The 71,829-nt window shown below is 49.0% G+C and overlaps 1 protein-coding gene and 1 non-coding gene across 2 annotated transcripts; both read right to left on the bottom strand.

The window, feature by feature from the left end:
* Window positions 1-41,981: 41,981 nt before the first annotated feature.
* AMER2 (APC membrane recruitment protein 2) lies at window positions 41,982-46,853 on the bottom strand (the record flags this gene model as incomplete). The annotated part of the gene is made up of 2 exons (XM_016165119.2): window positions 41,982-45,730; window positions 46,115-46,853. Coding segments are annotated over 2 exons (1,632 nt in total), but the record flags the coding sequence as incomplete, so codon positions are not given.
* Window positions 46,854-70,665: 23,812 nt separating this feature from the next.
* Window positions 70,666-70,784, bottom strand: LOC118609595. The gene has a single exon (XR_004953473.1). It is a non-coding gene; the product is annotated as a 5S ribosomal RNA (ribosomal RNA).
* Window positions 70,785-71,829: the final 1,045 nt, after the last annotated feature.

Genomic DNA, 71,829 nt, shown 5'->3' with positions numbered 1-71,829 from the left:
CTCCTGCACCTGAAATTAAAGGGCAGCAGGTCAGACTGGACAGAATGGGCTACGTGGGCCTCATTCTTTCCAGTCCTGACGGGATGATTTGCTTTCAAGGGTATTAAGCCTCATCAGATCCTAGCCTAAGAAAATCCTGAGTGAAACCAGCCAACATTTGTTTAAGACATCTATTTTCTAGTCTTCTAATGTGATCTGCTATCATGTAAATAATCTAGATAGTCCTGGGATGATTATAAATAATCCCCCTTCAGGTACCTTCTATAAAAAAAAAAAAAAAGGTATTAACAGTTGTTGAGTGACTGTGTCCCATTCATGCACTGTTTTGGCGCTTTTCTGCATGATCCTCGGTTCAACAAAATTTGACAGCAATGAAGAAAAAAAAGACTTTTTGTCTGAAGCCAATTCGATAAGTGTGTTCATTAAACAGACATCTAAAACGCCATTCGCATATACGTATTCCAATATTTTTTCTTAATGTCTTTTAAGCTTCCCCAAAATCAGCCTAAAGGCATCAAAACCCACCCTCACAGCCCTGCCCTGATTTTCTCACTGAAGGACGAGTGAAGAAAATTCCCTATCTGTCATCTAAAATCTATTAGTAAGGACTTTGGCTAAGCCTCGAAACTAAGATGCCACAGATCAATTACACAGGAATGAGCTGCCCCTGGCTTCCTGCCCAGGGCAACACACACAGATATAAAGAATTGCTTTTCTGAATATGGTTAGAGAAAACACAACATTTACCGAGACTTATGAAACGAGTAGTAAAAGCCGTATGTCAAAAATAAGGACTTGGGTTTCGGGGAGTCAGTGAAAGTCCCGTGTGTCCTCGGGGTGACGTTGCTCTAGCGGGCTTATCTGCATGTACTGCCCTCTCTTACCTCCGGCAGTGCTGGGCAGAAGTACGGGGCGGGGTTACATCTTTCCTCTGCTCCCAAGGCCTCCAGAAAAAGAAATACTGAAATATGAAAAGGGAAAGAGCCGGTAGCCATGTTGTCCGCAGCCCTGATTTTACAGACAAGGAAACTGAGGAAAGACTGAAGGTGACTTCGCTTAAATCTTCAGAAGGGCCATCTCTTCTCCCCCGTGCGTCATTTAGACATGATGCCCGGAAGTTTTGCAGCTGAGACTAGGACCTGGGTCCTCCGCAAATGAGTTGAAACGAATGCAAAAATAACTTCTCTTCATTGCATGATAAAAAACATCGGAGGACTGTGGACAGGCAGAATCAGCATATTCCATTCTCAGAACATCGATCCCTGTACCATGGCCCTCTGAGGAATTTCGGGTACACCCACGTGAACTGGCATTTGTCCCAGATGCAATTCCCATCCCTCAGGACAGGCTTCTAAGATAAGGCGCTCCATGCTTCACAATTGGCTTCAGGATTTGCCAGCGACAAACAGCTAGACATGAACCGGCTTGCTTGGAACAAAACTGCTCAAGAACAGACCTCTCAGGTAGCAGCCATCTAGGGTCTTAATATAAAATGAAGCTAAGCTAAAAATGACTTTCCTACTATGTGGATTGTGAGATATATGTGTGTATGTGTGTGTGTGTGTGTGTGTGTGTGTATGTATATATATCTCAAAAATTTATGTCGGATATATAGCCCTTAAATATTCTTAAAGTAGAAAAGATGCTGAAGTATAAATATTTACATGTTTATATAAATATATTATTTAAAAATTTTGCATTTCTTTTTGAGTAAGTAGGTTTATAATTTAACCAATTTATATTAACAAAAAGAGTATATGTAATCCCACCGAATGATGACTTTCTAGGAATAAAATTAACCTTTGAATTGTCACTAAAACAACTAAGTTCAATCTTCCCTTCCTGAAGAAAAAGACTGATATCCTTTCTAAGACACCCAGAATATCGAGAACCCCTCTTAACAAAAAGTTTACATTAGACAGGAGATTTACAAAATATCAGTTTTTCAGCTCTTGGAGCAAAAGCAAAATTCCAAGCAATAGATCTTATTCTATGTTGAAACGATGAATTTCAACAGCGTATGCAGTAATTATTTTCAGGAAGTTGGGATATAAACACACAGCACTTGGACTAGAGTTAGCAGAGAGAGTGGTTTCCCCTTTTTTTCTCATTTTTTGATTCAACAATATTGAGTGAAAGATTCATTCTGTTATTACTATTCTACACGCAGTGCATGTTTTTACTGATAGCGCGTAAATATATAGGTCACAGTAAGAGGAAGGTGTTCGCTCAAAACGTGGATGTTCGCGACTCACAGCCCTTGACTGCGGGGCGAAGACGTTTCATTGCTGCCACCTTCTGGCGATTCAGTCTCTGCAGTATTGACTAGATGATTTTAAAACTCAGATTGCCTCCAAATAATTAACCTCAGTTATTGAAAAAGCCAATGCTGGTGCATTGGTTGCTCTAGGTTTGTTTACAGGGAGGGTAGGGGGGATACAGGGAACCTTTGGCTTCCTGAAATATGAAAGGAGCATCATAAAGGATTGGCTATAGAACAGAAAGCATCATTCCTGCTCTGTCTTATAATATTCCGTAATTGCTACTGAATAGAACACAGCTCGTTGTAAAAACACCATTCTGTCTTTTTACTTTCCTCTGGCCATTTAAGTCAGAAATAGAATCAGTGCGGTTACAAAAGAAGTCACCCGGAGACTGGTAGGAGAGGCAGAGGTGAGGAACAGGCTGGTTCCACACTCACATGTAGTGGTTTAAAATCGGAAGGGATATCTCAGCTGTAGAAGTTGCCCCTGCCCCCGAGGAGTGAGGGGTCCCAGCCCCACAGTAAGTTCTCCAGCCCAGGGCTCCAGTGCTGGGAATAGAAGTCCCCACAACTCTGCCGTGCGAACCAGCAGAGACTGTGGCGGAGTGAGACCCAGGTGTTCTTCGTAAAGGACCCGCCCACAGACTTACTCTTTGATGAACTCGCTTGCTGATGGACTCACTCGCTCTGAGCTCCAGTGCTGGAGCAGCGTCCTCAAAGGTGCCAGAGAAATTCAGGGAGCAGCCAAACTGTCTGGCTTCAGGGCGAGGGCTGGAGAGGCAGCTTCCTCCCAGACAGAAGCCCTGCCAGAAGCCATTGCTCCTGTGCTGTGCCCCTCCCCCAGCACGCAGACGCAGGAGGCCATCATAACCGAGTCTCCGTCAACTGGCTAACACTGGTCGTCCTGGCCCGGTGATTCCCTCAGACCCCGCCCCTACCAAGTTGCGGGCCCGCCCAAGACACCTCCCGTGGCTTTTCCATATAAACACCCTGTCTTGCCTCCTGCCGCAGACTTTCCTAAAATCTCTCGAAGGTTCACAAACGCCAAACAAGTAGCATCTGGCCTCAATGTGCCTCGTGCCTCTTGCCGAACAGCCCCAAGCTGGGCACTAACCGCAGCCGGCTCAGTCAGCAGCTTAGCCTCTCCCAGGCACCTCCAAGCCCAGCACAAGTGTCAAACATCTGAATAATATTACTTTGTAGCTTATACCAAGTGGCCCTGGGCAGGGCGCAGGCAGTGGCTGACCTTGGCTCCAGAACCAACACACCCAGTGGCCAGCTTCAGACCACACCAGAGCTCCACCCAACCACCTCGACAAACAACACAACACACCCAACGGGCAGGTTCGACAAGCACCCAGCCCTGTTAAAGCGAATCCCACTCTGTGGGTCAGGCCCTGCACAACATGGCCAGTCCTCACAACCAAGGAGCCCGAGGGCCAGTCCCTCCATCGATGTGCCAACAGCAATCAAAGTTCAACTATAATGAGAGGCACACACACGACCCACCCAAGGGACACGCCTGGAGCACCCAGCTCAGAAGACCGGGGAGACTGTGCCACCGGGCCCCACAGGACACCTGCTGCATAAGGCCACTCTATTAAAACTGGGAGACATAGCAGCTCTATCTAATCCATAGAAAGAAACAGAGGGAGGCAGTCAAACTAAGGAGACAAAGAAACATGTCCCAAATGAAAGAACAGAGCAAAACTCCAGAAAAAGGACTAAATGAAATGGGGACAAGCAGTCTGCCGGATGCAGAGTTCAAAACCCTGGGTATAAGGACGCTCAGTGATGTCAGTGAGAACTTCAGAAAAGAGACAGGAAACATAAAAAACGGAGATAGAAAATATAACCGAGAATCCGTCAGAAGCAAAGACTACATTAGAGGGAATCGACGGTAGATTAAATGAAACAGAGAATCTGATCAGTGATTTGGAAGACAAGTCAGCAGAAAACACCCTGTCAGAACGGCAACAAGGAAAAAGAATTTCGAAAAAACGAGGCTAGTTTAAGGGGCCTCTGGGACAGCACCAAGTGTGACAACGTTTGCACCAGAAGGAAGGAGATGAGAACAAGGCGTTAAAGACCTATTTGAAGAAATAATGATGAAGAGTTTTCCCTACCCTAGCAACGGAAATAGACGTGCGAGCCCAGGACAACGTTCGGAGAATCTCAAACAAGATGAACCCAAAGAGGCCCACACCGGGACACATCATAATCAAAATACCAAAATTTAAAGATAAAGAGAGAATCTTAAAAGCAGCAAGAGGAAAGCAGTTCATTACCTACAAGGGCGTTCCCATAAGACTGTGAGCTGATTTCTCAACAGAAACGTTGCAGGCCCGAAGGGATTGGCATGAATTATTCTAAGTGGTGAAAGGTAAGGACCTCTAACCAAGATTACTCTCCCGGCAAAGCTATGATTTAGCATCGAAGGACAGATAAAGAGCTTCCCAGACAAGAAGAAAACTAAAGGAGTTCATCGCCACCAAACCAGAATTATAAGAAATGTTAAAGGGACTCCTGAAAGAGGAAGAAGAAAAAAAAAAAGATCAAAAATATGAATAATAAATGGCAATAACTACATCTCTAGCAATAATTACTTTAAATATAAGTGCATTAAATGCTCCAATCCAAAGACATAGGGTGGATGAATGGATAAGAAAACAAGACCCTTACATATGCTGCCTACCAGAGACTCACTTCAGATCATAGGATACACGCACACTAAAAGAGATGGATCAAGACATTTTACGAAAATGTAAACAAACTAACAAAAAGCTGAGGTAGCAATACTTACACCAGACAAACTAGACAAAGGCTACAACGAGAGACAAAGAAGAACCCAGTAATTCCACTTCTGGGTATTTATTCAAATAAACTGAAAACACGAATTAGAAAAGACACATGCATTCATATGTTCGTTGCAGAATTATTTACAATAGCCAAGACACAGAGGCAAAGTGGATGTTCATCAATGGACGAATGAATAAAGAATTAAAGAAGAGGGGTACCTATACATAATTTAATGTCACTCAGCCGTCGAAAAGAATAAAATCTTGCCCTCTGCAATAGCATGGCTGGACCTAGCGGGTATCATGCTTAGTTCACTCAGGATGATACCCGCTAGGTCCATGCATGCTGAGTGAACTAAGTCAAACAGAGAAAGACAAATGCTGTATGGTTTCACTTACATGTGGAATCTAAAAAACAAAATAGATGAACGAACAAAACAGAAACAAATTCATGAAAATGTTTCGATGGTTGGCGGATAAAAGGGAGGTGGGTGAAAAGGGGGAAGAAATCGAGAAGTACAAATTGGCAGTAACAAAATTGTCATGGGGTGTAAAGTGCGGCATAAGGAACATAGTCAATGATATTATAATAACTACGTGTGGTGTCAGATGGGTACTAGATTTACTGGGATGATTTTTCTGTAAGGTATGTAAATGACTAACGACTATGCCGTACACCCGAAAATAATATAATATTATACGTCAGTTATAATTGAAAAATAAAAAAGTTATCTTAAAAAAAGAATTAGCGTAAGCGCTGACAAAATCATTTCCCAGGTCCGGAGGCCCAGCCTCGGGTGGTGGCTGGAACGAGCCACCACCGCCCGTCCGCCACAAGGGGGCGCACGCTCTCTGCCTGAACTCCGCAGCCAGGATCCCCAGCCACGAGAGCGGGACATTCCCAGGGCTGGAGAACTCATCGCGTCAAATTGCTCCATAGGGTTCTGTCGTCAAAATCGTCATCGTCGTCGTCCCAGTCATCATCCTCTTCCTCCCTCTGAGCAGTTCAGAGCCCGTTGTTCGGGAGAGCTCGCTCTACGGCCGGCCTCCATGCTCGCTTCTGACCGTCACTCTCCTCCGTTCGGCTTCTCCTAACTCCCTGACAGCGCAGGACACATTCTCCGCGGCCCAGCGTGCGGTCACCAACCCACTTCGCAAAGCCCGAAGGCAGATCCTCCACCGAAGGAAGGTAACGGGTGAAACTCCCACCAGAGGAAGGCGCACAAGAGAGAACTCGCCCTGGAAATAAACGGACAAGCGCTCCTGGATGCGTCAGGTCATCGTTCCAGGTCCGGGACCTCGACAACGTGTGTCCCGAGGTGGGGAGATTCGTGGTACGAGCAGAGTGTGTCTCTGCGCTCACCCCGCCTCCTCCTTCTCCCATCGCCTCTGCCAATGAGCATCGACTGGCCCATGTCGTTCGCCGGCAAACGTGAAGGAAAGTGAGGGCCTGGATGCTCGGGAAGGAAGATACGGATGTGAGAAGACGTTGGAAGGAAGGACAAACGTGCTCTGCTGAGGAAAGACAGAATGACGGGGATCTACGACCATAAGCCTGGCTGACTCGGAGATGAGGGTCCCCGAGATAGAAGCAGAGACGTCGGCCGAGCTGGTTTGATGAGGATGGCACGTCCGCTTTGCAACGTGGTCACGTCGGGTGACTGGGAGACGACGGTGTGGCTCATCGGCGGGCATCCAGACGTGAGTCGGAGGGAGAGGCGAGGCTAGAGACAGCTTTGGGGAACAGTCCTTGCAAAGGCGAGCTCAAGCAGTCAGAGAAGCGGGGACGAGAGAAGTCACACCGTGATTTAATCAGATGGCGAAGGTCATTTCCGCCGAGCGCCCTTGGCCCGTGGAGAATAAGCCGAGGAAAGGGCGTCGTGAGGCAAGGCAGGTGGCCAAAGGCTCCCTTCTGAGCCGCGACCGTGAGCCTTGAGGCTGGAGAAGGAGGGGGCCGTTGTGAAAAGGCGGGGAAGGCGAGTCCCGGGGAAACCGGGGCGTCGTCGCGGTTTAATTCGGCGCTGGAGGGGAGACGGCGGGACGGCTTCGCGTTCTTGTCTGCGACTTCTGGGAGCCCCCACCCCCACCCAGCTTCACTCCCGGGCACGTGCGAAGGTCTTAGAGGCCCTGGGCACCGCAAAAGCTACGGTGCCCCGTGAAGGGACCAGTTCCCCAACCACGCAAGACACAGAGTGCTCGTATGCTGACATCCAAACAGCCTTTTCCTGTATTTTGGTTGCAAAATCAGGACTTTTGTAGGTTATTTTCATTTTCGTGCCTCTTTTTTGCTGATGCCCCAACTGAGAGCCTCATCCGCCTTCTAGAAAACCCAGCACCGTCTTTCCGGAACGGCCCCGTTTCTCTCATTCTGCTTGAGAGTCCGTGGCTCTCTGCTCGGCTCACCCCCGCCGCCCCAGGCTGGCCTTGGCGCTTTCCTGACTGGGTCAGGCTCTGCAGGGTCCGTATTTCAATCCCACACCATCCGCGCTCGCCGCATGCCTCAGCAGTCTCGGCATGTGAGGCGTGACTCAAGGCCCGTGTCTCTGCAGAGGCCGCCTGTGTTCCTCGTCATGGATGAGCTGCCACCCCGCGGCCCCGCTTTGTCTCCACGCGCCCCGTACACCGTGAAGCAGATTTGCCGGAGTCGCTTCTTGCTTGGAGCAACTGTGCGCTCGCTGCTCACCCCACCTCCTGCCATCTCTAAGGCTGGGCTGAGCCCCGTCCCGCTGTAGCCCCGTAGACATTTGTCTTTCAACTGCCTGATGACACATCTCGGTCTCACCTTCTTCTCAGTAACGTTTTCCGTCCCTGAGTCCATGCTGCAGGCGAACACTCCCGATGGCCCAGGTTCAATGTCAAGTTCAATCCTTGAAGGTGAGGGAACGACCCTGTTTCTAGACATGCTGATGATCTTACTTCAGCAAAATTTATTAAGTGCAATTTGTTGGCGGCACTTAGAAAGCCACGCGTTTGTGAGAATGTCTAGATATAGATTTAGAAATCACAAAATAGACGTTTCGCCAGCCAGTTTCCTCGGGGGAAGCGGCAGCATGATAGAAGAAGCTCCAGGCTAAGGATTCAGATCCCGAGTCTGCGACCGATGGGCTCTGCGACCGGCAACGAGGCCTCTCTCCACCTCCCCTTCTTCGTCCGAAAATAAGGGACTTGGGCTAGAATTCTTTTTGCTATGGGTCCTTTAAGTTGTACCATGCTGGGATTTTTTTTTTTAATTGCTGCCTTTTTATGTGATATGATTCAACAATTAAGAACTCCGAATTTCTTACTTGCCATTGGCATTTGAGGTGTTAATGGAAACGCCGACTCCCCGCAGACCGTCTTTGCCGATAAGCTTGTATTTTATGGAGAAGTCAAAGCAGGAAATGCTCTGCTGGACATTCGCAGGTGGCTTCGTCTCTTTTTGCAAAATCATGATGTTCTAGGTGCTCCCGTGAGCTCCTAGCTCACTTTGTAAGAATTTTATTTGTATTTATTGGCCAAAGGTAATGGCGGCTTGCCCTTGCTTCTGAGTGAGTTTTGTTTGTTTGTTTTTTGTTTTGTTTTGTTTGTTTTTTGTTTTGTTTTGTTTTTTGTTTTTTGTTTTGTTTTTGTTTGTTTGTTTTTTGTTTTGTTTTTGTTTGTTTTGTTTTTTGTTTGTTTTGTTTTTTGTTTGTTTGTTTTTTGTTTTGTTTTTGTTTGTTTTGTTTTGTTTTTTGTTTGTTTTTTGTTTTGTTTTGTTTGTTTTTTGCTTTTCATTTTGTTTCGTTTTTTGTTGTTTTGTTTTGTTTTGTTTAGCCCTGCTTCTTTCCCCAGTAAAGTCTCTATGCAGATTTTGAAAAGAGACTTTTGAGAAGAACGAAACGCAAAGCGGCAAGTGCACCCCGGAGCCTGTGAGGGGCGCGCCTGCCCTGACTCATGCGGCGCATGGTGCCCGGAACCGCCGCTGGGCCACGGCGCCGTGCTGTGACGGCCAGCGGCGACTGCGCCGGGAGCCCTGGCACGGGCTTTCTCGTCTCGCTCCCGTGCAAGGCCATCTCCCGGGCCAAACTGGACGCCTGAGAGCTGGCTCGGAGTTGGCCGAAGCCTCGGTCACTCCTTTTCCCTGATTCCCCACCCGTTGCCCAAAGTTGGGCAGTTTGGCCTTTTAAAACCACACCCCGCTTCCCGGACAAGGGAGACGCATGACCACCCCCAAAAGGCCATTTCCCTCAGGGGCCTTCCCAAGGCACCTCTTGCTCTAGGTCAAGAAATCAAACCCATGGATTTAATTTCCCCCCTTTTAAAAGTGACGTCTAAAGACTCAGAATGTTGGCACAGCCATTCAGTATATGAATGAGGCTTGAAAACCTCATCAATGAAGCACAGTAAAATACATCCAAGGCCCTGGAGGTCGTAGCGTACTTCATATGTTCCTTCTCTCTCTCTTCTCTTGTTCATTTATTCATTCAACAAACATTTCCAAGCCCTTCCGTATACTGAGGTTTCAAAGACGATAGGGGAGAGACAGGCATATCAGCCCGCTACACCACAAAATACTGGCTGTGTCCCCACTGCTACCGAGCGGAAGTTAGCGTAGCAGTCCCAGGGGACTGGCTCCCCCATCCTGTAATTCTAAAGGAATTATTGCCCCTTTTGGCTGGGAAGAAGATAGGCCGAAAGGGTTGATTCACTATCCGCATGTCCTCAGGTAGAAAGCGGTAAAGTTAGGTTTGTCCTAACGCTCTGTCTCCCGGCTCTCTCCCAGTCGGGGAAGGTCAAGGTGACCTTCAGAGCCTGCGGCTAAACACCTCGAGGCAGCTGGACCCTCTCCACTTGTCCACGGGTCAAAGCGGAGAAAGGAGAGGAAGCCAGTGTGTCTGGGCGGAAACTCGGGGACCTGTGGCTCTTGCACCAAGCGTGGGAAACACCATTTGGGCAAGGAAAACCATCCCAGTCCTTACGCTATTCAAAAAGCAGAGGAAAGGAAAACAGAGAAAGCCCCCAAAGCTCTGGTAATGAATTAACCCATCCCCTCATTTCATGAATATTCGTTGACTGAACGCAGGCTTTGGGGATAGAGAGGTTAATGATACTCGGCCACCGCCAGGCGTAGGACCAGACGGATCACCCAGGAGGTTACAGACGCAGCCCAGTCGGTTCACACTCTATTGCCCTCCACCCGAAGCTGAGAGGCTGGTCCTCGATCCCCGTGTCTCTGCGAGCCTTGGTCCCAGCATTCCCAGCAGGTGAAGAAAACAGCCCCGTGACCTCAACGTTGTCACCAACGTCAATCCGAAGCAGCACTCAGAGAATACGGGTGGCAGAGGCAAGATGGAGGCCGCTGGAGGTACCTGCTGTCCACACACGCGGTCATCATTCCACCCGATGCAGACCAAGGACCCCACCTGGAGGTAATACCTCAGAGGCCCTCAAACGGATGAGCGGGAGAGGGAGGGGATCACATGCTCCCTGGACCCCAGGTCACCCCTACCCCTTTCCGTGAGCTGAGGAGGTGAAGGTGATGGTTGGGCAGGAGCTGGGAAGGAGGGAAGAGGAAGCAGGACCGGCGGGGTTGCCATGACGCCAGGCGGTCGTGATGGGTGACCGCGGCGCTCCGCATTTGTGCGGCCGAAGCAATGCCTGCTTTACTTTCATGGAGGGGCTTGTACTCAAAACACAGGCGGTGCTGCTACCCCGTAGATCCTCCATCAATATGAGTGGGTAACAGATCAAACGAGCATTTTTCACAGATTAAAAACGAAGGAACAAATTCACAAAGCAGGGTTTAATTGGAGGGCCAGGGGACCCCAGAGGGAAGAGCGATGATTTCGCAACCTTATTCAGGAAGGCTTCCTGGAAGAGAGACGGCATTTAAACCAGGCCTTGAAGGATGAACGAGTGTTCAGCACGCGAGTAACAGCAGGAAAGGTGCTCCCGGTGGCAGGAGCAGCGTGTGGAAGGCACGAACTGGCGAAAGCGCGAGGCCGTAGATTGGTGAGAACTCAGATCTAACGAGGACGTAAGATCTGGGAGGGGACAGGTAGACGGTGATACTGAAGAAGGTAAGTTTTCAGCGTGACATTTGAACTTCCTTCTGTAAGAGCTGGAAGTCGACCAAGGCTTTTACAGCAAGAGGGCACAGTTGGAATTTATTTTTAGGAAAATTATTCTGGTAGGGATGCAAAGGTTGAACCCAAGAGCGGAGATTCTGATAGCAATGAGTCAAGGTCAAAGGCTGCTGTCTTGACGAGAGGTGGTCTGGTAATGACACAGAATAAGCCGTGGTCAATCTGTGGAAGAAATCTGAGATACGGCTGACATAATTTGGAAGACATTGGATAAGGAAGGTGAAAGATGAAAGAGATTAGGAAACATTTTGGGAGGAGAAAATGAGCTCCATTTTTAACGTGTTAGATTTGAAATGCCTGAGGATATCTCTGAGGATGCAGAAATACAGAAATGTGACTGTAACTCAATTTAAAAATAAAGCAAGATGTCGAGTTTGGAGTTGTCGGTGTACGGGTGGTAGTTACACCCCTCCGAAGCGGATCACGTGGCACAGCGTAAAGCAAGGGGAAGGGACGCGTTTCTAGGTAATGAATCGGGAGAGGACACGGCAGACCTGGAGTTAAGGAGGAGAGTCAAGAAAAAAAGGGAGGCAGATCGAAGGCAGAGAACTGTTTCAAACCAACGAATAGAGGGAAAATTATGCAAACCCTGGTCAGGATGGCACGGCCGGAAGGTGAGGTCTTCAGGGCAGTGGGCAGACAGGCAGCCTGCTCGTGCACACATGCACATACAAACACGCACACAAACATACACGTGCACACGCACGCACACATATGCACACACACATATGCATGCACACACGCCTGCGTACACGTACATGCAGACACACACACGCATGCACACACACCTGCACGCACACATGTGCACACACAGCACACACACACACATACACACGCACACATGCACACACACGGTATCTAGCCACACAGCAAGGCCTTGCTGGACGCTCTGAAGACACGGGCTTCCATCCCACCTGGACCAGTTTACCACAGCCGTGGATCGTGGCCCTCACGACTCACAATCAGAGATGCGCTAGTCACAGTTCTCTGGACAGAGCTCACGCCGGACACATCGGGAAAGTCAAAAGACGCTGACGGGGCCGGTGCCGAGGACTGGCCGGGGTCTGCCTTCCCATCCCTGTATGCCGACCTTCCCTTTACCGCCTCCACCAGACCGGTGCTTAATATCTTTCTACGGGCGCTGCAGGCGGCAAGGTCGTAATTCTCATTTGACTCCCGCTGCGGGCCCATCATGCTGTGACCCTCAGTTGCTATTAATGCGTTATGCACTATGCTAATTCTCCAACTGGGCTATAAGCCGGTCCCACTCAGAATCTGACACATACACACGTGTATACTCAGATATGTGTTTACATGAATGATCTCCCTGGACATGCACACAGCCAGGATCCACTAGGAGTTTTCTAGAAACCTCTACTCCGAAGGAGGGACTGGGCGCCTTTGAGAGTCAGGTAACCGACAACCGGCTCCTCTGTGAAACTTAGACAACGTGTCCTCAAGTCTCTGAGCTCCCAGTGGGATTTCAGGGTGAGAGAGTCGGACCCCCATAGCCAGGAAAGCAATTCGAAGATGCCCTGTGCCTGGGAAGTTAAATACAGAATCCACCTCATTGCTGGGGGCGTTACTGATTCAGCCATTCCTCGTATGCTACAACCCAGTCAGTCCTCCAATGTCCTGGGCTTGTTAGTAAAATTAGGAAACCGCGACACTTTTTAGCTTGAGACGGAAAGGAGGGAAGGGGGAGGGCCGCGTTCTCAGGCCACGAGGCGTGGGGCCCCGTATAAGAATGGCCCAAACCGCGGCTGTCATCTTCGGCCTGAATCCTTGGGATCAGGGCCGTTGCAGGATGCGTGAACGCAGGAGGGATGCTCGGGGCCGCCACCATCTTGCCGCGACTCCACGTTGAACTCCATCCATGAAAACAGATCCGTATGTGGGGTCCTTTCAAAGAGCTCGGTGTGTCAAACTGCTGTTTCATCTTAGCTCTGGAAAACGTATAGTAGGGAAAACAAACAAACAAACAAAAAAACAGACACTCAATTAAATACAAGTAATGCAATTCAAAGCGAGAGAGCAAGGCCAATGGACGCCGAAATGTTCCCTGTTTTTCAGGCAACGCTATTGTGGAGAATGTGGCTGATGCCTGCGGAAGGGTGGGCGGGCTTCCTTACGCCCCGCCCCAGAAGGGAGAAGCTGTGCCCACCGGGCCCAGGGAGGGCTGGCCGCTGGCCGCGTCCCCTGGGCTGGCCCGGGTACTTCCTGTGGCACATACCATCCCACCCAGGAGCCAGCCCGGGTACTTCCTGTGGCACGTACCATCCCACCCAGGAGCCAGCCGCTAAGAGGGGGACAAGACAGGGCTGGGCCACCCCTTCCCCTGGCATCTGTCGGGCCGGAGTCAGGGTCCTTCCCCCCGCAGAGGGTGAAACATGGCGAGGGAGGACCCTCCCTCAACACGTAACACGCGGGGTCACAAGTGAATCAAGAGTTTCACTACACACGTGCGCACCGTCTGTGTTCGACCAGCCTCTTTTACTTTGTAGGAAAAGTGGGTGTCGGGGAAGCTTCTAGGACCCCAAATAACCAGGACCACAGGGGCCATTCTGAGCGAACGGGTTTCCTCTAACAGCCTTGTACTCACAGGTCCTCCCCCTAAACCTTCTGTATCCTGCTCCCTAAAGGAAAAGATAGGATTTGAGGTGTGATCGGCAGCTTAGAAACCACTCCCCCATGTGCAATGGCTGGTGATGGGCACCCCGGCTTAGTGAGAGGTGGGGGGGGTGGTCAGACCAGGTAGGCTGAGATCGGTCTTGGCTCTGTGTGTGTGTGTGTTTGTGTGTGTGTGTGGTGGGCGGGTCCTTAACCTCTGGAGCTGGTGGTTCTCAAACTCCAGTGTATTTATAAGTCATCCGGAGACTTTATTAAAAATGCACATTCCTGAACCCCATCCCAGACTTTCCGATTAGCATCGGGAACCCGATTTTTAAATACGTGCTCCCCCTGGGATTCTGATGTTCCGATGTGGGCGATGGCTGGACCGTAACTTGAGGAAAACTGCCGCTGGCTTCTCATGGGTTAATTTACAGTAACACTGTGCCCTTCCCCAGACCTCGAGGCCGCGGTGGGGAAGAAAGGAGACAATCTGTGTAAAATCACACGGTAAATTTGCTACTCTACAACCATCATTCCCCACAAAACCTTTTGCATCCACTACTAAAACAGGCTGCATCCTTCACTGGGTCTGCAGAGTACGTGGGTAGAGAGTCTTCTGTGATTTTTTATGTCGCACTCTGCATTCTAATTGTCACCATCGTTTTTATGCGTCTTTTTCTCTCCTTCGTTTTTCCCCCCAAAGTCGAACATTTCTTTGCATCTCGGGGTTTTACGGGCTCTTCGTTGTCACATCTCGACGCATTCGCATTTCCCGGGAAGCGGAGCCTCTGCGAGCCGCTGTGCCGTCCACCCCGTCGTGAGGACAGAGCCGTCAGCAGCAGAGGTTTGCGACAGGTTTGGGACATCACGGCCACGCGGGATTCCTCCTGGGACGTTCGTGACCCAGGCTCTGGGACTCGTCCTCGCGGCGGTCTGTGCTGCTGTAACTCATGCACTCACCGCCCTGTGACCGCCTCTGCCCCTTGCTTGACACCGTCCAGTCCCGGTCACTCAGCATGGGGCCACGCCTACGGGCTGGCCTTTCTGAAGGCACCTCCCCGGGGGGCTTGTTGGGGAGCACGATTTAGACCAGACCTCATTTCTGTTCTTCCCAAACTTGCCAACACGTGATGCACACAACGTCTGAGTAGGTTCTTTTTGTTTCTGTTTTTGTTTTAATGCTCATCTTTTCCTCTCGTTCTAATCCCAATCGACTGTAGTGTTTGCTCTAGCGTATCAGCCGGCGAATGGGCTGAAATAAATGTTTGCTGAGTGGACAAATCGATGAATCAATAACTGAAACACAAAGATCGATGAATAAAGAAGTCAGTGACGTCATAGCTAATTCCTGGAGCTACGCGGGGTCAGGGCGGGGGTGAGGAGTGCCCTCGACCCTAATGCAGAGTATAAACGGCTGCTTACACGGGAACTTGGGAAGAAGAGGTGATGCCTCCTGCTTTAAGCAATTGTCATTTCCCCCTTTTAAAACGTATGTTCGCAGATTCCTCTTTCTTTCGATCACACTCTTCTCTGCGACTTTGCGGCTGGGATGCCTGCAAGCTAGTTAGTGGGTGCCAACATACAGACAGCCCTGATGGTTCCATATTCCCGGGTTTTGGGAGACGGTGTTAGCCAAGAAAATTATGCCACCCTCATAAATTAATGGAATATCTCTGGCTTGGGCATTTTGGAGCAAAAGTCTGGTTGTGGAGTGTGTCCAAATCACTCGTGCGGTGTGGAAATTCATTCACACCCTCCTCACGCCCCTGCTGAGGGCTGACTACATGCGGGGGGCGGGGGGAGGGGGGTCCGACAGAGCAAGAGTAGAGGGATTCAAGAGTGACCAAGATGTCCTTGCCTTGACGAGACCGCCATCTCTAAAGAAAAGCGGACAAGGCCACAGGCAAACATGACAGCCCACAACAGAAGGCTCCATTTTATTGTGTTTATTCTGGGAAAAAGAGGACTCTCCTCGCTGTGTCCTGACAGTGGAGAATGGCTTTGAAACTCTATTCACACTAGACACCCACTGGAACACTCCCACGGCAGGAGGCGTGTTCTCGAATCAGAGAGAACAGGAAAGAGGCAGATGGAGCAGACAAGAGCCGGGATCCTCTGTGGGCACAGAGTCTGTCTTCTGTTGGGCAGTGGGAAGGGGAGGGGGCTTCCTATGAGCTGCACTTCAGGGGCTGAAGGAGACTTGAGACTAAAAAGCAAGATCTGGTATAAAACTTCATTTGGAAGAGGATGATTTTCGGCTCCCGGCTTCCCAAACTTGGCAGAACCTGGGAGCTCGTCAGAAGTGCAGAATCCCAGGTCCCCCGCCCACCCCAGAGCTGTGGAATCTGAATGTGCATTTTAGCAAGATCTCCAGGTGGCTCGTATGCACATAACCGTTTCCGCAGGGCTGGCCTAGATCTGGAGGGAAGATACGGCCTGGGAAAGGGCCGGAAAGAAGACAGAGCCCAGGGCAGAGATGAGGGCTGAAGAGCAGGGGACTAACTAGGAAGGGGCTGCCGTAAAGGGCAGCCTGAAGGATGAGGATGCCTCGCGCCAGGTAGACCTCTTCATCGCTTCTCCTGGGCTCCTTACATCCTGAAAGCATCTCTCTTAAGACCTCACACTTATATATGGCGCCAGGCCCCCTCCCAAGCGCTTTAGCTTTACCGTATCAACTAATTTAATCCCCACAGCGATCCGTTAGGCAGTGACTAATCGTATCTTCGTTCAGCAGGTGAGACAACCCAGGTGTGAGGTGAAGCGACTTCCCCTAAGCCCACACAGCCAGCCGGCCTCAGAAACAGGATTCGAGGCCAGGCGGCGCTGTGCCCGGCTCCGCAGACTTTCCCGTCGTGTTCCCATGCCTCAAAGGATCTCACGCTGTTTGCATGTGCTGCTTGGAGTGTTTTGTTTGTTCGGCTACTACTACACCATCCTAACTACCCTTCCAGGGAGACGTGAAGAGAGGAACAGGTGTGTCCCGGACCGGTCCCTCCTCCGATCTTGTGCCCGCTCACCTGTCATCGTTAACATGCAGTCCACACACAGAGCGTTTGGTTTCACCAGAAGCGTTGTAAAATTCAGACGCTTTCACCCCAAAATCTACGCCTCCGCGTTTGCTCTCTCCAGCTGGCCACGGCACCCTCCACCTCCGGAGGCTGCAGACCTGGCCCTTTCCCGCGTTCACACTCTGCCTCCATCGCGAAGCGACATCTGTTCCCTCTCGTGTGCTCCTCTCTAATCTCCGACCCCCACCCCAATCATTCTGGGCGATCGCGAGGAGGAGCCTACCGGACAGGAGGGTGGGAGCAGGGGACTCGGGAAGCGGCAGCCGGAGAACGGACAGGAGACTCCGAGAGGCGGAGGAGGAGGCTTTTGTAAAATGGCTGCAAAGCAGGATGCTCCAGCCGCACAGCCATGGGGATCCCCCGCTCCTCCCTGAGTCGAACCCCACGTAGTAGTCCAGGGAAGCGTGCCATGTTCTATCAGGCAGCCGATTTCTTAATAAGCGGATTCATGTTCCCCTGTAGCATCCTCTCCCCGTCATTCACCATCTGTCCTTCTGAGGATATATATTAATGGATCCCTTCCAAGACGCTCACAGGTTTTGAAGTGGGAGGAATTATGTGCAAAAACGCTCCGTCGCCAGGGGGACCGTTCTGCCTCCCACCCTCGCCGGTGCCAGCAGACGCCGTCCCCTGCTCCCCGCTTCTCGGAAGTGTAAGCAGGCGCGCAGCGTGGCCGCGACGCGAACGTCGACTCTGGGAAGGAATACAGTCACGCCGTCTCGAAGGACAACGCCAGTGCATCCGGGTCCACGGCGATTTCCTGTCGGAGGGGCCGAAGTCTCCATATTTTCCACTCCGTCAATTGGATTCGGGAATTCAGCGATGATGATAAAAGATGTAGCGTATTGGCTGCTAGTAGTTAAGTTAAAAAAAAAAAAAATCTCTATGTAACGCAAGCGACGATTTTAGTCCACTTGAGAGAGAATTGTGTTAATTGTAGTCAATGTTCTGGCAACACTCTTTCCCCACTGGGGAAATAACCGAAGGGGAAATCAGATTCGGGTTGTGATTTCCCAAAGGAATGACAAGGAACCTCCCGCTGTTGGACGCTTAGGCCTCGTCGCACCCTCTGAAAAGGATGATTATTTAGAAAAGTAACAGCGGCAGCGCCAGACCCTGTTTCGAATGGGTCCGTCTTATCCTTGTGCTGAAGCTGTATGTTTTAAACTTACAAGTCAATCCAATAGGGATGATCGTTTACAGTAAGTGCGCTCCGAATCATGCGGTTCTGACAAATTCAAATAATTTGACTAACGCTTATTTTAATATCCTTGAGGGATGTATTTTTCATTATTTTTCCAGTAATCATCATCAGCACTGTCTTCACACACTGCTAGCATAGCACCTGAGAGTCTCTAAAAAGGTTTTATATGCTTAATCCGACTTGAACCTCCCGAGCGCCCTGCGAAGCAGGTGAAATTATTTTCACTCATGGAGAGGGAAGCAGACATGCAGTTAGTAAGATAAAGGAATTTATATGGGAGAAATGACAAGTGAGGTTTGAAACTGAGCCTTTCTGTGTACACGGTAAAGTGTCGATATTAGATAGATAGATAGATAGATAGATAAGTAGATACAGGTATAGATATGGATATGGATATGGATATGGGTATGGATATAGATACAGATGTAGATAGAGATATAGACATAGCTATGAACATAGATACGGCTATAGATATAGGTACAGGTATAGGTACGTATAGATAATACCAAGAGCTCTGCCCCGAGACTTTCTGGACATGACCTCTGACCTCGCCATCTACCACTCAGGCAGACTCGAACTGGTTACTTAACCTCTTTGTGCCTCTCTTGTCATCTGTAAAATGGAAATGACAACGTCCGCCTCACAGGGTCATTGTAAGGATAGCGTAAGGTAAGCCACGTGGAGCGCAGGGAAGAGCACGGCGAGCCCCGTGCGGGGGTCTTATCGTGAGCTCGCGGCTGCCTCTCCGGAAGCTTCCCCTGCCGGCGACTGCTCAGCCACACGTCGGGGTCCACCGGGATCGCGTGATGGGGTGGCCATGGCTAAATGACCGGGAAAATAGAAAACTCAGCAGGAATTCTGGACATCAGGTTTCCTTAGCTCTCTGCAAAACGCCACCCGGGCCAGAAGCAGCAGTGGTTTGGGATTCAAATGTCTAAAAATCTGGCGAGGGTTATCTGTTAATTGTCCGTGGAAATCGCATGTCGATGGAAAGAGCGCCCTTTACTGCGGGATCTTATCTCCTGCAGGGGTAAGCCTCTCCCCTGTCTGTCCTGGTCTCCTCGGTGGAAGGGTGGGTGACGACGGCTCCCATTCCCACTTCGGTCTCCCCGCAAAGAACAGTCACATCTGATAAGGCAAACGTGCGCATATTTCAAAGCTCCCATTACATAATTCAAAGAGAGTTTAGGAGCTTTTCAAAATTTCCCTTTCAATTATTCATAACACAGATCTTTGAAATATTTAAACCCCTTTCTCCCGTAGTCAAAAGAGAATGCTGATGGAGAGCTCTGTGTGCTCGCCTGGAAGACAGGGAAGGTGGGTGTGCTCGGGGGCGGCCACGGGCGGGGGGACCGCCCGCCCCCACCCCCCGGAACCTTCAAACACTTCCCTCTGCATGCTCTACTTTTGGAAACTAGGGGTGTTTTCCTTTTGAGATCAAGGTTTCACCAAATGGGATTTCTTTCTCCCTAAGGCTGTTCTCCAGGAACAGCCTTTCACAAAACATAAGCAAACCCGTGAGGATGCGGAAGTGTCCTCCTTGCTGCAAACTGAAAAGTCGCTCATTAGCAAAACCCCGGGTGGGGGGTGCTACTACCCAGCCGCTGCTGCAGCTGGCTCCCATTCGGAGAGGAGAATGATTCATTGCCATGGTTACTGATGCCAGAAATATTACCTTCTGCAATCAACACACACAAAGATCCTTTAAGGAGAGTGTAAAAATTAGAGCACTGTAAACAATTAGTGAAAATTGCCAACAGGCACAGCGGCTGAACATGCACAATGCTGCTTTCAGGGCAGACACGCCACCGCCGCACCAGCAAATCTGGCCGAAGGCAAGAAAGGGACACTTGTGTCCGGGGAGTGAGCCGAAGGCCCCACCAGCAAGAGTCTCTGCACCAATTCGTTTCCACTCACACGGACAACGTCAGTAAAAGACCGATCCCGTTGATGTATTTGCAGGGTCAAGTTCTGATTCGTGAAACCCTCAGGCGGTTTTTTCTTAAGCCTTTTCATTTAAATGAATAAACTTTACTTTTTAGACCTCTTTTAAGCGCACAGCAAAATCGAGCGGAAAGTACAGAGTTCTAACGTACTCCCTGCCCCAAAGTATGCACAGCCTCTCCCGCTAGCCCCGCCCCCGCCACCTGCGCCCTCCCCGCCACCGAGAGGTCGTTTGTTACAATCTATGACCCTTCGATGACACATCCTTATCACTGTAAGTCCACAGTTCATTAGGGTTCACTCTTGGCGTTGTACTTTCTATGGTTCGGGCAAATGTATGATGACATATCGCACCATTATCACATCGTACAGAGTATATTTTCACTGCCCTAAAAATCCCCTGTGCTCCGCCCATTCATCCCTTTCCACCTCTAACCCTCCATCCAACCCCTGGCGACCGCCGATCCTTTTATTGTCTCCACAGCTTTGCCTCTTTCTAGAAGGTCCCGTTGCAGGAACACGTATTAGAATACGATCTACGGCCTTTTCACATCGGCCTCTCTCACCTGGCAGCACGCATTCAAGGTCCCTCCGTGTCGTCTCGTGGCTTGGCACTTTATCTCTTTTCAACGCCGAACAAAATTCCATCGTCTGGCTGGACCGTCTCATGATGTGCCCACTCACTTACCAAAGGGACGTCCTGGTTGTTTCCAAGTTTTGACGATTACCAATAAAGCTTCTATCAACATCCACCTGTAGGTTTTTGTATGGACATAAGTTTTCAGCTCCTTTAAGTAAATACCTTGGAGCGTAATTGCTGAGTCGTATGGTAAGGGTATGCCTCGTTTTGTGAGAAACCGCCAGGCTGCCTTCCAAAGTAGCCGTACCAGTTCGCATGCCCACCAGCAAGGAGTGAGAATCTCCTAGTTTTTGCAAAGTGTGTTGCAAAATGAAGAATATTGTAGAAATAGGTGATTACGCCCAGGGCTGTTCCTTCCTAGTTGGGATAAAGACGTTCAAGGAAAGGAAATTTGGTTGTTAAATGACATTAGTCTCTTTCTTTTTTAACTGCAGTGGGTTTTCCCCCGAGTCTTGAGTAAGGAAATAGATGATCTTTCAGCCAGCCAAAAGCTTTGACTGAGCCGATGAGTCATTTCTGTCCATATTTTATTCTATTTAAAGAACGTCAACACCTTGAGTCAACTCATGCTTTCGTAAATGTTAGTCTAAACTCAATAAAATCCCCAAACCCGACCTTGCTCTGCTGAAAATGACTGTAGTAAAATCTCAATCATTCACAACTCTAATTTTGTCATGATCATCTGCACATACGATGGACTACAGTTTACCTTCTGCAGCACAATTTCTTCATAAAAAGGTTCTTAAATCAATTAGTGATATAAACAAGATAATCTAATTACAGGACCAAAGTGTTTTTGCATTTCGTGGCAAAGTCAGTTAATAGGTTCTATATTTCATATTCATCATCTACTTTCTAAAGAAGGAATATCAGTTTATCAATGCTTTATTGGACACTTGTATGGTCTCTGGTGGATGTGATTTGCTAAATACATACATATATACATTCTATACACACATAGAAATACAGATAGAGATATAATGTAATCTTACGTAAGCAAGGATTTTTTGTTTATATTGTCCATTGTTTTAACCCAAGCACCTAGAAACATCCTAGCACACAGAAGACGATGTATACATATGCATCTCCATTATATTCATATATAGTCTTCTAATATTTACATCTTCTTCACATGCACAGACACACACGCGCGTGAATGAATGTGAAGGGTCTCTCCCACTCACAGTTCAAAGAGTTGTTGGCAGGTTTTCTTCGTGTGTTTCCTTTCTCTGGGGCCAGGCGCTCTCCCTCCGAGACGGCTCAATAGTGTTGCATAGCTCTGTGTAGACCTGGCCCGCCCCACACTTAGCGAGTGCTCACCAGATTCTCACTCTTGGCTTCTCCAATCTTGGTCCGGGGTCTCGTCCTGGCCCTGCGGGCTGCTCCTGCCTCACCCCGGAGCTTGCGCCCCCAACCGCAGCTGGGGACGGGCCCTCGTCGCGTCTTTGCTTCGATCTGATGCACTTCTTTTAACCTCCAAACGGCAATTGAAAACGACATAACCGACGTCGTTATAGCATCCTCGTAAGCTTTTCCTTGGTGCCAATGGTTGATTTTTAATTACAGGCAACTAACAGCTCTCAGGGAACAAAGTCGGCAGCTGGGTAATGCCCCTTGTGTACCAAGGCTCAGGCAACAAAAGCAAGACTGGCCGAAGGCTGGGGACGGGCCAAACTGATGGGCTCCCTAACATGGTAGATTTCACCAGTAGGGACTGACATTGCAGTGACTACACGCTGCCTTTTTCTCGTTTAAAGAATTACGTATGCTCCTGAGATTTACAGGGCCTGCGTGCAGTCACGTGTGTGCCCAGGCTCCGGGACAGAAAGGCCGAGGACAGGCGTAGGGATGATGGAGGCTCCCCGGGGACCTGCCCCAACGCCCACCGGAATCGTTTTAGGACAGTTCCATCACTGCTCTGAGCTCCAGTTCCTGTAGCTATGAAACGGCCAAAGTCATCATCTACCTCGGAAGGTCGTGACAAGGCTTCATTGCGGGTATGTGGGGAGTGGGCGTGCACCGGGAGACCCCGGCGATCCTGTTCTAACGGTCCCCCCACGACGTGTTATTACGCGCTCTCCTGTAACAGCTCCTACAAGCCGTTAGGAGCGTCTCAGCTGCCCGACCCAGCCAGTTCCCTCCCCGCGTCCACCCCCGGCAGCTCTGAGCACCTGCACCTGCAGCGGCCGACCCAGTTCCACGACGCAGTAATGGGAGTGCGTGTTCCAGTCAAGGTTTTACGAGGACTCCGTAGAGAGGACTCGGCCCCCGACACGCAGTAGAAACCAACAAATGCCCCATTAAATACCTCGGTTCCCTCTTCAGGAGATTCCCTGGCCTGTAACCAAGCTCACATCTTCTCCCTCTCTCCCTGAAACGCAGATTCTAAAACTCTCGGGAAGGAAGAAAGTCAAGGGACCACCCATGTGAGAAACGACAAGCTTCGCTCACAGTTTTTCCAGGGCCGCTGGCATTCTCACTGCAAGGGGTTCAGGGCCGTGGCCCCCAGTCTCCCCGCCTCGCCCATCCTCCGAACATTTCCCTGGGCTTTAAGCCGACAACCATTGCTCTGTGCCGCCCTGCGCTGATACAGAGAGAACTTTGGAGATGTCCAGATCGGCTTCCTCCATCGGTCACGATACGAAGCGAACCAGAGTATCGGGCCTTTGACTTCCTTTGACTGATTGAACAAAAAGCACAGTTTCCTGGCAGAACAGAAACCCTCTCTCGCTTGAGCTTCCTCCCGGCCGTACCCACAGGCCCGGACCACACAGAACACCCCTCTCTGTAGCAGTGGGAGATGTAGGAGGCGGACCGTAAGCTTTGCCATCACGCAGTTCAGAGTTCGGGTCTTGGGTCTCCAGACTTACTAGTGGGCAAGATACTCAACCTCTCTGAGCTTCAGTATCCCCACCTATAAAACATCGATAATGTTACCTTCCTCAGAGGATGATGATTGAGATGCAGCCCCTGACACAGGACACATTCCCGCTAAAGTGACTATTTGTTCCCGGTTTCGGCTGAAATGGGTTTGGGGTTCCCACACCCATCTGATTAACTTCATTCAAGAGGCAGCCCGAAAGGCCCACGTGCCTCCCTCAGGGGCTAGCTCCACCGCCAGCAAAGCCACACCCCCTCCGGACCGGACGTGGGACTTCACTCTCACTGCCTTTTGTGGTCCTCCGACAAGATAAGACAGACCAGCGATTCTCAAGTGGGGCAGTTGTACCAAGCCCCCCACCCCTGGGGACGGTTGCCAATGCCTAGAGACATTTTTGTTTATCACAACCTGGGGTGGAGGTGGGGTGCTACCTGCCCGAAGCCAAGGATGCTGCTGAACATCCGAATGAACAGGACAGCTCTCACTATAAAGAATTATCCAGCCCCAAATGTTGACAGCACTGAGGTTGAAAACCCTGAAACAGACCATGTGAAAAGTATGCTTGGGGACAAACTCTCCGAAAAGACAAACGAGAGTTGTCATCGGAAGGTTAAGAAATCAGATGATTTTCTTGCATTTTAAATCTCCCTATTACGTTGTCTGAAGAAAAATAAATGGTTTATTCTAGAGTGTGGCACAACATTCGGCTGGGAATTTAAACGAGATAAGCAGGACTTGGAGACTCGATGACCTTCAAACTCTCTTCATTCACCCCGTGGCCAATTTGTCCACACCCAGTGCATTTTGAAAATGCAGGAGAAAGAACCACCCTGAGAGAAATCCATCCACGGGTAAGGTAAGAGAATCCTTCCACGTGAAAATAATTTAGTTGGGTTTTTATATGCGTTTAATTTTTACTTCCTTGTTCATTAAACCAGAAAAGAACAGTGATCGCTGTGACTGGTTAGGGCAGTTGGAACAAAAAATTTCTGGCTTGACTGGTTTTTACCTTTTTAAAAACGTTTTTATTTCCGGGAAACTATTTTGACCTGCCGAGTCACTAACAACTGCCAAACTTATCTGCGTGTAAAACAGAACCAAAGTAGAACAGGAGGTCCGGAGCAGGGAAGCGGGCACCTTCTACATCACAGGACGGATAGCTTCCATAGCAACAAAGGGAAAAAATATGACATTTATAATGAAACGCGGCAGCTGAACATTAGAAGACGTTATCAAATCGAGGTGGTGAAAGTTCTAACATATAACGCAAAAGTTTAATCAGAGCAAGACCCTTAAAAGTCCTATTCGTTCAAGGCCGAAGAATGGCTTAGATCCCAAAATACCGTTAAGGAACGACTTACGCCTCATGTTCCTTTTCGGCTGAACACGTGAGACAAATAACAGCTCTTAGTCACTTTCGGCACAGGGGATAATTTGCATATGATTTACATACAATGTGTTTGCAGGCGGATTATGGCATCACAAGTCTGGACTTTTCATTTCTTTCTTTCCTTTCTTTTCTTTTTTTTCTTTCTTTCTTTCTTTCTTTCTTCTTCCTTCCTTCCTTCCTTCCTTCCTTCCTTCCTTCCTTCCTTCCTTCCTTTCTTTCTTCCTTTCAGAAAATAAAAAAGAACCCATTGACTGATGGTGTGGATTTCTTTCGCTTGCGCAAGGTATAGCAGCGTTTGTTGCTCCTGCCTCCAGCCACTGGATATTAGTAGCAAGCTCATGAATTATCCTTTTGATTTCTGTATTAACACGGATCAAGGCGCAGAAACGTGAAACTCTAACCTTTAATCTCTGAGATGGTTATATAGTATGGGGCTGAGTTTAGTTCGCTAGTAGAAAATGCCAACGTTATGAAATTATAAGCTACATTATTTATGAAAGAGGAATGTGTCTTGGCAAAATCAGCTTTAAGGCAAAATTTTGTAATGGGTACAGATTATTTGATCTGCCTATTCTACCCTGTCTAGTCTTGCTGTCTTGCTATAATAATCTGTTTATCTATTCATTAATTCATTTATGCTGTATTCCACGAATGCTTCAGCGGAGCGCGTGCGCGCGCACACACACACACACACACACACACAGAATAGTCGAGGTTGAGATAGTAAAGTGGAGGAAAAGGAATTAAGCCAGGGAGAGATTAGAACACAGAAGACATGCCCTACAATGCTCCAGAGTCCCAGTGTGGGAGGCAAATTCAGTGCCAGGCTTCTTAGTAGCCAAAGCCAAGATGCACCCCTATTATTACTGGGTTCACAGAAAAAAAGAGTCGCTCAATGTTTCTTGACTGTAAAATGTGAGAGAAAATTCTCTTGTGTCTCGTGATGGCAATTTCTTGAGGGATCTGCTAAATAACAGTAGCGTTACGGTTTTTGTTTCGTTACCTTCCGCACTTATCTGTTTCATTTTCAAAATATGTTAAGAGAACACTATTTTGAAAAACCACTGCCCAAGAGAAACTCACATCTGTGCATAAGGAAATATGCCCGAAGGCATCTGTTGTGGCATGGTTGCATAGAAACAATGTTGGTGTTTGTCTTTTGGAGAAAGGATAAATACACTTCGACATATTCATACATAAGAATATAATGCAGCAATTGAAGTAAAAGAATAAATTAGATCCACATTGTTAACATGGGTAAATCTCAAAAACACGGAATTTTAAAAAGGCGAGTGGGAATATGATACGTATAGTAAGATTTAATTGATGCAGGAGTTTAAATTGCTTTGAATAATTATGTGTTGATAGCGTCTATCGATATATAATAATTAACAAAAACACATAAACACAGATGGCAAGGACACAGAACAACCTCAGGATGGCGACTCCCTCTGGGGTGTCAAAGGGAAACATGGCAGTCGTGACACTAGCCTTCACGTGGGGGTGCAGGGTGGCAGGAGCTTCCACTGGATCTGTAAGACTCGGTTTAAACCGAGATACGAAACAAATATGGCAAGTCCGTTAAGCCTAATCTTTGTCGTGGGCACTTAGATATTGATTACTTTCTTCCCTGGACTTTTCTCTGTGTTGAAATCTTTAATATTTAAACATAAAAATTTAATGTAATAAAAGAGAGACGTTCCAGGGACAGAGTTTGAAGGATCTTGAATACCACGCCTAGGATGCTGAACTTCATTCTCTCGGCATTAAGAGGGCAGCCTCGTCAGAGCTGTGCCCTAGAAAGATTACACTACCAGCCACGAAGACTTAATGTGAAGGAGGACTAGAAGCAAAGAGATCTGCTTGGAAGTTGTTACGAAATGCCTGTTATAAATGATATGGTGCAACTTTCCACATTCGTTAGGAAACGTACACGTATTTGCTTGGAGTAGATTCGGTTAACCCTTAGGCAACCTGGGGTTGGGGGCGCTGGCCCCCTCTTGCCATCGAAAATCCACATGCAACACCTGGCTCCCCCCAAACTTAACTGCTAATAGCCTACTGTTGACTGGAACCCTTAGCAAGAACGGAGACAGTCGATTAATGTATGTTGTATGTTACATGTATTATGTACCGTATTCCTATGATAAAGTAAGCTAGAGAAGAGAAAATGTTATTAAGGATATTATAAGGAAGAGAAAATGCATTTTCAGCCCTGTACATATTTATTGAAAAAGAACCCGCGTGTGAGTGGACCAGAGCTGTTCGCACTCACGTCGTTCGAGGGCCAGTTGCACGACATCACTTCCTTGCTCCTCCTACGATGCACACTTAACTCCATCTCTCGACTCTGGCGTCGTGTTCTCGAAGTTGTCCCGCAGGGATTCTGGGAGCCCTCACTGTCCCGTTTCTCCCCCAGGTTCCGCGTTTCTCCACTCAATTGTAGATCTGTGGAACAGAAGATTTTGGTTATTACAGAGAATGAATGAGAAACATCGAGACTTGGGCGGAGGGGCGGGGGCGAACCTCAATCAAGAAACACTGTTTCTGTGCTCGGAATGCCCTAAGGGGAACAACATAAAATTAAAACTGAAAGCAGATTTTGTGCGAGGCACATGCCAATTCACTGGTGGCCCGGCTATTTTAAGTACTGGCTCCGTTACATGTGATTAAAACGAGCACACAAATCCAAGAAGGCGTACATCTCACAGCCCCCCGCTTGTTCCTCCGCGTTCGGGGATCATTCCAAAGCATGACGTTACGTGTCTCCCCAGAGTAAATCTGCCTGCACAGGAAGCTGCGAACCAAGTCTGCTCCTCGTCCCTGGCCTGCCGATGCCCCATACGTGTGCCTTCAAGGGGAAATCGGGAATTTCCCATGAATCACCGCTGTCGCTGGTTGAGAGCACTTTACAGCCTGGCTGCAAGCCCGTCTGCAGTGGGTACATTTCTAAGAACATTTCTGCCTTCTCCCCTCACGCTCCGGGGTCGGCTACTGAGTGCCGATGGCCTCAACCAGGTGTTCGTGCTGTCTAACCTCACGGCCCTCCTCACAATCCTTTTATTCATTTTTCACTGTCTCCTCTTCCCCATGGAGTTGTGTGTTTCAGACGCCCTAAGCTCCTCCCTCGTTCTAGCTCTTTCCGCTCTACTGAGAGCATCCGAGTCCTTCTTGGCCTAAAGCCATGCCTGTAGTTTGCATTGACGGTCCTTGCCTGCCCTACAGCGATTTCCTCATCTTCTTCCCGCTTTGGGGAAATTAGGTTTGAGTAAGACTCCAGCGGAGTCTTTAGGGCTGGAACACGTGGCCTAAGTCTGGCTCTTCCGCACCCTGAAATCCCCCAGCCGTGACGACTGGATCAAAGCCATCGCAGAGAGAAACCTAAATCCCTAGCCACGGTGATTGGTTCCAGAATGAGCTTGAGACCCAAACCGGTCTAGTCCAAGTCAATGCCAGGACGGAGGCACGGCCTCCAGGAAGAGAAGTTTTGCTCTGTACTTCCTCCCAAGAAAACGAATCCATTGCTGCGTGGGGCAGAGCTCTGTTCCCTGGGAACTGACGCCGGCATAACAGAAAGAGGGAAAGAAACCAAGTTCGGATGGCATTGTCTGAACTCCGAGATGCCGCCCGGACCTCGGACTTTTCACTGCATGCATCGGTGGCTTTCCTTTCGGTTCAAGTCTGTGTGAGCAGGGTTTTCTGTCATCTGCCGTGGGCAAGCCGGGCGGATCCGGCGTCCTCTGCAGGTCTTTGCCTGGCTCCACACAGACCCCGTCACAGTCCTGCTCACCGTCAGCAGACGGCCTGCCCCCTGCTGCACCAGGAAAGAGACGCCGTCAGGTGCAGAGCCCACAGCTTCTCTACGCCTTCCCCTCCATCGTCACCTCCGCCATCGTGGGACTATCCGCAAAAGTGTCCTTCCTCCTGTCTTCCGCTCCGGGCCCTGTCCCCACCGCCCGCCTCTGGCATGAGGCTTCTCGAAGTGCTTCCTCTTCCTTTTATCTTCGATCTCTCCAGCTCCACCGGCTCCTTCCCTGCAGCGTACATATATGTAGAAGCCTCTCACTAAAAACAGGAAGGAAGAGAAAGAACAAGACTCAAAGAAGGGAAGAACATCGGGCCATCCTTTTTCTTCCCTCACAGTGTGTCTGCTTCAGACATATTCTACGGTCCCTGGACTTTGTCCCCGTCCACTCGCTTCTCTGCCGACCGCAATCAGGATTCTGCTCTCCGCGCTCCTGACACTGCCAAGTGCAGTGGCCTCGTTTCCACATTTCGCTCGTCTCTAACAGTTTATTCTGCTGGTTTGTTCTCCACAAAACAGCCTTTCGAGCACCTCCCGCATAGCTCTCACTGCTCTCTTTCAGCGGCTGGTCCTCCACTATCCATCCACCCTGCAAGCCGACGATGTATTCATTGCCTTTTCTGCTTTACCAAACTTGTTGAAAATTTGACAAAGCCTACGATTTGTTTCCCTGGAAACATGTACTTTGCGGGCCATCGGTCGAGGTTGTTAGTAGCAGATTGAAGAATCAACTCTGGCTGTTTTAACCGGAAAGAGCTCTCCTTGAGGTGCAGATAGTTCCCATAATGGTAGGGAGTGCAAAACTCCCAGGGGGCTCAGACCACACGGTAGAACTGCTCTGCCTCTGCCTGGTGAGGAAGCTTCCGAATTAAAAGGCGCGGCCGCCCTGCCGGCACGGAAACTCTAGCAGCTCCAGCGAGAACTGTGCCAACAACATGGGTGCCCTGCACCCCACTCCTCTCTCCTCCTCGAACACCATCCCAGGTCACATCGCACCCGAGGTTCACTGTCTTCAGGTGACCCAGTTTCTCACCAAGTTCTCTCTCAAGCTCAGCTTCCTGCCAGAGCCTAAAGCTCGCCCTCCTAGGACCCGCGTCTCGAAGGGGCACAGGAGCTGCGGTTTCTACCTTCCCAGCTCTGCCCCCTAGGACGGGGCCGGATGGGCAAGGGGTTGGCTCATCAGCCCTCTGTAAACGTAAGATACGAAGATCGAAGAGTCAAAACCACATTGGTTCCTTACTTAGCCAGGATCTCTCTTTTTTTGGTCCCAACTGTCAGATCACAATTGAAATCGCTTTTAATAGGAGAGGGAATTTACTGGCTCAGTCAAAAAGTTCCCAGACTGAGCCAGCTTTGTCACATTGTGTCCGGGAGCTCAGGCACCGGGATCTGCTCATTCACGGCTCTGCTTCCCACTGCCTCTCTCAGGCCAGAGCTCCCTGAGCTGACCGCTTGGCCAACAGCAATTCCCAGTTCATATTCCTACCAGTATGGCAACCCCAGCAGACAGAGTCCCTTTTCCCACATAGTTTTAGCAGAAGACCTGGAATGATGCCTCGTTGGACCTGAGTTGGCAGCTCCTTCTTGAATCGACCATTATGACCACAGGTCACAGTGCCTTCCTTGGCTGCCCACCTTGAGTCCAGAACGTGGCCATCACTAGGCCATCTCTGCATAAACAAGTTGAATGCAGGGGTGTGAGTGAGGTGCTCCCCAAAGAAAGCAGTGTGGTGTTGCCCACAGGAGGGAGGGTAGATCCTGGGAAGGCAAATTCGAGGACATGACACCAGAATTCTTCTGTCTCCTGCCTTCCATTCCATTCCCTCTGGATAACCTCAACTAATTCTGTGATTTCAACTGCTGCCTTCATTTAGGAACTCATCTCTGGGATATAAATCTTACTTTGATTATTCGTATCCAATGAAATAGAAATTTCAAGGCACCGAAAGATACAGTGGGGTTGAAAGGTGTCTTGCAGAAAGAGGCAGGGTGCTGTCTTGGCTCCTTACTGAAGACAATGGTAAAAACGACACTCCGAAATGACTCACGTGGCTTCTGGTCTTCCGCTGAAACGGGAATATTCGCTGTTGGGTGATCTAGTTCACTTTGTCAAAAGGGTGGACACAGCCATTTTTGTCCACAAAAGGGAATGTTTTTAAAAATGTGTTTAGCATAGCTTCTTCAGGAACAGAACTCTTGGTCCTGGGAGCATTTAATTGAGATATTCAATTATCCATTTATCCCATTTAAGGAAAGTTCGATGGTCAATTCTAATCCCAGGTCTCTTAGTCTCAAGCAAGCGTGGCGTTGAGTGACTCTGATGCTGGTGTATTTTCTCCTCTCTTGGTGTAGTTTATCTTCTGGGAAAGAGGCACACAGGTCTGGGTGGGTGAAAACCAGCTTCTTAAAATATGTTCATGGAGTAGAGGGAAAACAGATTATGATCTGGTCTTACCTGCTGGTATCTGATTACATTTCTAAATACACCCAGACCCAAAGTTTCCTATCTTTAAAGAGTATTTTCATCTCGAGGTTCAGAAAACATCACAACTCAACACAGCTCAAATTAATTAATTTTCAACACTTGCTTTATGTTCAATTTTTCCCATTTCAATTAATCACCATCTATCTGTTACCAAATAGAAACTTCTAAGTCATCTGTCATCAGTCCCTCAGGATGAGGGTACTGCAGGCCAGCAGTGCCCATGCCCAACATTTTTGGCACCAGGGACCAATGTTCCTATGAGAATGTAACGCCTGATGATCTGAGGCAGAGCCCAGGCGATGATGCAGGCGCTGGGGAGCAGCTGCAAATACAGATGAAGCTTCCTTCGCTTGCTCGCCTCCTGCTGTGAGGCCCAGATCCTAATAAGCCTGGGAGTTTGGGCCCCTTGCTGTAAGCCATCGACAAGAAAGGTATCATCTTTTATTGCTAAAGACCCACGGATTGAGGGATAACACTATTGGAAGAGCAATACATGCTTGGACAATGTGAGGCTTGGATTTGCCCGTCAATGAGACTCTCCACTAGAAAAATCCGCCTGACAGCCACCAGGCAGCCACATGTGGGTGAGTATGGTCACGTGTCAGGCCTGGTACACATATGCAAGACTGAGAAAACAAGGTATGACACGCATCTTCTGAAATGCAGCCCCGGGGGCAGAAGAAAGATTCAGAAGCTTGTTAAGAAACACTACTATCTGGAAATAAGTATGAGACAGAGTTCTAAGAGAGAGTGGCATCTTCCGGGAGAAACCGAGGTGCTAGCAGAAAAAGATCTTTTTAGACAACTGCTATGTTCTTGGAGGGCCTGGCAGACGAAAAAAACCAGAGGCAAAGATGGCAGACATGCAGGCCTTTATTGTCTCCAGAGCGGGAAGCTTGAAGTATAACCCTGTATAGTTGTAATGTTTTTCATCATCGTTTCATGGAAAACGTATATTCTGTACAAAAAGAAATATGCAAATTTTCTAAAGTTGGAGACCTCGATTGTATCTCTTCGATATGTTTTTCACTAAATGGGAATTGCTTTCAAATGTCTAGACACTTGGTATCTGTGGACCTAATATGTTGATAACTGTCTTGATTTTGTTTGTTTGTTTGTTTTTCACATAAACCTTCACTTCCCTGATAAATAAAAAATATTATTTTTAAAACTTTAAACAAATACGCCAACATTTCGTCGATTCTAAGATGCACACTTTACAATTTTAGGTCTCTAAAATTGGGCGCATGTTTCAAATCGGTGGTGTCTTACCATTATAATTGCCAGCATTTCTTTTTTCTTCGTGATACAGAAGAGAACGGTGCATCTATAACATCTCAGATTGGATGAAATATGGCCTATTGCTTCAAATAATGTTGCTAGACAAAACGTTTAAAGTTTAAGGAAACCCATTGTCCCAGAGAGCTTGACTACTTCAAGAACATGATAGCAATTTGGTGTCTGAATTCTAGAATTGTTAAAGAACCTTTAAAAATTGCCTCCAGGCCTGTGGGCCTACAGCTCTGAGATACCATATGCTTCCCCTTTAATCTGTTAATGTGGTGAATTATATTAACAGACTTTTTTTTATGGTGAACCATCATTCACACTCCTGGAATGAACCCAACCTGATATGAATATTGGGTTTAGATCCGGTTTTCCAATAGCTTATATGGAAATGTTAAATTTTGTGAAAGAGACAGCTCTGCAATCTTCCTCAGCCATGTGCATTTAGGAATGGTTCCTCTTTCTCGCGAAGAGATTGTGTCAGATGGGACTCACCTGACCACTAGGTTTTCCTGCTTTGTTTTGTTTGGAGGAGGAGGGAGAGTTCTAACTACCACTTCAATGTCTTTCATAGTTCTAGGACTTTTTAGGTTATGTATTTCTTCTCAAGTCACTTTTGGCAATTTATATAGTATTTGGAATTTGTGTATTTTGTCTAGATTTTAAAATTTATTGGCATTAAACTTTATTTACAGCATTCTTTACATTTTTATCTCTGCTATATCCTCTCATCCTAAATCTTACTTGTATCTTCTGTTTTTTCTTAATAAATATCGCTAGATGCATTTCCACAGAATCGATTTTTGCCTTTGTTGATTCACGTTAGAGTATCATTGTTTTCTGTCTCATTACTTTCTGCTCTAATCTATATTATTTCTCATTTATACTTTCTTTGGGCTTATTCTGTTGTTCTTTTTTCCAGCTTCTTAATTGGATTAAAATGGACTCTTAACTCATTAACCCTCAGCCTTTTACCTTTACTGATGTCAGCATTCGAGGCTGTTACATTTCTTCTAAGCAAGCTTTAGCTATATTTCATGTTTTAATGTAGAGTGTTTTCGTAACTATGCACTAATTATTTTCTGATATTCATACTCGTTTATTCTTTGATCAGTGAGTTATTAAAAGGTGCATTTAAAATTTTCCCCAAACGTATGGAGGGGTTTTAGTTACCTTTTTACTACTAATTTCTAGCATAGTCATATTGTAGTGTTAAAAAGAAACAACAGACCCCAAATGGAGGCCCTGGGCTAAGTCCCCGCCAAGACTTAATCCCTAACTTAATTACAGTTCCAGCCTCTCCCAGGAGTGGAACCTTAAACCAATCAGTGTGGAATCCCCTGGTCAGCACTGGTGAGGTCAGCGGCCTGATCAGATCCCCTGCTTTCCCCTCAGAAAAGGTGCCCTTGCCTAAAATAATCCACTCTTTTAACTTTCCCAGTTTCTGCCTATAAAAGCCTTTCATTTTTAGGGCTCCTCAGAGTTCCTTTATGTTGACTAGATGGAATACTGTCCGATTCATGAATCATTCAAGAGAGAGCCAATTAGATCTTGAAACTCACTTGGTTGAATTTTTATCCTGTAACCATGGTGAAAGAACATATTCTGCATGGAACCGATATTTTTGAAATGTGTTAAGACTTGTCTCATGGCTTAGGATGCAGTCAATTTTCGTAAGTGTTTATTTGTACTTGAAAAAGAATGTGGATCCTCTAATTGCTTGGTCTGGGGTTACACATGTGTCTAAATGTGTCGCTCAAATCTTTATCCTTACTGCTTTCGTGCCTGTTTGATCTTCCAATTACTAAAAATGTCTACAAAACAATCCTCATAGTCTAATCGTGGATTTAACTACCCGCCTTGTGGTCCCCAGCCAAACCTAAAGCTTAAGGCCACCAGACATCCACAGTTACATAAAAGGATTTCTGGCCTCTCTTCCTTGATAGCTCAACAAAGCATTTAAGGAAATAAAAATTAACTCTGTCTAGCATTTTAAGTGTTCTATAGAAGATTTTTATTTTTAATTCCATCGAATATGCTGTATTGCCAGAAACACTTAAGATCTCTAAGCCTTACTTTTTCATTGAAAAGTTATGTCTGAGGTTGGGGTCCCCCAGGAAATGACACCAAGACAGAGATCTGTCCACAGGGAGTTTATTGAGAAGTTTAAGTGGCCTTAGCAGAGAGGCCAGGGTATATATCTCACTCGCTCACACCCACCACGCTGAGCGCAGAGCCTGACACCCTAAGTACCCGATATTTGCTGAGTGGAGCCAAATGGCGTGAATACGTTTACTGTCACATGTACTGGCTGTGAGTTTTTCATCAGATGGAAAGCGGCAACGAGAATGCGACATCAGACCTGGGTGCCCTTGAGCACCTGGCAAGAGTTGTCCCTAAGCTGCCCCAGGGAGCTAGAGGCCTCCATAAGGCGCCTCTGTCTGCTGAATGACGAAGCCAACACAGAGGGCTCCGGGGCTGGAGGCAGCCATTACAAACTCCCAGTTCCTCCTGAAAGGACACTTTACCCAGGGCGTGGGGAGCACACAAATCTTAAGAGCCGAGAAGGAAACTACCTCTCAAATCGGAGACCTAGAAGCCAGAAGAACATAACGGGGCTGATCTTAGATGGGGACTCACTCCCTGAGGGAACACGAATCCACACCTTGCCACTTCCTCTGGGTACAACGAGGAGAAAGGGAGGTGCCTGCCATCCCGGGACCTGGTCGCCGCCCGTGCTCCTGTTCTTTCTGGGAATGTCTCTTTCCTTCCCCCATCACTTGTCACTCGACACCCCCGCTGGTTCATAAGCACCTAACATACCCTGGACTGTGCAAGAGCCTGTGAGCGCACACATGGGGGGGGGGCGCGGCGGGGTGGAGGTCAAGGGCAGCGTCTCATGACTTTGTTCTCTCAGTTGAAATCCACGACATTTAAACGCTTCCTTCGGAAACACATGTTTTCACTCCCCTTCGGTTTACGGTTGCTTCCTCGCGATTCTTAAACTTCAGCTTAAAGTTCTCCGCAGAGAGAAAACAACGTAAGAGAAAAAAATCGTGTATACCCTTAAAACTCCCCCGTGAAGTCTCACGCTGGAGACCGACGTCCATCCACCCGTATGCTCGGCGTGGCCGACAACGCCCTCGCTGTCACGGCAAATGGTGTTTCTCCAACTGAGCGTTCAATGAGATGGCTCAGAGTTTGGGCGCCAGGGCATATGGGAACGACGTCCTCGTGAAGTTGCAGAATCCCACGCCCCAAGCAGGGCCAAGGGATGGTCACTCGTGGGAAGTGTGTGGAAACCGAGGCTGGTTCAGAGCACAGACCTTGCTCATCCATTGCTTGAAAGAGCAAAAGAAATCACCCTTTGGTTTAAATTATTTTCTGTCTCTCAAGCCTATATAGTTACTTTTTTTTTTTTTTCCAGGTTACATGCTCCAATTGATTCCTCTCCACTGCACTAAATCGCCCGGCCATCGGCCTTCAGTGACGGTCACACCGTCTCTTGCAGTCTGCTGTTCGATTTCTGGAGGAGTGTCAACTCCATTCTGATTTGCCCGTCACTGTGTCTGGTCACTGCTCATTTAGCTGTCAACTGACTCTCCAACCAACTCAGCGACCATCCTCGGCTTCTTCCACAAAGGCTAGCGAGGCTTATACTCCTGGGTTCTCCTAATCGTAGGCCGGCTTTTAATTTCCAAATTATGTGTCTCAGAATAATGTGCTTAAAGACCCACCCCTACTTCCGTTTGTTTCTGTTTTTATCTCAGCACCTTTCACCGGTCTACAACTCCAGCTCAATCAAGAAGTCCACATCTCTCTATATCCTACACCAAGCAAGTTCTCTGTTCGAGACCATTTCAACTCCAACCCATAAGTTTTAATTTTTATAAATGCCTTCTTTAAACAAAAGAAGCTAAATGAACATATGCTGAAAAAGAAAATACCGTCTTAGACACCTACCTTCCTGAACGTTACTAATGGTACAACTACCCTACAAATCAAACCTCGTCCTTGTTTTACAGAGTAGGAAACTGCATCTCACAGAAGTTAAGAAAATTGCCCGGACTCACAGAGCCGGTAAATGCCCAGATTAGAATTCAATCCCAGATTCTGTTTGGTTCCCAAAGTCGGTCTCTTTTTGCCACATCTTACTACTTCAGAGACTTCGGAGTAAGTCGGCCAGCGTCTGAGCTTTACTTTCCTCACTGTCTCATTAAAGGGAAATTGGGTTGAGTTATTTTGAGGTGTCTTCCATGTCAATCCTAGGAACAGAGAAGAGAAGGGGAGACAAAGGGTCTGGGAGAATGGGGGAGGGGTAGAAGAAAGAGAGGAGAGGTCTTGTGGATTTCTTATCTCTTTGTGGTGTTGCTGCTGTTTATTTACTGTAATTATTTACTGTGCTTATCAGATCTGTCTTTGGACAATTATCCTCATCATGTTCTACAGGCAAATATAAACTTTTCTTGGTATTTAAGAGAAATGTAAGTAACTGCAGTGTGAACAAGAAGACTGTTTTAAAAGAGGTATACTTCAAAACAATACATGCAGTCTTTAATTTTTACTTTTTGAACATAAAATGGCATAACCTGATTATTCTTCAACATTCTATGGACCTGACCCGTTAGATATATAAAGTGAAAACGTTCCCCCCAAAACAAAACAAAATATAAAACAAAAACAACTCTTTAGAAAGACTCCAACTGGCTGCGCCTAACAGTCACAGCAGTTGAGGTGGCCTCATAGGCTTATAAGGAATGGAGATTTTCTGGGTCAAAGGCTCAGAAATCAGATCAGAGTCAGAATAAGGAATAACCTTTTCAAAAGGCAACTGCCCAAACCGAACAACAATGTTTCACATGTTTACGAAGTGTGGAAAGAAATATGGGCCTCCCATCAATCTTCCCGCCCATCACACACACACACACACACGCACACACGCACACTCACTCACACGCACGCACGCACTTCACATTGTCGTTGCACCACGACGAGTAAAAATTTTAAAAATCGAAAAGGCCGTCAACAAAATTCATCCCGGAAAAACCACCACCAATAGAATTCGCTTTAAATGTAAAGGAGCAACAAAATTTATTGACTGAATTAAACGCAACAGTTTAAATGGCAGTGTTGTGGTTTCATTTTAAGACGTTCGAATGAGACCGGAAAAGTGCTATTAGTCCAAGCTTCTTACATTCATTAAAAGAGTGACTATCAAAAACAACAACATGCACAATGATACATATGCACAAAATGGAATTATATCAACAAATATACAAAATACCCAAAATAAAATATTTACAGGTTTAAAAATATAAACATTGGTTTATCTATCCCATTAAATCATTAGAGTGGAGAAAAGAGGAAAGACTCTATTGCTATTTAGAATCTTTTTTTAAAACAAGTTTTAAAAACATAGAGTAGTTCTGGGAGACAATTTTTGATGTTTGGGGGGAATTTAACATTCTATTATAAAAATAATATCTATAAACCTACTAACAATTTTCCTCCTGTGCACAAAAATAATACAGCCAAAAGCTTGTCCTCAAAGACATGCCTGACTTTCAGGAAAACTAATTATAGAAATGGAGTTTCTCATTTGGGTTTTCTTTCAAACAACCTGCAGTTTCCCATATTACACTGAGATATTTCATACAAAGAACTTGGGCAAAACCCGAAGTTAGCAATGAGCCTGGTGGAGTCAAGTAAAAAAACGACAGGAATTTTACTTTGCCTATAACATCGAAACCATTTTCCCTGATATTCTCGATAAAAACGCCACTATCAGATCCTCCATGTTCAGCTGAATTTACCCTGGAAACAATGAAAACATTACATATTATCTTGTTAGTTTCTCCTCCTTTATGTAGAAGTAACCGTGTAATGGGAGATAAAAAGTTGTGCTATAGATATTTCAGAAGGTTCACAAATTCCTTTAGGCTACCGAGGGCGATTTTGCATGTTAGCGAGTATTTACTGTGTGTCTACTCTATCCCCCTTTGCAATTTGACCAGATATATTTTTCAGTATTTCTGTTGTAGTTTATTAAACGATCCAGGTAGGTATCTGAGAAAGTTTAATAGGTCTCCAATAACCGGTAACCTAGGTTATAGTTCATTAAAATTGTCAACTTCTCACATAAAGCAGAAAGTTACTCTACCCAGTTATCAAATAATTTCCAAAAATTACCTCAGTTTACAATTCAATAGCGTGACCACCTTTTATTGAAATGTCCCACCGCATCTCAATTAAAATGAGGTCCCCCAAACAAGGGTTTTTTTGTTTTGTTTTGCTTTGTTTACCAAGCATAGATAGCCCATGTATTAGTAAAATAACCTAATTGTCACTGTGATGCCATTTCAAACCAAATTCCCCCAAATACTGAGAATGGCAAATACTGAGAACGGAATAAGAGTGGAAGAAAACTCAGGTTGCAATCTGCTGGATTTGCTGTTGAAACTGCTTTTGACTTTATTATTGACAAGGCAGGTGTCAGAGTATAAGATCTGTACTTAGCTCTCTTAGTATGTAACTCTAACTGGTGAATATAGTCCAAAATGTTGGCTGGCCCAGGTGAGAAATAAACCTGCTAGACTCTAAGATCTCCCTGTTAGACCTGCATGTATAAAACCATCCAGTAATTTTTTTTTAAGGTACACTTTTAATTAAAATAGTCTTCATTTTAACGGTATTCACAATCATAAAAATCTGGTTTGGCTCTTGCAGTTCAGAACTTTAATCAGTTTCTAACTTAAAACGAGTTATAGAAAAATTGAGTCATATGGCTAAAAAAAAAAGATTTATGAATTAAAGCATGAATATGGAGTTAGATTTCTGGTTCTAATGCTGTCCATTACTTATTAAGTGGGTGACTTTGGACAAGGTATTTCACCTTTGTGAGCATCATTTTCTTCCTCTGTAGAACGGAGCCAAGAGCCACCTTGCTAGAGAGGGCAGTGGAAGAGAAAGCGCAGAGCACCATCCCGGCATGAGGCAAACACCCATTGTGTGGAAATTTTAATTTAATATAAAATACTCAAATTCATGATGACATGCTTATAGGTGTTCAGTAACTGTTAGTTGAATGAATTAATGAATCGGAAAACATAGGCCAGGGTTCAATGGCTGTAGACAGAAGGGAGGACACCATACTTTGGAAAGAGCCAGGAGCGTATCTCTAACGTTGAGAACTGTATCAAAGCAAAAGATCACTCAACTAGCTCTTATCCAGACAAATTACACAGAACCTGCAGAGTGGACGGACCCCGGGCTCACGGCGGAAAAACAAGTGATACGTGCTTGAAATGACTGACATCTTATCAAGGAAGAAGTGTCGCCATGACAACAGAGGAGATTTCTGTCCATACTTTGGATGGTGTGCCCCGGAGGGAGGGGTCACCTCCACAGGGAGGCAGGTTGTCTGCCTACTGACCGCACAACGGGGGCAGGTTTCTCTGTCTGTGACGTGAGCGCCCTCGTCTCAGACACAAAACCAACTTCCGGCTCCATGACATGCGTTAGCTTTTTTCCTATTGAAAGGGAGCTGGTAATAACGTCAAACAGTTCTTAGCTCTTGAATGATCATAAGTCGTTGAAAGAAGAGTTTAGATCTCCGTCCCAGAGATTAGAAGAAATGGCGGGGATGGGGTGGGGTGGGTAGAAACAAACAAAAAAGATGAATGAAAGATGTCATCCTAAGGGGACAATATGACTAACCCAGATGGCTCTTAAGAAGCCCAAGTAAATCTTTGTGAAGCTCCTAGCAGTCACCGGCACTTAGTAAGTACTCAACTTACCAACGGATGTTAGTCATTGTTATAATTACTATTATTCTTTTTAGAGGAAATTGTGTAGCTTAATCCATGTCGCCCTCATTCAGCCCTATCCCATTCTGCTCCACCCCACAAACTATAGGCAACAAATACAAAAACAGGTAGGTAAAATAAAATAAAGTTGCTTTTAATGAGTATGAAATCCAATTACAGTATAGCTACGTATGAAGTCCATACTGGATGGGTTTTTATGAAGTATTCGATACCGTATACGCCCCATAAATATGTGCCGCATTGGATTAAAGTAAATATCAGTCATAAAATGAGCCCAGTTTCAGTTCTGGAGATTTTGTGACTATTTTGATCTTTCGTTTTTCAGTTTGAGAGGGAACTCCTTTCCATAATCGTGATACTATCATTCCGAATCACTCTTTAAAGACATATGTGCAATGAGATAATAATACTCCTATTGTTGCAACAAGTTGCCTCCTTTAAACTATTATCACAGTGACAAGACTTTGCAAAGCCACCCACGAAGCCATCAGAGCGGGACGGGGTGGCAGGTGCAATCACTACCCTCGAGGGGACTGCGCTGGCATGTCGCCGGACACAATGACCGTTCTTCCCACTCTGAAGTGAATGCTTGCCTCCTGCTTTCCCACACAGGCTACATTAAGATGCTAGCCTGCCATACGATAGCCTTTTGGTCTCCAACTGTTTTATAAATATTTTCGCATAATGAATTGAAAATTCCTAAGTGTCGTCCATGCCTCCCTGCCTGGAGAAGGGGAAAGGAAGGCGGGCTGGGCTGAGGTACCTGGGGTTTTTCCTCTCATCTCATCCGGGAGCTTTTAATCGGCCATTCTCAGTGGTGATAACAGGTGACCATGATCCCTTCTCTTCCCTATGTTTAAGAGCATAAAACCCCTGGATTCATTTCATAACAGCGATAAGGGGAGCGGAGTGTATGTGAATGTACCAGACCCTGTCTCAGTTATAGCCAAGCGCAGGGGGCCCAAGTCCAGACAGTCGTCATTCGGGAGAGAAATCTAGAACCACCACAACAAACAGGAAACGAGGTCCACCGGGCCCATGTTGGAACACGCCACATCGTGAGAAGGGTCGCATTCCTGGTCTCTGAGGGCACCGAGCAAATACAAGGGACACAAAGGGAGAGCACGTTAAACTCCATTACTCAAGTCTCCTTACAAAATTAGAGCGTCTCTGAAAATTCATCAAAGACGTCAATAACGAAAAACTCTCAGAAAGTTCAAAGAACTCTTGATACCTCATCGAGCCTTTTTACCTCGCTAGCTGTGTAAGCAAAGGGCTATTCGACTACCCCTTGACATGCAAATACTTGAAAACTACTTCTGAGATTAATGAATAAACCCTTTAAACTCAGTAAGTCGTCACCTTCAAAGATGTTAAATGCTTTGTACTTAAGGAGGCAGATAATTCGTAGGCAACGTTTCTAAAGGAAATCCTTAAACGTTCTATGTCCTCTTGTCGTTATTAGGCGAAATGATAAAAACCTATTTCCTCTAGTGATTATTCAGAAGCTGTAGTAAAATTCCTCCCCGTCGGCGCCAATGGAATGAATGAAAGCATAACTGCCATCGGCACCGAGCGGAGTTACACTGTGTCGTGTTGACATTAAAATCAGGCCTTCTCTGTGCAGAGCTATTAAACTGACTGATATATTCAGGGCACGCAATTGATTTGACTTTTTTTTTTTCCTAATTTGGCCCGCTCGTTGACTAAAGGGGCTTAATCAACCAAGCATCCCAGAATCATACATAACACAGGAAAAGGGTCATCACCTCATATCCAACCCTTTCCTTAAAAAAAAAAAAAAAAAATCAAGAAATATAGCCAAATTAGGTAATGGGTTAATAATACTTGAAATGGAAATCAATTAAAATTCTAAACCACACTCTGCATGAACATGAAAGGGCGAAAGTAGCTCCTGACAGAAAAGCAACCAGGATCCCGAGTCTACAGTTGTGTAACTGGTTAATTGACAGGCAAGAGGAACTTAAGGCAAACTTTGCCGACATTTTCCTTTCTTACATACAGACACAGCACAGTGGTGTCAATGCAGAAATAAGCCTCAAGTCTGAGAAAGCAAAGTTTGTTCCAGTGCTTGCAAAATAAGTAGATAGACTGCTTTTACTATTGCAAGAGTCTCATCAGTATTTCAGGTACCTTAACTTTCCTGGATAATGGAACAAATGAACAAACAACTTTGCCATGGATACAGGCAGAGGAGAATATAACCCTTGCAAGGAAATGCACAAGAAGAAAATAAAGGTGCTTTGTTTTACTGTTAGGAATGAAATTTATGTTCTTTACCAAGGGAAAATGAATGCGTTTTGAGTCTAAAGAGCACTATCAGTGTTAAATTCAATTTAAATCCCCTTCTCAAGACACAAATAATTTCTAAAATGCTTCCCAGTTTATTGGAGACGCCTTTGTCTGTTAGTTTGTGCACAGCTGAGTGCGTGAGCACGTGTGAGTGTGAGTTGCTTTATGAATTCCTGGTGGTGCATTCGCAGTGCTTAAGGCCATGTCTGAGTAAAGGACCTCATTTATAGGCATAAGGAAATTAAATATTAAAACATTACTTTGAAATAACATTAGGGTCTGACCTAATGCAATAAAAACCAGTAATCTGACTAATAAAGAAATTCGGCAAATCTCTACCACCTCTTTTAATTGAATCGCTGCAAATTTAAAATGGGGAACAACCTGCTTTGTGCCACTGGCTCAAATCCGTTTTCCTTGGATGTCTATTTGTCACTTCCCTCACATCATTAAAATAGGTTTTTCTATACTTAACTTTCGTAGGCTTATTCTTTCCTTTATTAAAAAACAAAAAAAAAGAAAACAAACTTAAAAAACATGTAATATCAGTTCATTGCTTAGGCAACCTCTCTGGAAAACAAGTTATAAAGAAGTGTTTATGTCCTTTACCCACATTTATTTCCCTTGAATATATCTAATCATCCTGATACTATGAATCACATCCTAGCTTATGAGCGCTGGTCTTTTGATTAAATACACTGAAGTAAGTGCATTTCGGACGATAGTACAGAATCATTAGACACTAACAGCATTCTAGGAGCTGCTTCGGTTAATCGTGCAAGCTATCCAAGCGTATGGGAATCCTTTCTGAAATAAATGCTTCATCGCGAATAATAGAGAATGCACACGAAGTCAGCCACTTTTCAGAAAAAAAAAATATTGGCATGAAGTGTTTACATAAGCTTGCCAGTGTCATGTCCTGAACATCATACCTGTCTCAGTCATAGGTCTATAAAGCAGAAGTCAAATGGCATGAGAAACGATATTTATCTATTGTTCTTTGTTATGTGGACTCCCTACTTTGAAGGATGGCAGAATTCACAAACTGTTAGAACGAACGTGAAATCTCTGAAAACCAAGGTTTGGGGTGAGAGACAAACAGACTCTTACCCAAGACAAGGCAGAACCACTGCTCTGAAACACCAGCACAATAGATTTTTTTTTCTCCCCCTGCATTGAGAGCCAGAGAACCCAGAGAACACAAAACAGAATTGCTTCAAGTTATAGCACATAAGAGAACATCAGTGATTTGGGGGCAGTTTCCATACCTAGCTATAAAACCAGATTTTCAACTCCAGGTTACAGACAGATTATAAAACATTAACAGCTGCATAAACTGTAAAATATGCATTATCTACACATGAAACGGTGACCGCTTATAAATGCTAAAATACTGGGTCTATGGGCATTTAGTGAAATCTTTCCCCAATCTTGATTTCTGCTCAGGGTGGGAAAAACAAACAAACAAAAAAACAAAAACAGGAAAAAAAACCCTGCTCTGCTGAGCATTTTATTTCTCCCCAAACAGATTATCTAAACCAACCGAACCAAAACTCTCCTTTCTTGTCCCAGTGGTGGATATTAACCTATTTGCATACCTAGCAACTGAAAGAAGGCAAATTTTCAGCCAATCAACGATGCCCTCTATCCATCAGGTAATACCTGGCTCCTTCAGCTTGGCCGTAGGTATTTTCCACACAGTGATACAGCAAAGGGTCTTTTTTTTTTTTTTTTTTCCTTTCTCTCCTGGAATGGAAAAAGAAAAGGAAGGAAGGAAAGAAAGTATCATGGAAGAGGAGGATTCCTCTGGTTCTGGCAAAGGTTCCTCCAGGCCCTCTGGACCCTGGCCACATATGGAGTGATGCTTACTCGGGTTTGGTTAAATCCCATTTTCTGCAAAGGCAAGTTAAGATGATTTCCCAGCGTTCAGTGCATTAAAGAAAAAAGAAAAGGAAAAAAAAATTTTTTTAAAAGGTAAAAAAGAAAAAAAAAGTGCTTGACAATAACCATCGGAGACTTAAGGGGGGAGGAGCACCCCACGTGTGGCATCCCCTCTTGAGAGTCCCCTGCCCCCCCTGGCCACAAAGACCTCCCCAGGTCGGTCTAGGCTCTGGGGCCGGGGCAGTCCTAAAAAGCCTTTCTTTAAGGGAAGCAGAACTTGTTTTAGTGGTTTCCAGGGCAAGTTGTATTCCTCGACGTGTGGTCGGCCGGAGCCCTCACACCTTTTTGGCGCTGTCGTGGCACGCCGCGGCCCGGATGGTGGCCCCAGCCAAGCCCCGGGTGCTGGCCCTGCGGACCAGCACTTTGGACACCGGGATTTTGGTTCTGGGCACCTCACTCCTGGCCGGTGTCGGGTGCACCACGGGATGGCTGGATGGAAGGTTCGCGAGGTGCTTGACGCTGATGGGGATCTTAGAGTCCTTCGGCAAACTGCCCGGGGTCCGCAGGGGACAGGTGATGGCGACGGGAGACACGGGCTTTAACCGGGACACGCAGGACGTCTCCTCGTGGGCGGCGAGGGCGGCCGGGCTTCCGTCCGCGTCGGCGTAGAGGGCGCAGAGCGCGTCGCCGCTGTCGCTGTCCCGGGGGATGGCCGCCTTCTTCCCGCGGCCCGGGCCGTCTTCCTCGGGGCCCGGGGTGGTGGAATCCCAGCAGCCCTCGTCACTGTTGGGGACGCCTTCCTGCGGCTCCTTCTCGGGGCGCTTGGGCTCCTCCTTGGCATGGAGCTCGATGGGAATCCGGTTGAGCCTCCTGCGCTTGACCAAGGACGCGTCCTTGGCCGCTTCTGCACACCTGGCGTCTTTGGGGGTCTCGGGCACCACCTTGGCGTCCAGTGCCGCCGCCGCCGCCGCCGCCGCCGCCGCCGCCGCCTTAGCCGCTCCCTCTTGGGGCCCTTGTGCTTGGTCCTCGGTCTGGGAGAGCATGTCCCAGAATTCCTGGAGATAGGTGTCGTCCACCTCATCCGGGCTGGCCATCTCCTCCCCTCCTCCTTGGTAGGCCACCACGCCGGGGTTCTTTTTAGAGGGAACTGGCTTGCCTGGCCCGGGGGCATGCTTGTCACAGCTGGGACCTGCCTCGTCCTCTTGGTCTGCAATAATATCTCCACAGCCTGTAAGAGAGTCAAAGCTTTTCAGTGAAGTCACGTCAGAAAACATCAAACAAATACGATCGGCCGACGGGTCTGAGGGCGGATCAGCCGCGGCAAGGTCAGGGACGGCGGGGGCGCGGCCGCTGCCGTGCTCGGCGTCGGCGTCGACAGGGGGGACAGTCTTTATCTGAGCGTCACCTGTCCTGGAAGCATCCTCGGCCGTCCGGACCTGCCCGGCGCCCAGCTCGGGGGGTGCCCGGGGCGCGTCGGCGCGCCGATGCCCCGAGGCGTCCTCTCCCGGGGCGCCGGCGGCGTCAGGGGCCCCGGGGCTCTCGGCCTCTCGGCAGGGGGCCGCTTCGGCGCCAGGGACGGAGGCCGGCCCCGGCTCTCCCCCTCCGGGCTCACCTGCAGGGTGTGGCGGCGGCGCGTCCCGGCTGGGGTCCCCCGGCGCGCACGCGGGTCGGGGCGCCTCCTCCGCGACGCACTCCAGGCTGACGGTGAGCGAGCCCGGCAGGGCGAGGCCGCCCGCGCCCCCCGCGCGCGCCTCGCGGCGCCCCTCCGCGCCGCGCCTGTCCTTCCTGTGCCAGCGCACGCTGCTCAGGAGCCCTCGCAGCCCCCTCTTTTGTCTGCCGCCGGCCTTGGCCGCCTCCGCCGCGTCCCCTCGGCCGCTGTCCGCGCGCCCGTTCTTCCTCAGCAGCGAGAAGAAGCTGTGCGACTTGGCCACGGAGCCGCCGGCCAGCGCGCCCGCGCCCGGCGCCGCGGCCGCCCTGGGGGGCCCGGGGTGCGGCGGGGCGCCCCCCGCGCGCGGCTCGTCCTTCCTGCCGCCCTCCAGCACGGCCACCTCGGCCAGCCCGTCGTGCGTCCTGCTCCGCACCATGCCCGGCGGACCCGAGCCCTTCCCGTCCCCTTTGTTTTTCACCCCGAAGATGCTGGGCAGGGTGCCACCCGATTTCCTCTTCTTGAATAATTTGAACGCGGCTTTGTTGATCTTGCCCGACGGCGGCTCGGCGGCCGGAGCGTCGGCGGCGCGGTCGCGGGGCAAGTCCATGTCTGCCGCGAGGGTCCCGGCCGCGGCCCGGGCGTCGCTCCTGCAGACCCCCGCGGACGCGCGAGCGCCGCCGCCGCGCGCGCTGACAGCCCCGCCGCCGCCGCCGCCGCCGCCGCCTCCGCCGCCGCCGCTGCGCGCGCTCGTCTCCATGGCAACCGCGCGGGCCGCGCCGCGCCCGTCAGCCGTGGGCTCGCGCCAGGCCGCTGTCGTCCGGATTCTGCACCAACCTGAGCCGCTCTGCTGCCGTCTCCCCCGCCCGCCAGGGCTTACATAACGCCCTAACCCACTTCAGACGCGGCCAACTGGGCTCCGCGCTGCGGAGTGTGTGTGTGTGTGTGTGTGTGTGTGTGCGCGCGTGTGTGTGCTCATGTGTGTCTGTGTGCGCACGTACACATGTGTGTGCGCGCGCGTGTGTGCATGTGTGTGTGCATGTTTGTGTGTGTGTATGCGTGCATGTGTGTCTGTATGTGTGCATGTGTGCCTGTATGTGTGCATGTGTGTCTGTGCGCGCACGTGTGTGCAAATGTGCGTGCATGTCTGTGTGTGTCTCTGTGTGTGCGTATGTGCATGCGTGTCTGTATGTGTGGATGTGTCCGCGTGCACGTGTGTGCGTGTGCGCAGTGCGCATGCGTGTGTATCTGTGCGTGTGCGTGTGCGTGCGCGTGGGGGGGAGGGAGAGCAGGTAACAGGGCCTCCAATTGATTGCAGAAATTCCAGACGTAATTATGGAATTCAAATTCCATCCAATCTCACCCACCTTCAGAGTCCTCCCCTAGATTTGCTCTTTCACAAAATGCCCCCAAAATGGACCCCAAAAAATTCTAACAACACAAAATGCTTAGTAGTCCTACCACCTATCCTGGTGAATCTTTGTGCCTTCCCCAAGCTCTTCATGTCCGTCTTTAACACTCGGGTTCCAAACCCAGCAGGCATGGAGTGTTTGTTTACATCCATGTCTCCTCCATGCCCAATCCTTATTGTTGCCTGTTCTGATTCTTGCTACAGAAACACCAGCCATGCTCCAAACACCATGAGCAACTCTCTGCAAGGGTTCCGCGCTGTTAGGGGCGGTTCCAGGCCGTTCTGTGGGCTGGAAGTTAACCGGTCTGTGGGACAACCCTGGCTTTCATCCCAGACTCCAGCTACTAGGGCCACGGTCACAGAAACCACTGTGCAGTCTGCATTTGGTCGCAGTAGACTGAGCTGAAGATAGAGGACACAGTTTGAGAATCTCAGGTCCCCTCCACAGGTGGCTCCGAAATGCAAGGTCTCCCCTTTCCCTTCCTAACCAGCGGGACATGGCCGTTACTCCTGCCTCTGCTGCCGCCCCCCTCCACACCCCTCAGGGCTGGGCCTCAGCCCCCTTCCCCGCTGGGGCAGGGAAAGGCCTGGCAGGGTCCCTGAGTACCCAGGAATCTCTGCAGCTACGTGACCTGGGAAAAGGAAAACCTAGTCCTGGAGAACAGCCCAATCTGGGGGACCTGCTCGGTGCTCTGACTCCTAAGGTGACTGCTACATTGTAATGACTGCTACATTGTAACCTTGGACTTGATTTCATGATCCCGGCCCAGGGTTTATTAGCACAAACAGAAATGTGGAGAAGCATGTACATTATGCATAGTTTCTATATATTTAATATTATTTCAAAATATGTAATAGTATAGATTATTTATCAGTATTTATTAAATATTATTTAATACGTAGTGTTTACATATGTGCAGGTATCGATCTTTTCCCGAATTATCTTGAGCTTCGTTTTCTGCGTGCCACCTGCATTATACTCAGAAACCCTAATCGCCGTGGGCCGATTGGAGTTTTACTAATAGCCTGTCAACTATTGTAGGTTCCGTAGCATGGGACACAGTTGGTGTGAACTTAGGCCTGGGGGTGATTCGCTGTCCACTTGCTCTCTTCTGTTGATTTTTATCAAAAACATTGTGTTGTAAAACTGAGAAATCTGCGAGTTTAGATTCAGGAGAGGTTCTCATTCCCAGCATTCTCACCCCATCTGCTCACGCTCGGCAGCCATGTCTCCCAGACAGGGTGTGAGGCTGAGACCAGAGAGAGGCTGTTCCCAATTCCTGTTGACCACGTGCCATGATGAATCAGGGTCCTCTCTGCCTTGGGGGGAGAACAGGTGTGAGGAGCTATAAAGAGAAACTCATTTGTTATCTCTCCACGACCTTTTGAGGGCAATCGAAAATCCTTCTCAGTTCTTCTAGACGCACCATACAATTGCTTAGCTTTGTGGGTTACGACATAACTGTGTCAGTCTGAGAGTGTGTGGCGGGGCTCAGGGAAAAATGAAGCGGTCTGTAAAAATGTCGCCTTCTCCATCTCTGAGCAGAGAGTTCGGAGGAAGTTGGCCTGCTTACCCACTGGGAACTCTGACCTAGCAGGACAGGTCAAATGTCAGGCTCATTTACATGAGAATCCTTGAGCCCCCTGGGAGAAATCTGGCAAGGATTTTAGAATAGATATCATTCCTTTAGGGCACAGACACTCAAACAAAGAGAAAGGGAAAAGCAGTCTTCAGTCTGGGGACGGTGCCCTGGTGGCAGTGGCGGTGGCAGAGGTAAGGTGGCACGTCATAGGCTCCGAGGTGGAGGAATGTGAGGGTCCCCAGAACCAGAGGAGGACAGGAAGGCATGGATGGGGCAGGGCGAGCTTTGGACGCCATGGTGCGAATGAGGACCCTCCCATGTCCTCCACCCCAAGGCCCCTGTTCTGGGGCTTTCAGAGAAAGGACAGTGAGGCCAGCTGACAAGGACCTCAGGGGAAGAACCAAACAGGTGTGTGTGTGTGGGGGGGGGTGAGTTCTAGTCAAACCGTTGGTGGCAGCTTGCTGTCTGTCACAGGCCATGGCTGGGAACCTGTGAAGGTCGACCTGCACCCTGAGCTGCCCTCCACCGTCAAGCGTGGGGGACAGGCTGCATTTGCACAAAGCGGCGACTTCTTTTCCTGAATGACAGATTGCGACCGTGAGGATAAGTTTACGGGAAGCCCCCTCCGTTTGGGGTGATGGGTTCCCCTTCCATTCTCTCCCCCTCCCCCGCCACGGCCCCGCCCTGCCCCAGTTCAGACAGTGAGCAGAAAATTCAAGTAGAAAGGAACGAAGAGGGCAAACGTTTCTGGGAGGAAAGCTGTTCCGAGGGACAGGATGCCCCGCGGACGTAAACGGCTCGTGGGGTCTGTGAAGACAGGCGCGTGCTCACCTCTTTCGGCGTGAGGGCAGGTTCGCTGCTGTGCCGGGGCTTTGCTCTCTGTGTAGCTCACGTCCCTGCAGCAGGATAATCGAAGCAAGAGAGAAGGGAAGCGGGAGGAACCATCCGAGAGCTTATCTTGGTCGCTGGCACCGTCCCTTTTCCAGAGGTGTGTTCTCACCAGCCTGGCCCCGCCTTTTGTCCTCGGCCTGCTGAGTGGAATTTTCTATCTGCGGAACACCGGCCAGGAGATCATGTGAACAGGGCGGGATGAGGGGCTACCGCTTGAGCTGTGGTGTGGGTGCTGCTGTGGGACACCCCATGTCACCACAGCCTCATGAAGGAGGCCTCTGCCTTTTCCTTAAATTTGCCTGCAGTCTGTAAAGGGATAACGTTTAAGCGCTGGAGTTTGGGAGAGAGACTGGAATCAGGGCCCACACCTCCCATCCCCAGACCCCTTAGCCTGCTCTGGACCGCAGCCCGATGGGAGATGCCAGCTCCCCGCCTCGTCCATCTCCACCTGCCAGCCACCGTGGCTGTCACCCAGGAGGCCTGTGACGCTGCCTCAGAAGGCTTCCAGCCCAGGGTCCCTGTTACGTGGACCATCGGGAAAGGGTCCAGCTTTGCCAGCCTTGACCCTCACCCCCCAGTCCACTCTGTCCACATACCCGAGGCCTGTCCTTGCCCTCCGAGGGATGTCGTGGGCCTCGCACAAGCTGAGACCACAGGGCGAAGTGCCCAGTCCCAGGACAACAGTGTGGATGCCCCTTGCAGGGAGCCTGGCCCAGGGGTCAACCAGACGACAGCTTCCTGTACCCCCTTTCCTGGGGTCGCTCTAGCCCACAGTGGATGGGGCAAGGACGAGAGAAATCTGAGCACAGGAATCCCTGAGCTTTCATGGTTTGTTTTTTTTTTTTTTTTTGCATATTTTGATTCTTGAATTTTTTTTTCCCCGAACATCAGCCTCGCTGTGGATTAATAGCTGTTCTGGGTATATGTTTATTCGGAGAAGAAATTCGTTTCTAATTAGTGACATGCGCGTGTAAAAAGCCCAGCACAGCTTGTAATTTTCCACATTAACCCCGGCGCACAGCCGAGGCTGCTGAGGGAAGAGCTCTCATCTCGAGAGGAAGGAGGGTCCCCTGTTGCATCCGGGGAGCTCAGGGCATGAGCTGGCCCACCTCGGTCTCTAGATACATCATTCCAAATGCTCCCTCTGTCTTCATGTGGCTCCCTTCCCACATGTCTGTCTGTCCCCTTCTCCCTCACGAGGACAGCAGCCTTAGGGGTTAAGGCCCCTGGCTCCAGCATGGCCTCGTCTTAACTTACAGCTCAGTCACATCTGCAAGAACCCCATCTCCACGCGAGGTCACCTTCCCAGGTACCAGGGCTTAGGACTTGCACATAGCTTTTGGGGGGCACGACTGAACCCATAACGAGCATCACTGACAGCGATGGAGGCAGCGCTTGGCCTTCATTCCTTCAGCGCGGTCGCCGGTGCCCTTGGCACAGACATCGGTGGGTTCGAACTGGACGCCGGCTGCCCCGGCAGGTGTGGGCCCTTGGCAGATCTCAAGGGCATGGATGGCGATTCCAGGGTTGCCAACAAGGGGAGGACCGTATCAGTGCCAGCCAGAATAAACAAGAAAGGTGGCCAAGAGGACTAGATCTCAGCGTACGTACCTCTCAGGGTCACCCAGGAGGAGCAGGAGAGGCGTGTCAGAACAAAAGCAACAGTGGCCACCGACGGCCTCCCGATTCCTGCACTGAAGCCGCAGTGGCCCCATGACCCCCAGTCGGCTCCTCCCCAGAAGTCCCTTTCCTCCTGGTCTGCTTTTTGCCTAGAGCTACTCTCAGGATACAGTCCATCTCAGATTGCGGAGCAGGTGGGGGTCCCCTCAAGCTGTCAGCACCAGGGTGGGCACAGGGAAGCCACAGTCAGAGCAGAATGCGGTCAGACAGCAGAGGGCGTGTGGACGGGATGCCAGGGCGTTGGGCCTGGACGCGTGCCCTTTAGGGAGCGACCAGACTCGGCAGGAACCAGCTAATCCTGATGCAGACCGGAGCCAAGTCCAAGACGAGGGCCCACAGGTGTCAATGAGGAGGCGAGGCTCGGAATTCAAGAGCGTGAGCCCGGAGCGGGCTGCGAGAAACGATCGAAAGGCCAAGCCTGGCCCCTTGGTGTACTTTCGCTCGTCTTCCAGAGACTCTACCTTGTATCTGCTTTTCGACACGAAGCCACCTCACGCGCAGCCGGATCAGCAGATGGGCGCCCGCACGAACCACCTCGTGCAGCAGAGGCAGGTCGTCTGCTCCGGCTCCTCATCCCCACCTGGTGTCCAGCCGCGTGAGCAGGCTGCTCGCTGCTCCCACGCCCTCCTGGAACCGCGAGACTCGGGACCACTGGCTCCGTTCCTCGGCTCCTTCAATTTCGGTCTCAGAGACACGAGAAAGTCCTCCTGCTCTCCCGCGCCGCCCATGCCCCCCGCGCCCCCGCGCCGCCCCGCGCCTCCGCGCCCCCTGCGTCCCCGCGCCGCCCCGCGCCCCCGCGCCGCCCCGCGCCCCCGCGCCGCCCCGCACTCCCACACTGCTCTGGTTTCGCCCCTGCCCCATGCTGTAACATCTCCCCGCCTGCCCCTGCCGTGATGGCATCAGGGACACGCACAAGGGCTCCAGACAGACAGCGGCAGCGTCCTTCCTGCCTCCGTCTGCCCCCCTTTGGAGCTAACCTGAGTCGGGGTGCAGGGAGCAGAGCCCTTTCTCAAAGGCCCTCTGCATTCTTTCTTCCTCTCTAACTTCCTGTCTCCCATTCACCAGAGTCCGTGCCCACAGAAATGCATGTGTATGTATGTATGTGTATGTATATATATTATATATGTATATTTTTTAATTTTATCGCTTAGTTTGAGACCTTGGCTCTCGAAGTTCAAATGGCCCTGTCTTACACCATTAAAAAAGAAAGTTTTCGATTAGAGCAGACAGCTAGCAGAACCACCCACAGAGCAACCCACCCCACAGCCGCTCTGGGAAAGAGGAGCATTCTGCGTCTCCCAGGGGTTCACTGTCGAACATGCTTCCTCGTCCCACAAAGATGGCGTGTTAGATGGCAAGACCTCGGTTTTCCAGTCTCTGCCGCCCCCTCGCTCCTTTCATGCCCCTTAGCCTTCTCCTTTGCAGAGAATTTTTTTTTTTTTTCCAAGCAAACGCATGTAGGGAATGTTTGAAACAGACTAGATTAAGTCCTGACTGTGGTTATTGCCACCTCTGGAATCTTTTAGGAAGGGGCCTCCTCCACGGTGCCTGAGCCGGGTCCACAGCAGGCATTGAGTGTCTACTGTGTGCTGCTGGGTGTTGGCATAAATAAACCGTGATGCTGGCCCGTGATGGCGACCAGGAGACTCGTCAACATGACACTTGGTTCAATGTCAACTCCCGGTACCAGGCCTCAGCAGCCTGAGTGTGAGTTTTGTCTGCTTTGAAAAAAAAAAAAAAAAATATCCGTGTTTTCCTCCGTGATGGGTTAATCCCCAAATAGCCAGGCTTACTTCTGTCGCACATCCTAACCACCTGCCGGGCTTTCTCCCTGTGCTTTAGGCCCAGCCCCTAATCCGGCCTCACGCAGTTTTCATTTACGTTTCATTTGCCATCCAGCACCGCAAGGTTACTTTCTTTCCAAAAGACAGAAATCTCAGCAGATGTAGTCATTCTGGGATGTTTCCTGGACACACACCAGTGAGCTCATTAGCCCGAGCTAACCATGAGGCTATTTTTCTTTTTAGTTTGCAGCAAAGAGCAGGATCATGTGGTTCCCTCCCAGCAGCTCCCAATTCCCGCACGTCCAGGGAACAGTGGCTGAGATCACCCTCAAGAAGGAGGCCCGGCCTGCTGAATATCCATGCTTCTTACGAGGGCCTCCTTTTGTTCAGTGGAAGACCGAAGCTCAAACAGGAAATTTCTGGGTCAGCTACACTTCGCTCTAATAAAAAAACATCTAGCCAAAAAGAACAGCAAAACTACGGCCCAGCCTTTGTCGAGCGTCTTGTCTGATTACCCAATTATTACAGCTCAGATTAGGAAGGGATTAACCCTGAGGTTTGACAGATGGAGAACACTATTAAAATACCCCATGTGGGGTTTCAGAGTGAGTAGCAAAGTGACCACCTGTCCCTGTTTCTTAGGTCAGTCTGTCCTTATTGAGAGCCCCGCCATCACTGTTGTTAATGCCCATGTGGGAGAAACTCAGGACGGCAGGAAGTGAGCTGGGGCCCCCGCCTGCTCCCCCAGAACCTCTGCCCTCCGGCTTCTCTTCTCCTGCCTCGTGCTCTGCCCTAGAATGACACTTACTGCTGGCTTGCAAGTGGCTTTGGGCAGTTATGTCTCAGGGCCCTGAGGAACAAGTCCGGGACATTTTATTAGATCATAACAGACAGGAAGGTTTCAATTCCAGCTCTTTTTCCTTCTAACTTTGAAATCAGTAACTCCTCCTTGCCAGAACTACTGTAATTAAGGGGTTGCCTCGGGCCGTTTCTTTGGCCCAGAAGCTGGAGAGAAAGCAGTGAGACCTGTTCTGTGACTTTGCACCTTTTCACCCTACTTTTGGGAACCCTGAGACCATCTTTGTACCACACCGCTGGACAAGGACTCTGAGTGGCTTGGACCTTGTGGTCCAGCCTTGAATTCACAGGCAGAAAGGTGCTGTAAGCAGCCCACTCAATAATTCATAAGCCACTTAGCTTCTCTGCTCCTAGTCCTTTGTCTTCCAGAAGTGGTAATGCTGACCTCATAAAGATGTGTCAGAAACATTAACAGCTGATGAGAAAACATTATGGCAAATAAAATATGTTGAGTAATCTCAAAATTGTAATGACTTAGCCAGATAAGTAGTACTTCTTTCTTACATACCTAGCCAAAGTCAACTCAAGAAAAGCATCCTGAGTACATCTTGGGCCTTCTCCATCACAGACATAGGCCCAGCACGACAGAGCATAGAATCTCAAGGTTGGTGGGTCATCCATCCCAACTCCGCAAGCGCCTGGGGAAGGGGACCTCGCAACACTCAGAAGCGACTTACTCCGTGTCTAGACAATTCCATTAGAGATTTATTTTGTTAAATAGAGTCTAATTATTTTGTATCTTCACAACTTCTATCCCTTAGTCCTGGCGCTACCCCTGTATTGAGTATTTATGGCCCAGATATGTTGTTCCAAGTGATTCTCACGCATTAAATTATTGAATCCCCGCAGTAATTACATGAGGCGGGGCCTCCCTATTTTGCAGGAGAGGAAACTTGGACAAAAACAGTTGAATGGTTTGCTCGAGATCAAACAGAGGCCGAGCAGTCTGTTTCCACAGTCCACCTTCTCATTGTTTTGATTATCTATGGCCGAATGACACCACAGTCCCAAACTTAAGGGCTTAAAAAACAAGTGACCGTTTTATTTGCTCAGAATTCTGTGGACCAGATATTTCCACAGAGCTCAGCTGGGCACATCTTCTATTTCACTTGGCATTGACCGAGGTCCCTCAGGGATGGCAGTGTGATGGCTGGAATGGGGGTGTCCAGGGTGACCTCACGCACACATCTGGAGCCGTGGCAAGGACAGCTGAGAGGTTCTATGTGGCTCTCACCAAGGGACTAGGTTGTGCTTCTTTTCAGGATAGCCGGACCCCGAAAGCAAGCATTTCAGCCAGCAAAGGCGAAAGCCGGTCTGTTCAGGCCCAGCCTCAGAAGTTGTGCAACAGCACATCCACCAAATTCTACTGCGGGTAAGCCCTGGGGCCAGCCTCGATTCAAGGGGAGGACCGCCAAACTTCGCCTCTTTGCTGGAGAATGGCAAGATCACAATGTGTGACACGAGAGAGAGTCTCGTGGCCATCTGGAGAAAACGCCATCCGCCAAAACCACAACACAAGACTGCCTCTCTCAGAAAACACATTTACGCACATTTCCAAGCGACACCCCTCCAGATGCCGGAGACTAGCTCTCAAGGATCTCTGAGTCTTCTTTCAGTATATGAACTGTGCCTCATCAACTATGGGGTCATCCTGTCCTTCTCCCCCGATGTGCCCCAGAACAAGATGCCATATTCCTGGGCGAGGCTGGGCTGGCACAGAGCAGAAGGAGCATCGTCTCCTGGCTTCTGGATATGAATATTAAATCGAACAGGATTTTTTTTTTTTTACTGTCAAGTAGCACCACATAGAAATTCCGTCACCCAAAATCCGATGTCCCCCACTCTGTACTTGTGCGACTGTTTTGAGGGACCCAAAATTAAATTTCACCTTATGAAATTTAGCCTGGTACTCTGGTTCATTGAGCCTTACTGGATGAGATTCTGTCTCCCACTGTATTCACAGCCCTTCCTGGCTTTCAGTCAAACCTTCATTCAGTCACGACTCACCTCCTTCTCCTACACTGTCTTCCAAGTGATTGATACCACCATCGGCCTGTTCAGAGACGAGACGCCAGCTCTGAGGACACCCCTAGAAAGCATCTCTCCACATTAAAATCTAGCCATTGATCTGCCACTTCGCACACCGGCAGGGCGGTCGTTCAGGCAGTTAGGGATGCATCCTCTCCCCTGTACCCCCTCTCAGGAGTGTCACGGGGACCAACCACGATCCTAGCAGCAGAGGACATTAGGCGAGTCCGCATGTTTTGCCGCGTCTCCGTTAACTCCAGGTGGGCAAACTGCACCTTCGCCCCCTCCCCCGTCTTCATGCACATCTGTTCTCTTAGTCACCGCATCAGTCACACCTCTCAGAACCTGATCCCCCTCGGGAACCTAGGTCGGGAGACCGCGAAGTGAGAGTGGCAGGGGATGCCCACGCTTTCCAAGGAACGCGGGCTTCCGCCCTCGCTCCGTATTCACCGCACGGCAAGCGTGAGAAGGGCCCGCGTCGGTCCCCCTCCACGCTGCTTGCAGTCACGTTCAAGGAGGAGGCACGCGTGCTACTAACAATGATACAAAACACAATGTAACCGCTGCCTTTACAAGAGTAGAATCACACCTGGCGGGGTTTATAAGATAAATTGTTTCCACTTGCGCAGAGAAAAAGCTTCCCGGAGGCGGAGGGGGAGTGAATCCCACTAGGAGCGTGCAGAGAAAGGGCTCTGTCCCCGCCGCCCGCAGGCCTGTGAATTCGTGACACTCCTGAGACAAGCAGGTAATCACCTAACGGCCTCCTTGAAAATGTCTGCACCACGTGGCCTAGTGCTTTCAAGTCCTAGGAAGTAATCCAAACACCGAGTCGTTGGACGTGTGACTGAAACGACATCGTTATTGGGTGGAGCACTAGGCGACCCGCACAAACTGACTGAATGTAAACCTGATATCCTTTGATCTCTCGGGTGTCTGAGGTGCCCTGATTCTCCATCTGCAACCTGCGAAGATGCAATTCCGTCCCGTCAACGGTCCCATCACTCCAAGGGCTTCCTTCCTTCCTCCCTGCCCTGTCTCGGGCTGCCTCAGCCCAGCGGCCACCGGCCGGGGCGTCTCGTGATGCGGGTGATTCACCGTCGCGAGATTCTGCGGAGGGCTCAGAGTCTGCAGCTCTGCCCCTCTCGAGCTTGCATTCTTGCTCTCTCAAGGTCCAGGAGCAACCGACAAATCAATCCCCATGCTTCTCCCCAGCCTTTTTTTTTTCCTCAAAGAAAAATAAAAAAGGCTAATTTTTCCCTAAAAGGAATTCTTGCTAATAATATACATTCCCCCCTTACATGACTGCATGAGGAATTAGTCGTGACATGGGAAAATGCTTATGATAACATGCGCTAACCAGGAAAAGAAGCAGTGAGATACCATCTTAAAATTACACCCAGTATAGTCGTAACTCTGTAAAACAAAGAGGAAGTTTAATCAGACAGGAGCCGTGGCCACGTCTGGTGACAGGACTCTGGGTGGCTTTTGTTCTCTCGTGTGCGCCTTGCTAGGTTTTCAGATTTTCAAAGGTAATTAAAATATTTGGAGCCCCAGTACCTGGGAGCTAGCACCGTTTGGAAAAATTTAAAAGGGAGTCAGAACAAGCCAGAGCGGGACAGGGAAAGGTGAAGGCGGGTTTCTGCCCTCCGCAGGTGCAGACAGCATGTTGCAAGTGATGCTCCTGCCTCCTCGCTGCTCACCGCCAGCCTCCAAGAGCCAACTTGACAGTCTGATTGTTTTTAAAAGGCAGATCAAGTGATCCGACTGGTCCTGGTCCAGTTGCCACACTGCCTCCATGACACCTGATGCCTGGTCAGGATTACCGGGTGGGGGAAGGCCACAGAAGCTGCCCGGCCGGCCGTTGGTCAGGGAACTGTCATTGCGAAGGTGCAAGACGCACCTGTGGTTTCCGAATGCGGAGCAGAGGCTGCAACTGACCTTGCAAGGAAGGCCAAGCGCGGTTTAGAGTATGGATGGGTTCCTTTCTTTTCTCAGCTTGGCAAAACTAAGAGCGTTAACCAGGGCAAGCTCTGGTCTTGTTACCTCTGCTAAGCATTCAGCTTCCGACCAATCCAAAACTGTCTCCCCAGATGCAAACGAGCCTGTGTGCAGCTGACAGGCGTCGTTCCACAAGAACCCATGGGGACAGGGAAAGGCAGCAGGTACCTCAGTCTGAAGCGAGTTCCTTGAATTACCGGAGAAATACCTTGGAGCCCCACACACATCTCACTGTCTCGGGTGTCCCAGAAGTACGCAGCTATTCACAGCTCGTCTCAGAAGCTCGGCAGGGCTGGGAGGTGGGCGGCACTTGAGTAAATGTCTCTCCCTCTTCGGGAGCATGCAGCAGGAGCAGCAGAGGCTTTTCCCCCCGTGATAATGTGCATGGAAGTTCTGTAGGCTGTGTGCTCAGACTCCGTTCTTTCATTCTTCAGTCTTTACAAGGCGTTGGTTCTCTGTGAAAGCTGAGAAGAGTTCCTTCTTGCACCCGTGAAAATGATACCATTCTGTCATTTGACTGAATGGGATTGCCCTCGTTTAGCTGTGAAGCGTTGTATTCACAGAGTGTGACTCCTCCAATCCTCTCCTTTTACATCTAGAACTCCCGTGATGGTTTCCAGTTCCTCAAGCAGGAGCGAGGCCCAGGGAAGCCGGGCAAGAATTCCCTGTCCTTACAGAGATGGAGGAAGTGCCCAGACATGCGGCCCCCAGGAAGGAAGAGGGGGCAGGAGGATCTGTGAGTTCGGAAGGGGAAAATGCGAAGAAGGAAGAGGACGAAGCGAGGGAGAGAGAACCTTCTGGTAGATTCCAAACCAAGGCAGGACTCAGACGAGCTGGTTCTTTCTGGTTCTTCCCACCTAAACACACCCTGGCTCGGAACCAGGGGCCAGCAGCCACGTGGTTTGGGGGCTCCACGGGCTTTCTCCGTGAGCGATCCCGAGGCGACCTCGACTGTTTATACTCTGATTAAGAAGCAGCGTCCTGGGCGTGCAAATGCGGCATCGAGGCGATTCTCCATCCTCCTCTCCAACCAGATTATCCCTCTAAGCCCGCCCTCTCTAGAGAGTTTGAAAGGTTCTAAGCAAGGAGGTGGTGGACACTGGCTGATTATAAAATCATCGCCTGGCTGCCTCGTGGAGGTTGGAGGTTGGAGACCAGGGGGACATGGGGAGGTGAGTCAGGAGGCTATTTGAATAATTCAGGAGCTCCGATGGTGGTTTGGACTAAGGTGGTGGCAAGAGAGACGGTAAGAGATAGTGAAACATGTCAATCGACATGGTTCTCAGACCTCATTGTGACCGACGGCCCTGCCGAAGTTAAACGTTTCATAGTTGCTATGGAAGCTACTTGGGCATTTAACTGCTAATATTTAATCACTAATTTGGTGAGCCCCGTGAAAGAGAGTAAGACACAAGGCCTATCTTCAAGTGGGTTGGAAATCCAGAACAGGAAAGTCTGCATATGACTACAAGCGACAAGTGCCATTTGAGAAGTACGACGTGGAGGCAGTCAGACCCTCCCAAGGGGGAAAACGATCACCGACTGGGATGATTTAGGGGGGCTTCCACGCCGCAGGCCAGCTGCGCTGGACCACGAGGGGTGAGAAGGGTCTTGGTGAGCTCACGTGTGGCTCAAAAGTTGTGAGTGGCAGGCAGATTGGGCTATGTGTGAGTCACACGATGAAGTAGTTATTGGAGGAGAAAGCTCGGAGGTAGAACATGATTGAAGAAAGCCATAATGGCAGATGGAAAGGTTTATTCTGTGGACCGAGAGAAATAGTGACGATTTTTTGAGCAAGAGAACATTGGAGCTTAAGAAAGATTACCGTTCTCTGTTGCGGGTGGACTGAAGGGGGTAAAACTGGGACATGGGGATCAGTCACAGGTCTGGCACTAGACAGGAAAAGAAACTGGATTAGGCACAGAGCCACCCTGTCCTAATCCGGTTGAAGATGAAGGAGCGAGGGGAAGAGAGAGACGGGCACGGAAGGATGCTGCGGCCGAATGACAGGGGAGTTGGGAGCTGCTCTTTTTCTGTCCAATTGACTTTCAGGTGCCTCTGCTGCATGGAGACGCACAGCAAACATGGCAGGGGGACCGGGGTGGGGAGGCCTCTCTGAGCCTTCTTCCTGGTGATGAGCCGAAGCTAGGGGAGTCCACGACGAGCCAAGAGAGGGGAATGGAGAAGCAGAGAGGAGGGCAGGGGAAAACCTGCTGACGAGGAGCCGGGAGGAGCGAGGTCGCCCATTCGAGTTCTCAGGAGAGTTCGTGGAGGTCTTCGCTCTGTCCCATCTTGTTTGGAACATGATGCCACCTCGCCACGTGGCCGGCTTGATAATATTCCAGGTGACCCTCGGGCTCGCTTCGGTGGCCGCTGCGGTGCCTGAGAAATAGCACTCACCTTGCTAATGGCTAAGGGTTTGTGTTTGGTTTTCTTCTGTCTTATCGGATGATAGATCCGCATTTTTAGGTTTCTAGAACTCTATAAACAGCATTTGTCTTCCTGGCTGTCTCGGAGTCGCTCGTGGATATTCGAATCCCCAGCGAGTGTGGCTTCCGGCATTTTTCATTGGCGAGAGTGCATTTCCTTTTGTGAATACTGCTTCCAGGGGATCACGTCATGCTGTCTGTCTGTCCATCAAGATAAATAAAAAGGCTCTCACCCGGTAAATGCCCTGGTCGCGTGATGCATCGCGTACGAAACACGCTTACTGTAGACCTTGGCCATAGAAGGCGGGCAAGAGGCTCAGACCACCACAGCTCAGGTGGGGAGCGTGGGAACGGTTCAGACCGCAAAGCGGGACCAGCTTCGGGGCCTGTCCAGGGACACAGGACCCGTGCTGGGCTAATGGCCTGCGGTTGCGTCTTGAAATTGTTCATTCTTTTAGAACAGGGAGCCCTGCATTTTTATTTTGCACTGGGCCCCAAAAATTATTTATGCGGCCCTGCCACGGAGCTAAGCACACATCCCGGTAATAATAGAAAAAGCCAGAGAGGTCCGTCCCGGAAACCGTGTTTGAAGTGGCTCTTTAAGGCAAAGCAAGCCAGGACAGCAGGATGTGGTCCGTGGGCTTCCAGAACAGGCTTTCTTTGAGGTCAGCTCTGGGAGGGCCCGGGGCTTGCCAGACGGCGGTGGGAGCCCCTAGTTCTGAGGCTGGCGCCTGGCAACAGCTGCTCGCCCTGCTTGGCTGAAGAATTTAGCTGCAAAAATCTAATTTGGAACTCCCTAATTACACTAATGAAGTCAGATCATTTTAATCTGTTCTTGGTCCAGTCTTATGTCTAATCCCAGAATAAATAGATAATTGACTTCGTGGCACATGTGTCCTTTTTTGTGTGACATATGAGCCCGGCGACATCTTTATATAATTTTTTTTTTAACTTTGGGAAAAGAATCGATTTGCCTTAGCCAAACTGAGATGAGGCAAAATGGCAGTAAAGTGATTCAAATTTAAACTAAATCAATCATGCTTCCATTGTATAACCTTTGACTGACTACTGTGAGTGAGCCGTGCCCAAGCCCTCCCTTAGTCCTAAAAGATCCTAGTTAATCCTCAAATTGTTCGTGTTTTAGAGAACTCGTATGAATAATGAATGTTGACACACACTGACGTCTCCTGAAACAGGCTGAGGTTGGTGAAACAGAGACCGAGCCCCGTTCTCCGTTGGCCTTGAATTCTATAAACTCGGAAAATTCAGTAATTAACCCTTCAACCATATGAAATTATTTCCTGAGACACGTACATCTTCACACTGGTGGGGAAGCCTAAGAAACCTAGAGATGGAAGAAGCCATTCCGTTTCGTCTGTCCATCCTCCTGGCAGTCCACGTGGCTCTTTATGAAATAATTCTACCTTCTTTCACATAACTCAAGCGAAGTCATTCTTTCCCCTTTGGCGTTTGTTGATTTACTTACTGAATCTTTTAAATATCGATCCAAATATTAGGCTCTTTTCAAGGGTCCCCCATTTCTCTCTAGAGGGCTTTGTTTGTCACCCATGCAATTTAATTTCTAAACACCATTAGAAAATACAGGAGCCAGGTACAAATAGTAAATTCAGTAGTGAGAATAACGATGGCAAGTAATATTGACTGAGCTGAGTGCACTGTGCTGAGTGCTCCGTACACATTACCATCTAATTCTCCCACTTTCAAGAGGTAGTCATCGCCACTGTTGGTTAGAAATGCAGAAACTGGGGCTCTCGCTGGCTTGCCCTTCCCCAGGGTGCCCTGTGCGGGCAGGTAAAAAGAGGATCTGAGCCTTGGGGGTTCAGCTCCTGAGCTCCGGGCAGAGCCCAGATTCCGTGGTGTAGGAAAACCTCTGTCCTGCAGCCTCAGACTTACCTCTAGCCCAGCACATGGCTGCAGGAAGCTTCTCAGTTTCAGAGCCACGGCTCGGACAGGGAGGGTGGTGCACACTCTGTCCGCACCGCCAGAGGGGATGAACGCTCCCAGACCTCGCTGAGCGCCTACCTGCCGTGTGTGTGTGTGTGTGTGTGTGTGTGTGTGTGTGTGTGTGTGTGTGTGTGTGTGTATGCGCACGCAAGGGGGTTGGGTGGGGTGCGCTGGCTGCTCGGCTCGGCTCAGCTACACGCACTGCAGGGAAACAGGGACCCCGCCCTCGGAGAGCACATGGCAATCTCCCACGTTTCGCGGTACAGGTAGCCACTGACCATTCCATTTGCCTGAGAGGCAGGTACCCCTGGATGGGCGGCTTTGAGGTGCAACAGCAGGGGAAGCCCTAGCGACCAGGATGAGCCAGCCCGTCCACTACCAGCTCTACCGCTGCGAATTCTGAAAAGAAAAACTCACGCACCCTGTTTGTGGACCCTCCGGCTGAGCAAACATGTGGCTTCGGTTCACCTTCGCCCTGCCCTATAGCCAGGAGGCAGAATGAGTCACCTAGGGAATCAAGATGCTTCAAAGAGTCCCTAAGGCGAATACAACACCACTCAGGGAGAGACAGGCCCAGAGAGAGACCTTCCAGAAGCCGGGAGGGGGGAGTGAGCAAAGAACATGGGATCGGGGCGCCCGCATGAGGGGAGCCTCCTGGAGAAACGCGAGTCCCCTGGGAGAATTGTTTGCCTCTCCTCCCCTCTCTGTCTGGACTCCTCACCACCGTCCCATAATCTTCCCAATGGCACCTGACTCTTCCAACAGCAGGTAGCAAGGACGAACGTTCTGTCCGACCACCCCACCCTCACCCCCCAGCCTCCCGCGGGTGACCCCAGCAACCCTGTGCTCTGCGGTCCCAAGCCTGGGGCAGTTGGACAAAGCTCAGTGAGGCAGACATACTGGAGGGAGAACATCTCCTCACAAGACAGATGCTGCTGCCCCTGTCCAGAGAAGCATGCGAGCACCCAGGTGGGAGCCAGCGTGGTGGACAGAACCGGAGAGGTTTCACGAAGCCCCGTGAAGGAATTCTGGGGGACGAGAAAGAACAGAGGAAGACAAATGGCTTTTCTTTCCTTTTTGATATCTCGCTGCTGAATGCCCCCTTGTTTAGAATCCCGTGGGCATGTGTTCAGTTCCCATGACAATGCCTACGGTGCAGCCAAAATGTGAAATCAGACTCATTGTCGACCACAGATGTGCTAACAGAGGCCAGGCGGGGCCTCGCCGAGGAGGGGGACAGCATCGGCCAAGCTCGCAGCGTGGCAGCTCTGTGCCGTTCACCAGCATTGCCACAGATAGCCCAGCTGGGGAGACTTTCACTCGAGGCTGGAAAGCCCTAGGTAGAGGAGATGCTAGGGAGAGAAGAGGAGTCAGTAAGTTTGGATGGATGAACTGGGTTTGATTTCAGAGAGACACAGTACTTCGCTGTTGGGCAGTTGAGACGTTACAGGGTCCTCTGAGAAAGAACAGATGTCTCGACTCACATTAAGGCTTAAGCTGATTTAAGATTTACTTATATTAGCTTGGTTTAAATGTGTCGCAGGACTCACGTTTTTTACTTCTGTTTTAATTTTGAGGCTGAAATGGGAACAGTTGTGAAAACAAGCATGAAATTAATTTTCCTATAATCTCTCAGTAGGAATAGGACATCAAAATTATCTCTCACATGGAAAGACTATTTGGCTCAATAAAGACTGTCAGGCTCCGCATTAAGGGTGAATGTCCTAGTAAAATAAGCTTCCCGTTTAATTTCTATTCCCTGTTTAGTTGTCTGTATTCATGGCGGAGCTGCAAATTTCAAGAGAAGAGGAAGCCAATCTGCCTGTGTCTCTCTTATGTCTTGCATAGGTCCGCCAAAGCACATGGTGGCCGCTCAGTAAATATTTGTCGAATGAATGAACATAGCTCATGAGGCAGATCTCTGGCCTTAAATTGTGCAATCTGGTAAAAGAAACAAACATACTTTTTTTGAAAATGCATACGAGGCTGACTGAATTAATTGACAAATAGAGGTACCTACATTCATTTATTTATTTAGTCAGTACGTATTTATTGAAAGCTACTAAGAGCGAGGCATGGTGTAAGTGTTGCGGATGGCGTGGTAACAATGAGACACAAATCCCTGAGGAGATGGTCAAAATGCAAACAAATAAGGAAACAAATAAGGAAAACAGAGCCTGTCAGCGTCCAAAATGTACTGTGCGGAAAAAAATCAAGAGACTTAGGAAGAGAAAGGGGGGTGCCGGTAAGGAGGGGAGCCAGGGACTATCTTTTAAAAATATCTACTTAATATCTATTTAAAACATATATCGAGGAAAGGATTAAAATATTCGATTATATTAAAAGTAATCATTTCTATTCAGCAAGCATGACTATAAAATGAAATAAAAATGATCATTTTAAAATTATCCCAGGGCGGCCAGGGACGTTCAGCATTTGTGCTGGACCTCGGTCCCCTCCAGAGCCAGCAGCTTTTCCCATCCTCGCTGGAAGGGCCTTTTACAAAGCGCTCCCTTGGGCCTGGTGTGAACAAGCTTCTGGGTATTTTTTTTTTAATGGTGAAAATAATTTTAATATGAAAGATAACAAAGAGTATTTACCTCAAATCCATAGTATTCCCCCATTGAGGATCAGGAGTAAACACGATGCAGATGCAAATAGTCTCAGTCCAGCTCGTATATTACTTGTAGATTACCTCTTTCCAAAGTTTTTTTTTGTAGAAAATAATAAGCCATAAAATACTTCTCAGGCAGGGCCACTTGGCTCTTCAGTTTCTGTAAACAAGGTCCTACCTATGCCTTTGTTATATTCTTTTTTTTTAAAGCATTTTATTTTGTTTTATTATGAGTTTCAGGTTTATAGTACAGTGGTTAGACATTTATATAGCTTACGGAATGATTCTCCCATCTCTCCATCAGCCCCCGGGCTCTACGTCAGCCATCACCTCACTGCCGACTGGGTCCCTATGTCGTGCTCCCCACCCCCATGACCCTCTATCAACTACTAATTTGTACCTCTTGAACCTGTCACCCCTTTCTGTCAGCCCCCTACCCCCACCCCGCCAGATTGTCCTCTGTATTTGTGTCTGTTTTTGATAAGATTTTACGTATAGATGAAATTATATGGTATCTATCTTTCTCTGCCTGACTTATTTCACTCAGTATAATATAACCTCTATCCATGTCATTGCAGACAGTAGGATTTCATTATTTATGGCTGAGGAATATTCCATCGTATATATGAACCAGAACTTTTTTATCCAATCGTCTGTTGATGGGCATTTAGGTTGCTTCCATATCTTGGCTCTTGTGAATTGTGCTGCCATAAACATAAGGATGCATAGATCTTTACGAACTATTGTTCTGTTTTTCTTTGCATAAACACCCAGAAGTGCAATTGCTGGGTCAAAAGGTAGGTCCATTTTTAATATTTCAAGGAACCTCCAGACTGTTTTGCATAGTGGCTGTACCAATTTGTAATCCTACCGACAGTGAAAAAGGGTTCTGGACATTTTTGTTTTGGATCACAGGGCAGGTGTAGCTCCTCACTGTAGGCAGCTAACAACTTCACTTGCTTGCCACCTGCCTTCGTCCATCTGAGTTTAACTTCCTGTGGGTGGCAGGGAAGGAGACAGTCAGGAAGCCCTGGCTTTCTGTGGGGCAGGCACACCCCTGACTGGCTTTCACGTGGCTCTGACAGTAACCAGTCCTCAGCTTACCTTCGCCCCGAATTCTTAACACTAGGGCTCCAGATTCCCAAAGCTGTCACACCAAGAGTATGGTAATTTCATATTCCGTCAAAACATCTTCATTTCCATTCTTCACTATCACGTCGAAGCCTCCTGCTCCCCTTCCTGACAGGCTCGTGGGGCTCTGTGGACTGGGCCGTTGTTTCACAGATTCTTCCAGGTTGCCACCAAAATCATTTGTCCCGCATGCCTCCTGTGTGACAAACTGCCCTCCGCCAGCAGCTCGGAAAGCTACAGCTTCGGGGCTCCCCTCCAAGCCACAGATCTGAAACATTATGGCCTACGGTCTCTCAGCCACCATTGGCAAACACGAGATTCTCTCCAGCATCCAGAAACTCTTGTGCCGCCTAATTACTATTTCTCCAATCGTTAGACCCTTTCCTACTCTTTGCAGAGTTTCCATTGGATTAAGCCACCCATGGGCCATTTTCTTGTATCAAGTCTTCATTCCTCTTTTCTTATGAGCACAGAATGTTTCCCTGAATATATTTCTTTAATCTTGCCTCTACCCACTTTTGTGCTATGTAGGTGTTTCAATGATCTGTTGCTACATAACGGAATCACCCTCCAAAACGCTGTGGCTTAAAACATTTTATTTCTCGTGATTCTGTGGCCTGACTGGGCATCTCTTCTGCTGGTCTCGCTGTGGGTTGTTCACACTTATGCCTCCACCTCAGGGGCCGGAGCGCGCTCTTGATTCATCTGCCCCCCCCCCCCACAAGTCCTCTATTTCCCCACATGGTGTTTAATCCTCCATGCCCCGCCCCCCACATGGCCTCTCCAAATGCAGGCCAGCTTGGGCTTCCTCGCGGCATGGCGGCTGGTTCCAAGAGTACAACCGTGAGGCTGCCAGCCTTCCCCAAAGCTGACACTTTTGCTGCGTTGTATCGGCCAAGCGAGGCCAGCATAGGTATGAGGGGAGGAGAAATGGCCGCTACCTCTTGATGAGAGCAGGAGCAACAAGTCTGTGGTCTGTGGCCGCCTTTAATCCACCACAATGTGCCCCAGTCCTGTCCTCAAAATTGCTGCCCTGAGGTGAAGGGTAAACGAATGACCCCCCTCCAGTGGACACTCCTCCTGGCTGCATTGTTCAGGTTAGTGGCGGCTTTTAGGAGGCCTGAGCGACATTCTCTGAACAGGTCCTTGCAGATCTCAGTCACCTTCTTCCTCAGCCTGGGAAGCCGATGCCAACTGCATCTGCAGGTAAATGACAGCTCCACATGTGACAAGCCCTGGGTTCATCTCCAGCGCGAAATGTCTTCAGGCTGGCATTTGTTACAGGTGTTCTAGAAACAGAACAACAACAACAAAAAATGATGGAAAGATAGAGACAGAGATAGAGACCTATAGACATAGATGAGAGGAGGTATATTATCGGAATTGGCTCGCTCGCTTACGGAGGCCAAGAAGTCCCAGGATCTGCCATCTGCAAGCCGAAGAACCAGAGTCCGGTGGTGTAATGCCATCAGAGTCAAGGCCCTCAGAAGGCGGAGAGGGAGGCTGATGGCGTAAGTCCTAGCCTGCGTCCCAAAGCCCGAGCAGATGTTCGAGGGCAGAAGAAGATTGATGTGTCAGCCCGACACCTTCGTGTTCTGCTGGGGCCCCCAGTGATTTGGATGACACCTGCCCACACTGAGGAGACCGGATCTCTTCACTTACTTTACCAAGTCACATGCTAACCCCTTCTGGAAACACCCTCACGGACACGCTCAGAAATCAAGTGTTACCAGCTCTCTGGGCCTCCCGCCATCCCGCCAAGCCGATGCATACAGTTAAGCATCAAAGCTTAACTGTATTTAGTTATTCACCGCTAAGGGCCAGGCATTGTTCTGCACTAAGGCCACATCCGCGCGAGCTTTTGCTGCACTAAGTGCTTCATGACAAGCTACCCCTAACCCTCAGAAGACAGCACCAAAGACGGTTCATTCCGAAGGCCAAACGCCCCCCCCCCACTCCGCCCCCTGCGGCCACGCCCCTTTTCACACGGTACTGCCTGTCACTCACTACCACTTCGCCCGCCTAGCGTTCTCCCTTAGAAAGGCCAGCGCTGGCTTCCGTTTGTCATCTGCAGCCTGGGTGTCCGTGGTGTGGCCGCGGGGCATCTGAGAAGCCGTGATCACTGCACGACACGAAGCAGGAGGTACAGTCAGTTCCCTAAGCGGGTAAAACAGCTCCCAGGAGGGCCAGACGCCTGGCCGGGAAGCGGGGGGTGGGGGGGGGAGTGTCCGCGCTCCTTGCTCCCTACGGCTGGTTGCTACCCGCGGTGCTCAGGACCTCAGGAGCCTCTCCTCCCATGTTGAGTTTGCGTAGGATTAATGCAATGACTATTAATGACAGCCCAGACATCGGAGCGCCTGACGTGCTATGTCATTATCTCACTTTTTCCGGTGTGTTTGTGTGTTTGTACATCAACGTGTGTGCACAGCTGGCCCTTGGTGCCTGCCCCCATCTTGAACCCTCCATCCTCTGGGGGACTCCTGTATCCCAGAGGGTGGGCCTCCCCCGTGAGTTTCAAGAATGACGATGATTATCATTACGACTGCCACTGGTGAACATTTATGAAAATAAGAACTTGGTTCATGAAGTCTCTCGCTTCATCCCTACCACAGCCCGTTGAGGTAGGTACTGCGATTGCTATTCTACAAATGAGAAAACCTGGGGCTAGAAATGTTCGTTCAGTCGCCCAGAGCTAGACACCAGCTAGGGCAAGTCCCATGGCTCTCGTCAGCCTCAGAAAATAGAAGTCTTCCTGTCAATTTTAGTACAATCTCATTTCCCTGTAATTAAAAATGTCCAGTTCCATGTACATTTGAGGCTTCAAATTCATTTAAAGTTGAAATGCTTCTCCCTACAGATTTGGTCTCTAAATCAGAGAAATGACCAATGTCAGATTTGGGGCAGGAAATGCACAAGATGAGCCTGAGAAATCTTGAACTTGAAGATTAGGAAATCATCAAAGATCACAGAGTGTTTTTAAAACAACACAGGACCCGCCTGAAGGAGCATTGGTTCACCAAAGATAAAATAAATTTAGTATCAAAAAGAAAAGAAAAAGATGAGTATAATTGATGATATAAAAACTCATGGGCTTATAATAATAATATAAGAACAAAATCAGAGAGAGAGAGAGAGAGAGAAACCCAAACCTATTGGCTTTCTTAGAGGTTGCTAGGACACTTACTCATTATTCTAAAGAATCTAGCATGTCCTCTGCCTTTCCTACAGAGTGTGTACTTCAGAGTAACCAAACAGTTGATGGGGGGAAAAAAATCCTGCATAATAAGAAAAACCCAGCTAATGAATACGGAAGTAATTATATTGTTAGAAAATCACAGTTTTGCAACCCCCTAAAGAAATGGCGGAGCTTGAGAACAATCATCAGTGGCTGTTAAAGGTGTTAAAAGCCACCAGGAGCCATGCGACGATCACGGAGACTCGTGACATGGATGGAATGTGAGGATCCTGTTTGGAATAAACCAACTGAAAAATTCATCTCTTTAGCCAAGGGAGAAAATCAAACATAGACTGCCTATTGAGCATTAGATATAGTGGTAATAGTATTAAGTTTGGTTGGATGTGGTAATAGCGCTGTGGTTATACTATTATTTAAAAATTTTTAAAAAGGCCTTACGTGTTACAGAGGCCCGTGTACCGAAGTCCTTAGAGTACAGCACTCGACGTCTGGGATTTGCTGTAAAATGCTCCGGAATAGTGTTGGGGAAGAATTGGCGAAACATAAAAAGCGGAATAATGGCAACTGTTGAAACGAGGGGATGAGGAAACGGGGTTCGTTTCTTTATTCCTTCTACATTTGTGTGTATGTGAACGTTTCCATAATAATTTTTTTACCTTTTTATGAAAAACTCAAACCTTCTGTCCGGCCCGGTTCCTCTTTGGACTGGAAGGCTACAGAGTGAAAAGGGAGGTCCCGATTCTCCGTGAGTCCTCCTCCTCGCCCCTCCTTCCGCCATGCGGGGACCCCTGGGAAGGGGGCCAGAGAAGGAGGGACAGGAGCCAGCTCACCTGGCAGGTGCCCTTGAGATCTAATGTTGATGTTTTCCGGCCTGGCAGATATTCCAAGATTTTTTTCTAGGTGGTGGGGGGGGGGTGGATGTCGTGTTATTTATTTATTTATGTTTATTACACCTACAGCACCTGGTCTTCCTAGGTGGTCTCCCATCCAAGCACTAACCAGGCCCGACCCTGCTTAGCTTCCGAGATCAGACGGGATCGGGCACGTTCAGGATGGCATGGCCGTTGACTGCTGGGTCACTTCTCAGAGACTCGCCGTTATCGGGGCTCTCTCACCCACAGGTCCCCTATTGCGTGCGATGCTTCCTCAGGCTGACCACTGGTTATGTACCCCACCCCCACTCCCAGCCAAGGTTCCAGATTCCCAGCACTGCACCCCTCCCTGCACAGACACACAGACTCTCTGTGGCTGCCCCAGCATCCCTGCCCGTGACCTTGTCACATGATGTCCCACTCCATGGAGACCACGCAGACCACACTTCATCCTGGCCCAATGCCCCAGCAGCGGGGTAGAGCATATCCCTTGACTTTGAGGTCTCTTCATTTGTTTCATTTCCAAATTCTCCTGAGAGACCGACACTTACGTCCACTTGACTGAGGTAGCAGTCCGGGGAAGGGGCGCGGGCGACGGAGGGCCCTGACATCTCCCGGGGGCTGGCGCCGTTTCTTGCCTAAGGGTTATCGAAAACAAAGCCCATTCCGTCTTCTGCCGTTATCCTTTCCGTCTGCCAGGTATGCAACGAGCTTCTGCAGACGGAGTCTACCCCTGGGCCTCTCCCGGAAGCCCCGAGTCCTGTGGGCGCCTGGTACATCCATCACGGAGCTTTTGGCAGTAAGCAGCAGAATGCCCGAGTAAGAGCGGCTTTGGCAATTGGGGTTTATTACATAATAATACTAATAAAATCGGGGTTTATAATTACATATAATAAAAATAATTTATTATTACATATAATATTATTACACATGGAGGCAGAAAGTCCCACGTTGATCCAGTGGTTTAATGACGTCAAGGCTCTGAGTCGGGCTTTTCTGCATTCTTTTGATTTTTTTCCCCCCTTCTTGGTGGCAAGATGGCTGCCAAGTCCCAAGCATCACATCATGCACAATAATACATATATAAAGGCTGGAAGGGAATGGTGCGTTCACTTCATGCACCTTCGTTCTCATCAGAATGGAAAATGTTTCCCCAAATTCTCCAACTGACGTTCCTTGACATCTCATGGGCCAGGACAAGGGCACACGCCCCCCACTCCCCTTCTGCCCAAACCCAGTCTC

This window comes from Rousettus aegyptiacus, unplaced genomic scaffold (assembly GCF_014176215.1).
Source record: "Rousettus aegyptiacus isolate mRouAeg1 unplaced genomic scaffold, mRouAeg1.p scaffold_m13_p_11, whole genome shotgun sequence".
NCBI lineage: Eukaryota > Metazoa > Chordata > Mammalia > Chiroptera > Pteropodidae > Rousettus > Rousettus aegyptiacus.
Note: the sequence above shows the minus strand (reverse complement) of the source record. Positions and strands in the feature narration are given on the sequence as shown.